Raw genomic sequence first — 72,089 nt, forward strand, 5'->3', positions numbered from 1 at the left:
TGTAAGCACACAGCAGGACTCACCACACATCTCTTGATTGGCATCAGAACGCACAGTGGTATATATGAACTTCTGTATCCCTGATGCCAGGCACAGAGAAGTAGCATAAGATAAACATTCAATGAAGATTTGTCAAAAATAAACAGTCACAATTTTATGTGGCCATAAAAAAGAATAAAATTGTGTCTTTTGCTGGTAAATGGATGGAGCAGGAGAGCATCATGCCAGACTGAGATGTTTTCTCTCATATGTGGAAGCTAGAGCAAAATAAAGGAAAAAAGGGGGTCCCCATGATAATAGAAGGGAGATCAGTGGAATAGAGGAAGAGGATTGAGGGAGAGATAGGAGGGAAGGGAAAATGGGAGAGTGGCGACTGCAGAACTAGATTAACAAAACTATGCTAGGTACACCTATGAATACACCATAGTGAACTCCACCTTCATGTGTACCTGTAAAGCACCAGTTACAAAAACAATACCTAATAAAAGAAAGACCAGCAGAGTAGAGGAAGAGAAATAGGGGAGGAAGGAGAAGAGGAGGGAGGGGAGAAGTACTGGGGACTGAAATGGAGCAAGTTTTCTTCCATAAATGTGTGATTATGTGAAAATGAACCACACTGTGGAAACACAATGCACTAACAAAAGTCATTTATAAAAGCTTTATACATTTTATTGGGATCAATGATATGTTGTCCACTTGATTGATTGAAACTTGAGAAACATATTTTTGGGGGTGGGGGGACATGTTACAATTAGGAGCATTCACTTCATTTAAAAGAAAATAAAATTCTCATATGACCTTGAAAATAAATAAATAAATACATGAACAAGGTCGAACTTCAAAATTAATCAGCCAGTATAAATCTATATGTATACCATTTCATCAAAATCCTGCAATGGAGTTAGTTTTAATTCTTTCGTAAGCTATAAAAATGAGGTCTAGAGAAACCATTCCTTCTCCAATATCAAACAGCTCATGGTTAACAGATAACTTCAGCTTAGAGTTCCTGGTCCACATCCACTGTCTTTCAAAAATCTTAGTCATGTTTGGCTTTCTCTTTGCCTTCCCTTAATTGCCTCCATTCTGATAAATTATACTGATACCCAGACAATAAGTTCACACGCTGGAATTAATAGGAGCTCAAAGAACACACCAGAAAAGTAATCCACCATAAAATTCTAAATTAATATACCAAAGCTGTAACTAAAAATATTACTTCCATCTGACAACGGCACCTATCCTCCCTGTTAGTGTGGATCTCTTTATACACTGCAGATTTCCCTTCAAAGAAAATGGAGAGCCTCTATTGAACTGCGCCAGAAAGAGTCACGGCGGCACTGAACATTCTACAAACATTCCTTTAAAAGTATGTATCATCGTGACGTTTTATTTAGATATATCTCTCAAGAAAGAAATTGCCTGTGTGCTGTCAGCTGGTGGAAAGTAACTGCATTTTCTCTCTGAAACCATTTGGGCTCCCAGAGGGGACAGAGAATTCCAATCCTGGCCATCCAACCGCCACCTGAGTGTTCAGCCTCCCTGCAGCAAAGTTCTTGGTTAAGCCAATGGATCATATTTTTTCAAGTCAGTTGATTCCCTTTCAAATGCTACTGCCTGTTTTTCTACAACTACATTTAAAGATGAGTCTTTGCAGGAGTAGCTATGCAAATTCTTACATTTTTTTTCTAGATTATTTTTCTGTCTTTTTTCACCTTTCTCTCTGTTTCTATTTTGTCAGGTATAGACTCTGAACAGGAAGTCTTAAAGTTAATAAATGAGAAATGCGCCTGTTGACTTAAAATGCAAGGATACTTTTCCTCAATGCAGCTGAATCTTTGAGTAATAACCCATGGATGGAAGAGAGCAGCTGAATATGGGTCACACCAATTTATCTTTCTCTGCTCTCTAAACGTAATCGACCAGGTCTAAAACCAGAAATCCATTCACATAGGACTCTGCAGAGGATAAGGCACTATTTTTATTAACACTTAACCAAAAGACTTAAAAGCTACCTGCCTTTTGAGCAACGACATTAAAGGTGGTCGTGAGGAGATCTGGAGAAGTGATCATAAAGACCTCGGCTTTGGACTCTGCAGATAACTGATGCACAAGAGCAAAAGGCAAAAGGAGAAGTGGTAAGAACTCCCCAGTTAATTTCCAGGCACAGAGAGGACAGTAAAGAGAGGAGAGGAACACAGGCTCTGTCCCACACACACCTGGGCCCATGGGTTTGTGCATTTATCCCTTCATTCTAAAGTGGTAGCATGACATTGTGGCTAGGAGCAGAGGCTGCAGCCAGACTAGAACTAAACCCCAGCCCCACACTAATAAGCCATGAAGCCTTTGGTATGGATTAGATGCGAGCTGTTCCCCCAAAGCTCATGTGTGAGACAGAGCAAGAAGGTTCCGAGGTGAAATGATTGGGTTCGTCCTGATAGGGACTGACTGGTGGTGACTGTAGGTGGGTAGGGTGTGATTGGAAGAGCTGGGTCCCTGGAGTGTGCCTCCGTGGTATATAATTCATTCTTAGTGAGCAGAGTTCTGTCTCTGATTCTTGGTGGCTTTGGCCTGACCTGCTGTCCTCTGCCACTTTATTCCACCATGATGTTCTCTCTCACCTCGAGCTCCAAGAAATGGAGTGGTCCCTCTGTGCACTGAGACCGTGAGCCCCGGAATAGACTTTTCCTCCTTTGATTGTTCTGGTCAGGTCTTTTGATCACAGTAATGGGAAAAAAGAAAAAAAAATACTGACAAGAGCAACTTTGGCAGGTTAGCAAGGGACTTGGTCTCTCTGATTTTTCTGATCTTTAAAATGGACATGACGGTGATACTACTTTCATAGAGTTGCCAGGAAGATTGACTGAGTTAACGTAGGCTCCCTGTGTCGGTGCGTCATGGGTACTACAGAAGTTTTGCTCTGGCTTCCCCCTGTGCACCTGCCATATTCCAACTCCCACATTAGGCACTGAGGATTGTCAAGAAAGAAAGAGAGAGAGAAAGAGAGAAAGGAAGGAAGGAAGGAAGGAAGGAAGGAAGGAAGGAAGGAAGGAAGGAAGGGAGGGAGAAAAAAATATAGGCACTGGTTTTATCCCTAATTTTATCAATCCCAATAAGTTCTGTGGTGGAATGGAGTGGGGAATTATGAGAGAAAAGCAGCAAGACTGTGGGGTGATCTGATTCATTGAGTGGCGAGGCACAGTGAATGGTGTCTGAGTGGCAGAGTTGGAGAGGTTGAGGAAGTGAGGTGCGTCTAGGAAGACAAGGGAAGACAGCCAGGGGGCCCTGAGGCCCCTGGCGAAGCCAGTTGGCCACTCCCGAGGAACCGAAAAGTCTCGTGTGCCAGAGGCCTCAAAGGTGGGGAAGCTGTGGGAGAGGGGCTGCAGGCACCGGGAGGGATCACGTCACCAGAGCCACAGAGGTGACATTACAGGCTTACAACAGGGGAAGCGGTTGGAGGATTTTATGCAGAAGAGGGATATGATCAGATTTGTGTTTAGAACAGACCTCATCTTTACATCAGGTTTAGGTTTGAGGAAAAATTGCATCCAAAGTGTAGAACATCCCCTTTATTTCTTCCCTCCCACCCTCAGACGCACAGTCTCCTCTTATTAACGTTTCATGATAGCGCAGTCCATTTTATACAATTGGTAATATCAATTAAGGTCCCTAGTTCACCTAAGGATTCATCTTCGGGTCACGTGATTGCACGGATTTTGACATAGAAAATGTTGTGCACCCACCATTATACTCTGTTGCACAGAATAATTTCACTGTTCTATAATTTTTAAAAAATTTTTTATAAAAGTACTAACTCTGGAAAGTGTGGCTGAGCAAGGGTGCTGATGAGAGGCCTGCTGAGTGCCTGTGGCCATGCTCTTGACATGGGAGGATGGTGATGATGTGGGCAAGGACAAAAGCATGGAATCAGAGGAATGGAGACAGGCAAGGTAGGTTTTAGAACTACTTGATGTGATGGAGCCTGTTCATCATGGTAGGCTACTGCTCTACAGCAGATCCTCACAAGCTCAGTAGTGAAACAGAAGTGGAAGTGTATTTTTCACTAGTATCAAGTCTGATATCCAGGGGTAAAATGGTTTTGAGTCAAGCTATTGTCCAGTGCTGCCACCTTGCAGCCCTGTCCTGGCCCCTTCCTGCTGCTCAGAGCCCTCTCTACTCACCTAGGACAAAGCAGGAGTGTGGAGGAGGCTGGGGAGAAGCACAGGTCTTCCACTCATATTCCCCTGGCCGGCTTTCAGCCTCATAATATGTAGTGGTCATCTCATAAATAATACACTTTATTTTTCTGTTAATAGAACTGTAGTTTCTTTTGTAAAATGAACTTTCCTCTGTTTAGCTCATGAATCTAGAAGCACATGCAGAAAGGGCAAGGAGCACACTCACATCTCCCAGTCACAGTCAGTGCAGAAGCAGTGATCATGGACCAAGTGTCAAATCCAGGAGACCCAGCAGGCAGTAGACTCTCCTTACAGCTGGACTTGAACCTGGGAGAGTACAAGAGCAAGCACAGTGCTTGTCTGAAAATAGTGGTAGCACTGAGAAAGCCAAGCTAAAGAAGGAGAGGAGCACTGGTCCCAGAGGTGGACACTGGACCAAGATAATACAGAAGGTGCACTTCTTGCTGAAATTTCTAACTGAAAATCCATCACTTCCCTTCAACTCCTCCATTGCTAGTGTCTGACAGAGCCCCAAGAAGTCTTCTAGATCCTAACCTTCTTTCTCCCTCTCTTCTCACCTGTGTGTGTGTATATTTGTGTGTGTGTGTGTTTATTCTTATAGCATTTGTTTCCATGCCTGTCTTGTGGAATTTGCCACTTTCTCTCAGGAATCATAATTACTTATGTATCTGTCTAATCTACTAGAATTTAATCCTCTTAAGGAAAATAACTCCTTTCTGATTTGTCTATAAATTCTCCAATTTTATTCTCGTTAGGTAACCAAGAAATAGGGTAGGAATAGAAGGTTGAATATATTTTTGTTCCCTAATTTCTGTGGCAGTGGAATCCCAATTTAAAATTTCTGAGCAGTTGTGGTTTTATTGAAAGTTCTTCAAATCTATATGCACACTGAGCATTGCATAATGAACCAAATCATTAATATATAAGTAGCATGTCTTGTACATAAAATGCAGTAAACATCTCTAAGCTGTGTTACTCTCTCGTGACTAACAAAATGTCATTTCATCCTAAATCTGTTAGTGAACCCAGGGAGGATATTTTTCAGTGTGTATTCTCTCAATGAGCGTGGTTATGGCTAAGAACATACCTTGCCTGACCCCTCGCAATAAAACCAGGCACCTTAGGAAGCACATCATGCCACCTGAGCCTCTTGGAGTATGCCATCTGGGGAAGTCTCCCATTGATGGCTATTCCCTCTAGCGACACTCTTGTAGAACTTTACATCACAGCACTGACAGGAAACAATATTTAAAGGCTCCCTGACATCAAAGGTCAGGATGCTTGCCGCTGGAAATGATGGGCAATGGGTAGTGGCTCTTAGAGGTCCCACCCAGTCACCTTGAGGACGGTGGGATGGGTCTCTTGGTAAAACTCAACTATGTTCGTGACACTGCATGTCATATACCAATGGCCCATTTCCCAGGGCATGAAATTGTATACAGCAGCTTAAACATCACATGCCTGTCCACACACCACCGTCTGGCCTCTGCGATCCCTTCAGCCCCAACATCACACACACAGATGCATGTATGCAAAACACCCTTACATGTATACACAGAGGTGCACAGGTGAGCACATATTTGCCACCTTATTTCTGCATCAGATCATCACAGTTTCCCTGCATACATCTGCATCCTTTTTTCCATCTGAGAAACCAATGCATAGAAAGTCCAATGTCCTCAAGGTCAACATTTGAAACCAGACAAATCTGAATCTAGAAGTAGCACTTCATTCATCACTGTATACTGATTGCTATTACAACTTGAATTTGAATCTTGTTAACTTCTGACTTTGTTCTGGCTGAAGAATAGGGCTGAATCAAATGACTTTCAAATTTGATTTTTTTTTCCACATTGTCCTTTAATGTAGACCTGTAAAAATGTGGCTTAAAAATTCTTGAACCTGCCCTTACTTCAGTCCAGGTGAGTATCCTTCAGAGGTCCTCCTCTGCCACCTTCACCACTTTGAGTGTTGGCTTCACGGTTTTCCTTTTTGCAACAGTCACCTTTAAAAAATGATTGGCTTACAGGATTTCAATCAAAATAGTATACAAAAGGGACTCTTACATATTTGGGTGAGAGAGGAGCCTGAAGTTCAATCTCCACACTACAAGGACTCCGGTTGCCCAGGGACGTTCTGTTAATATACCATGTCGCCCGAAGTTATAGTACCAGGAGGTGGTGGAAGCAATTACGTTATACAGTGTTAATCTTATGCAAGTAGCTGCTTGTCAGAATCTTGGAAAGGTAGGTTGATCAGGCTTTGGTTTTCTCTGATAAAAAGTCTTGGTTCTAATAAGACAAGAGGTGACATCTGTAAAATTCTAATTTTTTTTTTTATTTCTGCACTTTCTATATTATGCTCCATCCCTGGGAGAATTAGTAAACAAGTTTTTGTATGACAATGCTTCATTGACTTTGATATTCAACTTCATGTTTTAAATAATTTATTTTTAATTGAAAAATGAAATTGTTTGTATTTACAGGATATGTTGTAGCATTCTGATATTTGAATATATTGTAGAATAATTAAATCAGGCTCAATAACATGTTCATCATCTCAAATACTTCTCTTTATTTGTGTAGAACCTTTAAAATCTACTGTCATAGCAAATTTCAACCATAGTCACCGTGCTGTGCATAGAGCTCCAGTAGGTATTTCTCCTGTCTCACTGAAGCTTTGCACACTTGGAACCAACATTTCCCTATCACCCCCCCCAACTCCTGGTAACCATCACACTACCCTCCACTTCTGTGGTTTTGGCTTTTGGGGATTTCACATACAAGCGAGGTCTTGTGGCTCTTGCCCTCTTATTTTACTCAGCATAATGTCCCCCAACATATCCATTGGGGACAATGACATGATTTTTCATAATGGAGTAGGTACAAAACATGGCATAGTGTAGTCATAACTAGGAAGAATACAAAAGGAAGACTAGAGAGGTGGTGTGATTATGTTCCTATAAATAAGGAAATTAAGCAATGGGATATTTAAAAAATGGAGCTAGCAATATCATTTAGCTAGTTGATGACTTCCTCTCCCTTCTCTGATTCTAGTGAGGTGGTTTGTCCCTGAGTCATATTCAAGAAAGTTGACAGCATGCCATGACCAAGGGGTCCTTGCTTAGCGTTAAGGTTAAGATAACACTGTGGGCCGGCCTCAGTGGCACAAGCCTGTAATCACAGCTGCTCAGGAGGCTGAGGCAGGAGGATACTGAGCTCAAAGCCAGCCTCAGCAACAGTGAGGTGCTAAGCAACTCAGTGAGACCCTGTCTCTAAATAAAATACCAAATAGGGCTGGGGATGTGGCTTAGTGGTTGAGTGCCCCTGAGTTCAATCCCTGGTACCAACCCAAACCAAACCAAACAAAACAAAGCACTATTCAAGCACATTTTCTGGTTTCCAAATTGGATCTGACAGATATTAGTGTGGCCTTGGACAATGGCTTAACTTCTCTATTTATCATCTTTTCCTCTGGAAAATGTTGTTGAGAGTATTTATCTAGTAAGGTTGTTATGTCATCTAATGCACTGATTTAAAAAAAAAAGAACTGAGAATTGGACATGTTTAAAATGACAAGAGATAAATGTTGGAGAGGTTGTGGATAAAAAGGAACTACCATACAGTATAAGTAGGAATATAAATTAGTATGACCATTATGGAAAACAATATGATGTTCCTTAAAAAAAAAAATGTAGAACTACGATATGTCATACAATCCCACTATCCCATTCCTGGGCATATTTACAAAGAAAGTAAAATCATTATCTCAAAGAAATAACTGCACTCCCCTGTTCATTATAGCCTTCACAATAGCCCAGATATTGAAACAATCTAAGTGTTCTTCAATGGATAAGGAAATCATATCACACACAAACACACACATACAAAGTGGGAGTGTTTTTCAGCCTTTAAAAAGAAGTAAATTCTGTCATTTGACATGCATAGATGAACCTGGAGTATATTATTCTAAATAAAATAAGCCAGACACAAAAAGGACAAATACTCGTGATCTTCCATGTAGAATTTTAAAAGTCATAAAAATAGAGTAGAAAAGTGGTTACCAGAGGTGAAGGGATGGGTTTAATGGGGAGATATTGATCAAAGGGAACGGATTTGCAATTGCAAAATGAATACATTCTAGAGATCTAATGTACAGCATGGACTTGAACTTGTGATTCTCCTGCCTCAGCCTCCAGAGCCATTGGGATTACAGGCGTGCACCACTGCACCCAGCTATATAGCATGGTGACTATACTTAATAATAATCTATTACATACTTGAAATTTTCAGAGAGCAGATCTTAAATATTTTCATCACCAAAAAAGTAACCATGTGAAGCAATGGATATTCTAATTACCTTAACTTTGAAAATCATTTCAAATTGGATGTTCTAATTACCTTAACTGTGAAAATCATTTCAAATGCATACCTATATCAAAACATCACGAAGCTGAAGCAGGAGGATTTTAAATTCAAGGCTAGCCTATGTAACTTAGCAAGGCTCTGTCTCAAAATTAAAAAAAATAAAAAGGGTGGAAACCTTTTCCAGTGTTAGAGCTCCCTTGGTTCTAACAAAGGAAAAAAAGTCCTGTTGTTAATCTTGAATATTAGTAATTTTTATTTGCAAATTATTAAGGCATCAATATCATGCTTTCATTAAGAACTAGACTTGGCATAGATGAAGAGCTATATGCTTGTTAGTTTTAATCGTTGATATTCAGTTCACTTTACCTCCTTAGTGCCTCTAAAGAAGTAATATGGTCTGAAGTTAGAGATTGGGTAAAATCTACACATACCCAGTACATTATCTTCCTGTTTCTTGTGAAGCATTTGAACTGGCATTTCATTTCCTTCCTCTCTCTTTCTCTCCATTACTAATAACATGCTAACTTAAATATCCACCAAGCAAGAATCACAAAAACTGGATACTCCTCCCTCCCAGCTCTAAATCAGGGATTGTATACATGGAAGGAAATAAAGGGGTACAGTAGTCAGCAGATATAATTTTGATCCAGCCACTTTTCTGGTGACTTCTCACATCCTGGGTTGAGGAGCTGAAGCTTTTCTGCTCAAGGTGAACAGTTTTAAATAATAGGATTGCCTTATTTTGTTTTATCTTAAGCTTTATGCAAATTTTGTGTTCTCCTCCATAGCACTCCTCATTCCAGATATTCAAATAAAACTGGTGCTCCAGGATTTTTAACTGAGTCTATGAACTGAATCTTCTCTATCTTCCTAGAACAATGTTGGATAGAGAGGATATTCCTCTGCATACTAATACCCTAATTTGAAAAGCACAAACATGCCTCTTCTTGCTCTATATTATTTCCCTAGGAAACAGTACATTCCTATTCATCTTCTAACATCTTGATTCTAATAACCAACTCTATGTCAGTGACCGCCAAAGCTCTATTTTTGGCCTTGAGTTCCAGGTTTATATCTTTCTTGATTAATCCACATACTCACTGAGTATCTCAAATGTGGCCAAGCAAGCGTTCCACCCTCCCTGTTGACACCACAGCTTCACATCTGGACTTAGGAGCTCCGCCACCGTTCCTCCTCCTGTGTCTCTGCTCCCAGTGAACAACACAATATCTGTCCCATGGTGCAAGTGAGAAGCCTCAACTTTAATCCTGGAGGCCTCCCTCATTACCCATAATTAATCTGTCTCCATGTTCATTCAATTAAATTCCTGATTTTTCCTGGATCTGCCTACTTTTCTCCATCTTTCCTGCTACTCTCAAGTCTTTCAAAGGCCCTCGGGGTTTACCCTGGCTCTGTTCTAATTGGGTCTCCATGCTGCAAACCAGATTGCTATTTTAAAATGCAAATCCAGTTGAGTCACCTGAAGGCTTCAAACCCCAGGGTAGCTTTGATTGCTTTGGGGAAAATGTCAGGATTTATTGCCCAACTCTCTAAAATCCCCTGTAATCTGCTCCTTGTAACCCACCTCCAACTTCATTACCCATCAAGACCACCCCTCCCAACTCTGTTCCTGCCACATTGGCCTTCTTTGGTTTCCTGTACAGGAATGCCACCCTTTCTCCCAGCTCACAGCCTGTGCCTGAGCTGTCTCTTCTTCCTCAATTGTTCTCCAGGGTTGAGCCCTTCTCTAGGCTGAACATACCGTCTTTCATATCCAGCTCCAACCTCCCTGCCATACTCTTGTCAGGGGACCCTGTACGTTCCATCCTTGGCATTCACGGTTTGCATTTGAGCATTTAGGAAATCCTTTGATAGTGGTTTAGTTTTTGTAACTCCATACACTATAAACTCTTTACAGGAAACAATAGTGACAATTTTACTCACTGCTATATTCCCTTCTAACAGTATTCACATCAGAACAGATGTTCACTAAATATTTATTGAGTGAATGAATGGCTAAATGAACAATTCTGTGAGTGAGTAGGTGTTACTATTTCACATTTTATAGATGAGCAGAATGAAACTTGAACAGATGAAATGATTTGCCCAGGGATACATGTTCAGAATACAGTAGTCAGAATTTGAACTCAGATATAAGACTCTGTAACCATTCTCTCTTTGAATTTTAAGAAAATCAAGTTAATTTGCTAGAGAAAATAACCAAAAATAGATAATAATACTGTAAAACTCAAACAACTTAATAAGTTATTTCTCAAAAAATTAATTTATACTTATCCTGAGAAACTGACACACTAAAAATCATAATAAAAGACTGCAAAGAAAATTAAAGTCACTCTGATCCCATCACGCAGAGAAGACAGATACTATATTTATTCATTTCTCTGAAATACACTTCATCACATTTGATTATCTTTAAAACTTAAGACATATCTTAGAAAAACAGGATACCATAGTGTTTGCAAGTCTTAATTTAGCTGTTGGAATTTTAGTGGGGTTTACTTGGTCATAGTTTTCATTTAGTCAGTACTTCACTTGAATCTTGGGCATTGCTAGCACTACATCTTTTAATTTAAATTAATTTCTGTTTAGTCAGGATTTTTTTTTTAAGTTTTTAGTTTTCTTTTTTAAAGTGGGTGTTGGGGATCAAATCCAGAACCTTACCTATGATTTGCTTGTTTCTAGCACTAAGCCACACGCCACCTCCATTCACAGTTTGCTTTTGAGCATTCAGGAAATCCTTTGATAGTGGTTTAGTTTTTATAACTCCATACACTATAAACTCTTTACAGGAAACAATAGTGACAATTTTACTCACTTTTATATTCCCTTCTAACAGTATTCACATCAGAACAGATGTTCACTAAATATTTATTCGTTCCCTAAATATTTATTGAGTGAGTGAATGGCTAAATGAACAATTCTGTGAGTGAGTAGGTGTTACAGAATTGTGAGTATTTGTTCATTATACTTCAGCTTTATTGAGGTATAATGGACAAATAAGACATATCTATTAATTTTAATCCCCAATGAAAGGTTTTCAGAACAATTACACCTTGATTCAGCTCCAAAACAAAGTAAATGGCTGTGTTTAGGAAATAATGGTGGGAGGTATAATGTTAACTTTGAGTAAAACAAACATTCATGATTGGAGAAATTAACCTAAATTCTGTGCTTTCACCTAAGAAGGCAGTCAAGCGCTTTATGAGACCTAAGGAAAGGGCCTATTAAATAGTGGAAGTTCTAGTCCTCATGACTTCTGAATTAATGCCAAAGAATGACCTAGAATAAGTGAACAACTGAACACAAGAGAAATGATACCTCAGAAGAGGTGAAAGAACTTAAAGAGAGATGAGATGCTGGTCTGATCAGTTTACGTGATGCACAGGACTATTATTAAGACATCAAACATAGAAACTTCTTCATAGAAAGTCAAGCTATGCTATGAGTCTTGCTTTGCCAGAATCTTACATTCAGTGAAATATGTTAGCATTTGGAATTACATCCATGGACACATTCTCCACGGCAACATCTTCAGTCTGTGAGGATGACTTTCCTCTTAGAACTCCACTCTTCTGCAAGGCTAGACCTAGAAGCCATGTGCTGCCCCATAAAATGATTCCTAGATCCATGGGGGACCCTACAACAAGGTAAATGACTTGGTAAAGGGTTTCTGAGAACATTTCCTGTCTTTTGGAACCTAAGGGCACTAAAACAAAATTCTTTATAGCACTGCTGTTTTTGGATTTGGTTACCAAGCTATATCACAAATCAGTTCAAACCATAAACCTTACAAATAAAATTGTTAATGCAACTCAATTACATACAGTTTGGATTTAACTACCAACACTCTGAATGAAACTGGCTTCGAGTCTTACGGGGTTTTTTGTGATTGTTGATGCTTAACATTAGGTTACTTGCAAAACTCAGTACCCAGTCAACTGGCTAATTAGACCATCTCACGTCTCACTTTTACTTGCTTGATGAGAGTCAGAGTCAGGATTACACCAGCTTTCCTAGTGGCATCTCACGCCCCAGTCTCAGCACAGCCTAAGACATGTCTCAGGACATGCTGTGCATCTGGTCAGCTGTTGCTGTGCTTCTGTCCCAAGGGAAATAGGAGCTCCCCTTCTTCACCGTTGGTAAAAGCTGATCATTGTATCAGAAGTCTGCAAACTATGGCCAATAGACCAAGGGTAGCTTGCATTTTATGTAAATAAAGATTTTTTGGGATCATAGTGACACACATTGGTTTATGTGTATTATCTATGGAGTATTTTGAGCTGCAGAGGTAGGGCTTAGTGGTTGGGAGGACTGTATGCCCTGCAGTACCTTGCACACAGACCTTTACAAAAAAACAGTTTGCTAGCCCCTGAGCTAAGTATGGTCATTCATGCGACCAGTTTCATTCTTATTTATTTTATTTTATTTTTTCCTGAGCACCATACTTGGTAGTAGGCTGACTGTTGAATTATGTCACTGGAAAATAAATGTTTTGACTGACAACTAGTGTCCTCCTTAAACACAATGAACTTTAAATCAAAACCAAGTTTTCCCCTTTCGTTTTATTAGACACTTCTTAGGTGCCTTTGTCTTCTTACCATTTTCTATGCAAGATGCCAGATATCCCTCAAATCATTTCAAACTCGGCACTGCTTTATTAACAGAAATGAAATCTGCCTTCAAGTTTCTGGAGGCTTTGAATATCAACTAAGCTGCCAGATAAAGGAAAGAAAAAGGAGGAATGAGGGAGAGACAATTAGAATTACACAGCAAGCCAAACTGGAGTCTTGAAGGCCACTTCTGGATTAAAGGACACACAATTTAGGATCAGACGGTTTTAGGATTAAGTTCAACATTAAATCCCATTGGTCTTAGATTAGAAACCTTACTGGTGACTTCATAAAAATAAATCAGATTGAATTTAGTCACTAATAATAGCCTGACTTCAGAAAATTCACTAACAGTCTCTGAATTTCAATTTCCTTGCCTATACTATGGAGATAATAAAAATAGTTAACTGATAATATGTATGTATGTGTATGGCATTTATGTATTAGCTATAAGTACAGCTTAAATCTCAGTAACTACTTATAAGAAGTGAAGTAATTATATAGATATAATGTGTAAGTATCCCAAAATATCACATGCTATAAAAGGAATTGTATTTGTAAGTAACTTAAAAGTTAAGTAATTATACATATGATGTATATGTAATTGTATGTGACATTTTCACTGCAAATTTATTTATCTGGATGAGCTATCTGTTGGCAGCTCATAATAAGTGAGCTATACGTTACTTGTTGGATAAGTGAGTGAATAAATGAATGAATGAAAATTACAGTTTAGCATAAAAATAAATAGCTTGTTCCTTTTGATTCTAAACATTCTTTGGAGTCCCCAGGACTCTGGAGGTAGAGAATGACATAACCACATCTGATTTTAGATGCTGCCAGGTTAATCTTTAACTGTTGAAAAAGAATGTACACAGAGTGTTATTCCACCGAGGTCTATAAGCAGACACTTACTGGGTTCACCTGCAAGGATACTGTGACTGAAAATCCTGCCAAGAACAACTTAGAGGAAGGAAAGTTTATTTTGGCTCACGGCTTCAGAGGTTAAATCAATGGTCATCCAACTCCACTGCTCTGGGCCCAAGGGGAAGCAGAACATCATGGCGGAAGGGTCTGGCAGAGGAAGTGCTGTACTGTTCATGGTGGCCAGATAATGGACAGACAGAAAGAGAGCAAGCAAGGTGCCAGGGAAATGTAAACCCCAAAGTCACGCCCCAGTGACATGCTTCCTGCAGCCACATCACACCTGCCTACAGGTAGTCCATTAACTACCACTAGTTAGTCGACTCAAATCATTAATTCAATAAATAGATTAATCCACTGATGAGTCCAAAGATCTCATAATTCAATCATTTCACTGCTGAATAGTCCTGCATTAACACAGGAGCTTCTGCGGGATGTTTCATAACCAAACCTTAACAAACATTGACCTGGATTCCCTAGTCGCATCTTTAAAGGCTAGCCTTGATGATATGCTGTCTTTACCACTCTTTACAAGGAAAAATAGTTGTCAGATATATCTTCATGGTCCCACAACTCTGTAATAATCAACCAGTATTAGGAGTTCTGATTATATAGGTAGCCCAAGTCAATGGAAAATCATTGCCTTCTGCGTCAGAAAGACTCAGTTTTCAATCCCAGCACTTTAGTGCTCATAAACACTTGCTGTTGGGGCTACATAACCGATATTCTCTTTCTCTTCCTAATAGTAATCAAGCGTCTCAAAGGAAACCACCCCTGCTGTCAAGTTCAGTACAAATTAAATCTACCACTGACTGCAGGAATGAGCATTTGAAGACCTCAGTCTGTTAAGTGGGCCTAGAAGCAGTGACCTCCCAATAGCAATGAGCAAGTCCAAGGTTATTGTTCATTACCACTCTCCCTTAAAATGAACAGGGATGCCTGGAGAAATCACTGTTTACAGGATGTATGTTTTAGTGGGATATGGGACGAGGCAGGCAATAAAATACAAGGAAGGACCTGAACTGATTTGTGCCAGAAACTGTGGAAGGTCTGAGAATGATGGGGGGACATTGACAGGAAGCCACATTCAGTACAATCAGAGCATCAAGATAAACAATGACCATAACAGACTATGGCTCACTGAATAAAAACAGAAAACCATGCATATATAAATGAACAAATTAATAGAACAAATAAATAAATGAATGCCAACATGAATAAAATTTTAATGACCAATGGGATATTTACTTAGTGACAAACCACCTCACAAAATATTTATACATGAAGAATAGCACAGCTTTATAACAAGAAGCTTGGCAGACACCATGTTAATCCAATTATCAGAGTTAACTTCATCAGTAATGGGACTAATCAATACCATGTGGCTCCCGATAAGACACAGTGAGAAACATGCAGCATCATTTTGGTGATCTGCCTTCCAAAGATGAATAACCTGAAACTAATGATAAAGAAACATCTCATCAACAAAAATGAGGGGCATTGTACTAAGCCCTTGATGATATCGAAGACTGTAATGGTCAAAAATGTCAGGGTCATAAAGTCCAGAAGACCAAAAACCTGTTCCAGGTTGAAAGAAACCAAACAGATGTGATGACTAAATGCAACAGGAGATTCTGGACTGGTTCATTTTGGAATAAAGACATTGTCGGGACAGTTGGTGAAATTTCAATTCAAATAAAGAATTAGATGGCCCTAACACTGTTTTTGATGGTTGCATTTTGGGTTATAAAGAAGAATGTCCTAAGTTCACAAAATGTACATTAAATAATTCAAGGGTGATAGGGCATCAGTTTGGAAGCTCTCAAATAGTTTAAGAAAAACATCTTTGTTCTGCACTTGAATCTTGGCTGTAAGTTTGAGATAATTTCAAATTACAAAAACTGATAATCCACTTGTAGAACGTATCTGGTAAGATACATTGCAATGGGAAAGGACAGTTGTCCATCAGGGAAAAAATTCACTCTCCACCACATACCTTTCATGCTGTTCAGATTGCTATACTATAAATTTAAACTAATATGAATAGAAATGGTTATATATTTGGATGAAAATTAAAAAAATACATAAATCCTCATTATCAAACCATTGAAAATTAAATTTATGAAGAGCTTTAGCAAACCAGCATTTTGATCGTTTATTCTATTACCATGTATCATTTCCCCCCTTCTTCTGGTTTTACAACATGGTGATCCTGTAATCTGGATCCTTATAGTACTGTCGGATTTCAAAGTTTTTAAACCAGTGTTATTTTCCATGCTAATGGAAATTCTTTTAGACATTAAAAAATGAACAAATGAGGAATTCCTTCCCTCTCTGTACCTTTATTTTGATTGCCAGTACCATTGCTATATGACAGCATATATAATTATTTTATTTATTCAATCTTTCTGTGGCTCCCATACTGGAGTCTCAACTTCTCTGGTAAAAGTATAACACCGAGGACTTTGATTTTTTTCTGTGCTGAAACTTTGGAATCTAATGCTATGCCTGGCACACAATAACCACTCAATAAATATTTACATAATTATTACACAGTCCTCAACAACCTAAGGAAATCTGTATGACGGCCCCCATATACAGCATCATATATGAGCATCATATGCTTAGAAATGAGCATGTTGATTAAGGTCACCAAGGGGCATTTGGGAACCTGAGAGTTTAAACCCAGGCCTTCCTGGCTCTTGAGTCCCATGTCTACACCATCTCCTTCACCATGATGCCTGTATCAGTTGTGCCGGCAGTAATACAGCCCAGCCCTGTACCTCCTCCGTTGGCTCAGTTCTTCTCTGCCTCTCCTCTGGACTCCTGCAGTGAATGCTCAGCCTTCCTCTGGACTCCTGTGCACCCTGGAGATCAGGCTTCCAAAGAAAAGCCAGTGATGCCTCAATCCTGACCAGCCACTTTCTGGGGCCCCTTGTGGCCTAGAGCAGAATTACCCAGAGCTTGTAGAACATTTAGACCCTCCGAGGACAAAGTGGGAATTTCTGTTCCCAAAGCAAAGGGAGGGGAGATAAGCATTGCAACCTACGGGAAAATTGAAGAACGAGTGCTCAAATGGTGATCCACTTGATACACAGATTGCAAGACTAGGGACCAGCTATGTCCCCAGGGCTAAAGATGTAAATAACAAAGGGTGGGCATGTAGCACACTAATTCAATGACACATCAGTTGTTCAGTGTTTAACTTCCCAGACACTATGGTTTGAACATGTCCCCTCCCAAACCCAGGAGCTTGTAGAAGGGGGTGATTAGCCATGATGGCGCCTTCCTTGTGAAGGGCATTGGGTGCCAGGTAAAGGGACCTCACAGGAAGTTGGTTTTTCTTGTCCTTTCATCTTCTTCCATGGGCAGGTACAGCAAGAGAGCCCTCACGTTGCTGGAGGCTTGATCTTGAACTTCCCAGTCCCTGCAACTGTGAGACAGAAACTTCTGTTCTTTGTAAATCACCCAGCCTCAGGTGTCCATTAGAGCAGCGCAGAATTAACTAAGATGCCAGGAATATTCCATGAGAGAATAAATAAAAGAGTAGGGAAGAATAAAAAGGGAGGTTATATAAGGGAGGAAGAAAATTCTTTGGCTGTTTTTGGCCTTGAAGCCACTCAGAGATTGTATTCCAATCTTTTAAAAGGCAGAGGTTACTTTTTAAAGGTTTTTTTTCCCCCATTTTGAACTGTTATTAAGGAAATAAGAACTTCAGCACTGAAATCAAAGTAACCCACGAGGATGGCCCTCCAGGCCTCACACAGAAATGTCCATGTCCCACCGCATTTGTCACCTTCCTCATGATGCAGCCCTTTTGCTAAGAAGTTCACAAGTGGTTATTTAGTGAGATGTGGTGGAGGAGTCCTGCGCTAAATGTGGATGCTTTCTTCTTGTCCTGTTACGGTCGCCTGCCAATCATTCATCTCCTTGAGCCTTCACTAAAGAACTGCTATGTGCCAGGTTCTCTCCTGGGGCTTAGGTTTTCCGAGCTGTGGTCCCTGCCCTCCCAGAGCTCACGGTTTGAAGACGGACATGCCTTAATTAAATGTTGCCTGGACATGGTAGGACAGAGGAGGGAATGTTGGAAGGATACCTTGTGCTGAAATTGCTCTGGGGTGACTTTCCAGAGATCATGGAGCCAGGTTTTGAAAGTGGTTGAGAGCACAAGGAAGGCCTGTGGGTGCTTGAGGAGGTGGAGGGGAGCAAGGGTGAATTTGTGGAAAGGACTCTGGCATAGTGTTTCATAAAGAGCAAATATTGACTTCTCTTTGTTTTAGTTTCCATATTATCCAGTGAAAAGTAGGGAAATGGTGATCTCTAGCATTCCTTCTAGCAAAGACTTTAAAAACTGGAGCCAAAGCAGAGACTTGTGGAAAAAAAAAAAAAGATAGCAGTGAGCCCCCACCCTCCCTCCTCTGCCACCATTATCCATTCTCCAAAACCAGCTTGCCCTAGTCAGATCCCAGCCCTGCCAATACCCGATCATGGGCAAATTATCTGCAAGTGCTTCAAATATCTGTATTTGAAGGAAACTTATAGTTTGTAAATCATCCTATTGTAATGAAGATTATATAAGAAAATGTTTCCAAAGCTCACATTTGTGCCCCATTTGCAATAAGGCTGTGTAAGTGGATAGTGATGGTGATAGGGATGGAGAGGACATGATGATGCCAGTGGTCATGTTGTACACAGCTAGAATGGATTCTCCTTCTCCATGTGTTGCCTTCTGGAAACTACTTTTCTTTTCCATGCCACCCTGGGTCTTCTATGTATCCCTGTTTTATCTGGATTCAGATAATGCTGTATGAGAGGTGATATTGCACAGTGTGAGAAATAATAATTATAGTTAGAAGAATAATGGCTGTTTTGTGAAATCTAATTATGGCCTATAGACTCTAATTAGCATATCTCAAGTCAGCATTGTAGTGTGCTCTTATGAGAAGATTGACCCTTACAGGTTTGATAAACTGCATAAGGTTCACCCATGTTAGAAAGCACAGAGCTAATGCCAAAATCTCGAGGGACATGATTCTTGACTATCTTAACTTAATGGTTCTCATGTTACCCCCAGGGATAACTTTGACATAAAGAACCAATGCCAGAAGATTTAAGAGAAACTCCACAGTATTTTTTGATTTCTAGATCATGGCCAAATAAGATGGAAATTGCATGCAGGAGAGGCATGCTTGAAGCCGTGCATTTCTGACTATATCTGTTTCAATACATTCCTTGCAATGGGCATAAGGAAGTATATTTTAATATGCTCACTCACATATTTGACTCCCTTTGACCTCTCTCCCACGTTCACCATTTTGTGTGGGTGATTCACAGCAAAGAATGTTATACCAAAGTATCTCCTGGCATGCAAATGGATTATGAAAGACCCTGGGCATCCAGCCATGGGATATCAATGGACTGTGGAGCCAGAGTGCCCATCACTAGCTGAATTCCTTCAGACTGACTCACCAAGTGCTAAGTGCATAGGGGCCATCAGTAATCCATCCCCAAACAGCACGGTACATCCAGGGCTGGGGTAGCAGGTTCAGTAAGCTCTAGGAGGAGGTTGCCCGTTTTCTCAAGTCTCCCACTACTGTTAAATTAGTGCCTACTCGTCAGTTCCCAGAGGAAGAAAGGGGCAAGTGTGGTCCTGTAGATGGGTCAACTTCATACGTGGATTGAACCTGAAAATGAATTGCAGCTGAACTGAAGTCCCTCTGGCGGGGTACCCCTGAAACAGTGACAAGGTCCATTTTCCCAATGAGCAGAGCTTCGGTCGATGCATCTGGCCATCTACTTCGTATTGGAAGAGAAGTGACCCAAAGTTGGGAAATGTGTGGACACACGGGCATGCAAATGGAATGTTTCATGGGCACAGGTCTAGAAAGGGATAGACTGGGAGATCAGGTCCCAAGTGGCATGGAGAAGATGGCACCTATGACAGAAGTAGTCTGAGGCCCATCTTGCAGTTGCAGGCATGGTCTGTGAGAGCATTCCCCATGCAATGGCACTAAATCACCAGCTAGAAGGATTCAGCCAGCTGACATGAGCCAGCCTTTGCTGCTGATGGTAAAAGAACATGAGAGTCTTTTTATTCTCTAGATCCTGATAGGTAAGCAAGCTATTTCTCAAGTAAAACAAACCTCCTTATGGTACCCTGCATCTATATTCCATTTCACAATTTCCTAGACCCTGTTTATTTGCCAGACCACAGAAGAAAAGGTCTTTAAATTACAACCTTCTTATCTGGAACATACTGGCATCTTGTAAAAATCACAGGTAAGCTTTGAAGTCAATCAGGTCTATCCTTTGCCCCTTTATTTACAAACAGAATAGCCTTAAACATAATAACAGACCTCTCTGAAACTTAAATAGGAACCACCCACCTTCGGGGCTATTTACAACAACTGTATTAAATGATGTTTTTAAAAGGCTTCGTATAGTTCCTGCCATACAGCTAACCCCAGGTGAAGGTTGGATGCTGTCTTCTGTTGTCAGAACTCTCCAGTCAGATCTCTCTGACCCTTGTTATCCATCCAAAACTCTGCCTCTCACCCTCTATCAGATTTTCAGATGCTTTTTTGTTTGAGTCTGTTCAGGCTTCTATAACAAAGTATCCTACACTGGATAGCATATGGATACCAGAAATCTGTCTCTCCAGTTCTGGAGACCAGGAGTCCAAGAGAAAAGTGCTAGCAGGTTCAGTACCTTGTGAGGGCCTGGTACCCAGTTCATGCATAGAATCTTCTCCCTGTGTCCTCACCTGTCGATGGAGCAAGGCACCTCTCTGGGGTGTCCTCTGGAAGGGCGATAACTCCACTCATAGGGATTTTACTCTTCTGACCTAGTCACTTCTAAAGTCCTCATCTCCTGAAACCATCATCTTGGGGGTTAGGATTTCAACATATGAATTTCGAGGACCACATGTTTTCAGAACATAGCATTAAAATGACATTATACCCAGAATGCGACAAGACTTCATCTTTAAGCCACTTCCAACCCCCTGGCAATGACTGTCAGAGGGGCTGGATTGAGATACGTTCTAAGGAGGCATTCACCAGGCGACAGCCCCCACCCCTGATTTCCACCTCATTTTCCTCTACAACTCTCCAGAGCACTCTAGAGGTCCCGAGAGTAAAGGTAGTTTGAATTCTACTGGCCTAGAGCAATTGCTATAAGCCTGTGACCAGGGGAACTTACTTAATGAAAGGTCTGAAAGATATATATCATTTAACAAAGCAATTAAACCCATCATCCAAGGCCATGCCACCTGGGCCCTGTGGACCCCAGAGGTAAGCCTAATAGCACCACTATGATTATGCACCTGCAGTCAGCCCCCAGATGCAGGCTAATTAAGAAATGCTAATGCAGAAAAGACAACAGCTCAAGAGTAGAGAGAGAGGGAAGGATGACAGGTCATCATATCCTGGCCAACAAACTACACCTTTTGCAAATTAACAAAACCAGCAATAGCTTATTGTTAGAGCCATCTTCAGAGCATTGGTTTATTGGTTAACTTTTCCCATAAGGTGAGGAAACAAAAAAAGAAAAAAATTGAACTCTAGCTTTAACTGCACTGCTAACTTCTGATGTGCAATTAAAATGTTCTCTATGATAAGTAACACAATATAAAAGCTCCTGTGACTGGCTCTTCCAGGAGACCTAGGGCAAATCAAGTCACCTCTTTCTTTGGTTTTTATCTCAATGTAAATCTTAGTGGGAGGGTGAATTAAAGGCTTGAGAAGTAAGGGGAGTGTTCACTTCTGAAAGGTGATGCTACCACTACTACACTCTAATCCAGGAATGGTATTTAAGCAAATGTGGAAAGAAAGAGAAAAACCAAACAAAGCCAGTAAGCACCTGGAAAATGGAGCAGGTTTCCTATAAACCAAGAATCAACACAGGCAAGGAAATATCTATTACTTGGGCTCAGAACTATATTATCTATGAAGGGGATATAAAATCTAGAAAATAGAGTACTTGCTAAATTAATCGAGTATTTACTTTCAATGTTCATCAAGACCCTATGAGAGCTGGGCATGGTGAGGCACTGTGACGTGACGCATGTCTGTAATCCTGGCCACTCGGGAGGCTGAGGACGGAGGATTACTCGGGAGGCTGAGGACGGAGGATTAAAAGTTCAAGGCCAGCCTGAGCAATTTATGGAGACCCTGTCTCAAAAAATAAAAAGGGCTGGGGATGTAATTCAGAGGTAGAGAACTCCTGGGTCAATTCTTAATTGCAAAATAAAAGGCCTTTTGAGGTATCGAGCTTAGTTTTGAGGCAATTGACAGTTCACTAGAGTGCTTTGGCTGAGAGTGACAGACCCTCCTGCTCCGACCCCACCAGTGACAGAAGGCATTGTCTCCTGGAACTGAAAACACCATGATACAGCTGTCTCCAGCTATCCCACAAAGACCTAGTTCTGTCTGTTGTCATGGTCCCAGCTTCATCCTCTATCTATCCCACCTCACGTTCACACAGGATGTGTCAAAGGAAACAGGAGTCTCCTCCCAGGTGTGGACTCTCTGTTCTTCCTTTGAGCTGACGGGGCCAACTTGGATGAGATGGGAACGTTTAAATCAATAACTGCTGCTAAGGGGTGTCCCATGTTGGAATGATAAAGCCAGTAAGTTTCATTCCCACAGTGGGACTATTTTCTCCTGAATTACAAGGGTAAAGGATTCATACAAAAATGGAAGCAGGGTACTTATAGGAGGAGAAAAGGAAATGGAAGCCGGATACATCACCAATACCTCCCCTTCATTTGTTTAAAATCCAGTGGTTGGCAAGTAGCGAAGCCAGCTCTGGATCAGGTAAATATCTCACGAAACAAAAAAACTGATTTCTACAATTGAGGAAATCCATTTACCACACCACCAGTCAATTCTTTTCCCTCACAAACAATAATCAGTTTCTATCTCTACACCCCCAAAGATGCATGATAACCATTCTTACCCAATAACAACAACAAATTAAGTCTCTAAAGAAGAGCCCACTTCTCAGAACAATTGAAGTCCAGAAAGTCAGAGAATATCCAGCCCATATGAATGCCATGCTCATAGAAACCGTTTGCTTTGAATAAAAGTTAACTGAGTATAAATATATAATAACAATATCTGAACAATAATGAATATTGATGTGCCATTTAACCCAACTTATTATTATTGATAACCACTCATTGGAAAGCAACACTGATGTGTTTAAAAATTGCAAAAGGTATAGGAAGCAATTATAATTTTTTTAATGACTAGTCGTAAACAAAACACCTCAGCCTGATAAGCCCTCTCTAATTTCTTCTGGCTGCTACTGATAATAGTCTGTAAATAATGCTGCCTCAGTGTTTGGTGTCTCTAAAATATTTAACACTGAGACAAAGATGAGCTGGCCAGGGGCTGGCCTATTTTTCAGTTGAGATCTCCATCCCAAAATATTCACTCCTCATCTAGGATTATACCAGTGCCAAAGAGATGAATATCCTCTTTACAACAAAGAGGTTTTGTCCCCTGGGGGGAAAAAAAATGGAGAGGAGCAGTGCAGGACAGCAAGTGAGTCTAGAGGGTTAGTTCCAGTCTGCTCTGCAGAAGGAAACCAGCCAGGAAATTCAACCATTGGAACATCTCCCAGTCCCTGTCTCTGCTTGGGGTCATTACCTGCTGTTCCCAGCTGAGCCACTAAGCCCATTAGGATTCTCTCCATCTCGGGTAAACAAAATTCCTTCCTGCTTTCTTCCTCTGAGTAGATGCTGGATAAGGTTTTGGAGAAGGAAAGATTTTAATAGATAATAAAAACCTTTGAATTGAGTTGGAACGCCAAAAATGAGACACTCTGCAATAGGAAATGACCAGGTTTATGGTTGCCTTTATTATTTCTACATTTATTCCCCTTTCTTTTTTTATTCCTCCTGCTGTCGTTCTTGGCCAGTCTTCTGTCTTTCATTGGAAGTGTCATGGGCTCTTGCCCTTCCCATCACAAACTCAACAGGAAATTTACTCTGGTAGACATCCCCTTGTTCATTACTCCCCTGTCCATAAAACTTCACTGTGATCCTAGTTTCTGTGAAAGATATTCTCAACCAGGCAAAGGCAGATGTTTTCTGTAAAGGGTCCCATAGTAAATATCCTTGTGTCTGGGAGCTGGATGGTCTCCGCGGCAGCAGATCAGTCGGTAGCAGATGGATTACAACTGTCACCATCACAGATGATAAGCTTACAGAGGGGTTCACATATTCAAACAAAGTTCTATGTATGAATATTGAACTTTGAATTTCATATCATATTTATATTATTTTTCTTTTGATTTTTTTTCCAACTACTTAAAAATGTTATTACCCCTCTTAGATGATATGCCATCCTAACACAGGTGACAGGCTGAATTTGACCTATGGAGTAGTTTGAAGGCTTCCTTCAAATTAATGCACATTCATGACTCAGCCGTTTGACAGCATTAACTCTTATTATTCCCAAGGTACCATTGATATTCTACCACGCCTACTAAATTAAGCACCACCCCCCGTCTTCTATGAATGTGCCCTGTGCCCTACTCTCTGGCAAGAATCAGTCATTTCTTTATTATTATTATTATTAGTTGTTCAAAACATTACCTAGCTCTTGATATATCATATTTCATACATTTGATTCAAGTGGGTTATGAACTCCCATTTTTACCTCGTATACAGATTTCAGAATCTCATCAGTTACACATCCACGTTTTTACATACTGCCATACTAGTGTCTGTTGTATTCTGCTGCCTTTCCTACCCTCTACTATCCCCCTTCCCCTCCCCTCCCATCCCATCTTCTCTCTCTACCCCATTGTCATTTCTTTTATAAAACTTTTCCTAATAATTTTAGCTTAAAATAATGTCTTTGTTCTTTACAATAATCTTTGACTAGCTGTGCATTCATCAATTTGCATACAATATGCCCCGAAAATCTTAGACAATGAAATAGGTGCTGTTGGAGCTATTTTACAAATAAGAAATTGAGATTTAGCATGTTTACATACTCACTGTCACAGGAAATGGCCATACCAGGATATTTGTCTGCACATGGCCTTTTAAACTCCAAATGCCTCACACATGCTAGCGTTTCCTTGTACTTCTTTTATGATGCTGATTTCCTTTCTATCCGCTATTAGAGCTATTTGTGTGAATTTCTTCATCTCTTTTTCTGTGTCTGAGATTCTCAAAGGCACAGTCCTGTCTGATTCATATTTGTATCCCCAGAGGGATTTGCATAGAATAGGTGCTTAGCACATCTTCCTTGAGAGAATGAGCTCCATTCAGTATATACTTGTAGCGATGAACTTCTATTATTAACGTTTGGATTTGATTTCCTGTAATCATTACCCTTGATGAAAAAGAATGAACCTGCTCTTTTTTTTTTTTCTTTCCAGAAGCCAAACCTGAAAATAAACTGAAAATCAAAACTGATTCCATCAGAATGTGTGGGAAGATTTTGTTTGCGGTCAAGTAAAAACTGCACAGCTACAAATATGACATTCATCTGCCCGATTGTTTAGGATTTTAACAGTTATTTGGGGAGTTTAAAAAGAAGGCCCAGAATTACTGCTAATGAGTTCCATTCACATGTGTGCTCCAAGGCTGGCACGATGTCCATGGTCTGTACAGAGCCTCTGACATCAACAACAGGCTCTGTCAGTGACTGGGCACAGAACCTGCTCCCAGCCTGGCTTCTGACAGGGGCAGCCTCTATCTAGATGGCACACTTGGGCCATTTAGAATAGAACTTTTGTCTGGCTGTGGCATTTGGCAACAAAGACAGGCAGAGCAATCAGCAACTGCCATTCTTTTCATGATGAAACTCACCAAATCTAAAAAGGGACCAATTTCCTGGATCTCTGGGGTTGGTTTGACAAATCTCTTCCTCCTCTAGATGTGATGCCTGTTGCGTTATTAAGTAAAGCTCTTGGTGCATTGAGAAGCCTGGTACACTGGCCCAAGCTGAGCCGAGGACCACAGTTTGCTCCCTGTGCAGTCTCCCAAGCTCCCTATCTCGAGTCTGACCTCCATGTACACTGCTTCTACAACACAGAAAATAACTTTATAGGCTTTTGAGTAAGGAGACCGCGTCTGCATCGTCCCTAGCACAGAGTTTGGCACATAGTAGGTGCTCATCACCAAACTCCCTTCCTTCCTTCTTCTTTGCATCTTAAAATACTGCTTTGGGGAACAAGGACTGACACTAGTTCCTAAGTTAATTTATAACCACAGGGTTTCATTGCTTGGTTTTGTTTCACATTGGTTGGTTGCTCTCTCAGGAATGTGATTGGAATTTGACTTGTGCCCTATGTCATTGTGAAAGTCTACATTAAGTGAATAATGCTTCTTAAAGTTAAGACCCTGGGTTTGAAATTGATGTTTGGGGAGCAGAGAATAAGTTGTGCTACAGGTAAATGAAGAGTCTGTGACTTACCAACACAAGAAGCAGAAATGGAGGTTCAAAGGGAAGATGCAAAGGCTTGTGGTGATCCTGGGGCTCAGGAACCACAGGGTGGCTGCTGAAGGGCACCTGGTATCTTCAGCTACCCTGCCCTGGGACCAAGCGAATCTACTCCCTATGAGCCTCATCCATCCATCCATCCATCCATCCATCCATCCATCCATCCATCCATCCACTCTCTCTTCTTTTCCTTTTAGGACAAATTATCCCAACCTTAATGTTCCTCTTTTCCTTTCAACCTTTCTCCTCTACTCACAATCATGTTAATATTACCGTGCATAGATTTTTTTCTTACAAAACTATATGCATTTCCCTTAGATGATTTTTGAACCTCACCCCTTATTCTTAATTTTTTTCAATTATTTTAAGAACCTCTATCTCCACACCCCCAATATGTTAGTGTTTTGAACATCCAAGCAACCTAACTTCTTGAGTTTTCTGTGAGTAGGTCTCTCAAATAAGAGAAAACCTCTAAGACTCATAGCAAAATACGTACACTTTTTAAGTGCCCTTAACATCTGAGACCCATAAATTTATGCAGGAGTCCCCTTCAGAAATCTCATCCTCTGTATTTTTCTAAGTTTATTGTTCAAATAAATGAATTCAATTATTTACACAAATGAAACTGTATTTCTTCATCAGGATTTACCTGTTTTGGTATTATTTAGCTGCTACAATATTTTACCAGTTTTTCAATTAGCGGATTTGTCTTCACAGTTACAGTATTGTTTACATTATATTTGGGCAGGTTTACGGCCTAAATAAGATATTTAACTATTCCTATATAGGAAGAAGGTTTTAAATTTTACATGAATCACACACAATTATATATTTAGGATATAAGTTATTTGAATGGTAGTTGCTTCTTGGATGAACACTATAGTCAGCTTTTTGTATCCATGGGTTTTATATCAGTGGAGTCAACCAACAAATAATTAAAAATACTCAGGAAAAAATTGTGTCTGTGTCTGTCTTGAACAAGCACAAACTTTTTAATTTCCTAACTTATTTGCACATTATCTTAGTTGACTTTAGAAAATTCATAGCTTTCTTGGTACAGTTTGTCGTTTTTCTTATTTCTTAGGGAATATTTGTTGTCATATATACTCACGGCTGGGATTTTGGATTTCTTGGGGAGAGTGAAGGGCACACCTTTACTGACATTAGTTAACATGATTACTCATGATTAAGCAGTTGCCTTGTTAGATAAATGGCTTTCCATGTGGGATTTGGTGAGCCTGATAAGTTTTTCCCTATCATGTTCCCACAAACATTAGTCTCTGAGCAACTTTCATCAGGTTTGCAATTGATTATTGGTAAAGTAGTATACAAAAGAGCAATTTCACAAATTGTGCAGGCTGGATAATATCTCTGTGCAACAGTGGTCCACTTTACTTTTTGTATAAACCCCTTGCTTCTTATTTTTAAAGGTACATTTTTTTTTCTTTTTCTCTTCTCCCTCTCCTTTTCCCTAACCTAAGAGCAGAGAACCAGATTACCTTGAGTTATCTGTTTTCCACAGGAAAGAGATGTCACCAAAAGTACTAGGAAGTGACTATCTCTGAAATTAACAGTAAATTTCAACACACCACCCAGGCCGCACCTTAGACCCCCTGTCAGGACACACTAGGAAAGAGAGCAGAGAATAAGTTGTGCTACAGATAAATGAAAAGTCTGTGATTTACCAACACAAGAAGCAGAAATGGAGATGCAAAGGGAAGAGCCTCTTTCTAAGCTTCTATTTTCCCTGGTGAGCAGAACCACCGCCTCTGGTACTGGGGTGCCCTGTATTTCTCCTTTGCTAGCAAAGCAATAAGCTTCTTTATCCTTTTTTCTCAAAACCAAGTCCTCATTATTAAATTGGCATGAATGGGCATTAGAGACAAGGATGGAGCTTTCCGTAACATCAGCTCTCTGTTCTCTTACACACCTCGCAAAACGCCTTGGAGGAAAGGCTCTCTTGACGCAGTTCCACGGTGGCCTAGCAGTAGGGTTTGACTAACCTCTAGCAGGGTTCTGAGATAGAATCTGAGATAGGTTGTATTCTGAAGTGGAAGAGTCTTATCAATACATTTTTCCAGTGTGCTCCTGCGGGACAGAGGCCTAATAATCCATCTGATCAATTTGAATATCTTAGATCCACTGATTCACCAAGTTTGAAGGCAGGTCTAACACCCATTATACTAATTCATAAATCTGAATCCTTTTATTTTAACCTCCTCCTAATGCTTTGGTGAGTTTGGAGATCAGTATATCTCCTGAAACCATCACTGCAAAGCCATAAACACTTCTCTCCAGTAGCACCACTCACCTGGGGGCTTCTGACTGGCCTTTCAAAGGCTAACTTAGAATATGTGTTGTCGAGGAGGGTGCTTCAGGTATTCACTAACTGGGATGAAAATACGTGTACACACACTTACACATACACACAAACACAACACAACAATAAATTATAAGTAATTCAGCACACTTGAAAATTCAAGCATTAAGCTTCTATAGATTCTTGTCTTTTCACACAAGGGACCTTTAGCAGACACATGGCATATGAGAAACAGGAGGGGAGTGAATACAGAAAACTCAGGAAAGCCCTAAAACGCTAACACAGGACTGTTGTCGTTTTGTGTTAGGGAAATGCTGACAACATACTTAAGAGGAACTAAATTGCCGCAGTCTGGCTGCAGCAAAATAACCGGGGGGTGACGAGAAACTTGTATAGATTGATTCAGCAGGAGTAGGAGCCGTTTATTGTAGGACCGGAGGGGTATATATACATTCCACACAGCTTATCTTAATTAACATAAACTAGATACAGTAGTCAACCAATAAGGAATCTCCACACTTAATGGCTCGATGGCGTTACTTCACAAACCACTCCCTCTGTCAAAATGCCAGGCGCCATCTTGACTTGTTTACAGACTCTAACACTAAATAATTCTTAAAACTCAGTATTTCTGGACAGACATAAATGAAGGGAGGATTGGGGACCACAGCAAGGTAGGAAAAGAATACTTAATTGAAGGGATCTGAAATTAAGAAAGAAATGTGATTAAAAAGTCTATTTCCCTAACATGTGATATTCTTTTAAAAATGAGTGTTGTTTGTCACTGTAAAGGAATCACTATACATAACGAACAATATAGATTGACATATTTGCTTTTATTGTCCTAGTGAAATTTGTACTTCTAGCTTCTAACAGCTTAAGATTGGCTCACATAATTAATGTCATATGCCACAGGGGTGATTAGTGTCTATATTTAGGACTTCATTGACCCTAAATGTTATGTTTATGATAATGTGATTTATTTGAAATAAGGCCAACATGGTTTAATTTTACAATTTTTAAAAATGTAATAATTTGATTCATGAAATAATTAAGTCACTAAACAGAATTTAGCAATTAACATGCATTATAATACATTATCAATATTTAATCATTAGTAGTTATTTTTAAATCCAACCAATAAGGCATTAGGTGATTTTTTGGTTGGTGTTGTTAGCTGTTAGCTGTAGTCTGAGATCTGAATAGAAAGATCTGCTCCTTTGAAATCCGGTGGGCTGGGGGTGTAGCTCAGTGGCAGAGTGCTTGACTAGCATGCTTGAGGCACTGGGTTCAACCCCCAGTGACACAAAAATAAAAATAAATAAAATAAAACAAAATATGGTGCTAGTTACCTTTGATCTATTTATAAACTAGGCACTGGCAATGTTTCAAAAGATCAAAATACATTTAATTACCACCCAATTCTCAAATGCTTTCCACAATATCACTGCCAAGATTTGTCCAGCCGAAGCTGGAATCTCTTCAATCAAAGGGCTCTCACTGCACGCGGAAGCCTGGAATTCAGTCTTTCAGGAGTTCTGACCAGTACAGATCCCCATGTACTTTAGTTCAAGAACATGTACTGACGGTCCCACTTAGGGCAGGGTCATTGTCCTGGGAGTCATCATGAACAAGTTCTTTTATCTTCATGGGATGTGCATTAAGGATAAAGATCAGTGAGTAGTCTCGGTTGTTAGAGAGAAGGGGGGGGGAAATCTAACAAAACCCTCAAAGCAGGGAAGGGCAATAGGTAGCCTGTGGTGTCAACAAGGTCCTGGAGAAAGTGAGTTGGCAAGAGAGGGCAGCTCAGGCAGGGGACCTGTAAGTGCAAAGACACCAGGAGCAGATGTACCTGGAGAACTCAAGAACCTCCAGGACACTTGTGACCACAGCATCCTAAGGGAGGAGGGAACCCTAAGAACTGAGGCCAGAGAGGAAACAGGGCGGGACAGGGATGGGCAGGAGGAATGAGCACGAAAGATCAGTCTCCAAGAAAATGCCAAATGTGAGAAATGGAAATGGGGGGCCCAGCCAAAGAAGCCTTCAAAGGGTAGACCTCTGAGAAATGTCCTCGTGTGTCAGATTCTTTTCTTCCTCAGATCCAACAATCCACCTCCTCCGTTCTCTTGCTCTCCATGATCCCGGGTTGAATAACTAGTTAACAAAAGCATCTGAACATTTGGATAGTAATGGGCTACACCCAGAGCCTCTCACATACCTGGTCCATATATAGTTGAAACAGCTTCCTATACAGTTGGAGTTAATTGAGTATTTATAGCTGAAAATTCAGAGGCACAGAAAGAATTAACAACCTGTGTGTAGTCAGAAAACTAATGAAAAGAGGAGTTAGGATCTGACCGCAGGCAAGCCATCTGTCTGAAGAGCCTTTCCTCTAACCCCACTGTAGTGAAACCCGCTGAAATTGCTTCTTGATCCTCTTGACCATCTTCCCCACTAAACTCTAGTCTCCCTGGACCAACAGCTATGTCACTTTCATTACTACATCTGTCACACCGAGCAAAGTGCCTAGGAAATGGAAATTTGAGAAAGTTTTGTTTTTTGATCTTATAAAAATTTTTTTGTTTTTTGATCTTATGAAATTAATCTAGCTGAGGGCATTTTGATAGCATTTGCAGAAAGACTGGATTTCATATCAATTGATCAAGATGAGTGCACATGTGACACATGCACACAGATGTGATGGGATTATCCTCCATTTGCTATGAACACAACATGCCAGGTCACCACCGAGGGCTTTCGGGGACCTCAGAGAATGGAAACACAAGCTCAATTCTCTTAAGTAGGGAAGATGATTCATTTCAAACCAAGCCCCCCAACAAGTTGAATGTCTCCAGTTCACATGAATGACAGCTACAGATAGCCAGTTGGTGGAGCAGTAGTCATTTATTTTGTTTTTACAGGGTAGAAAAAAGGACTTTTGGTTGACTTTATGGCTCTACACCAAGCCAGAAGACAATGTTGCTGTGGGGAGCAGCTGTGCCCTCTCAGGGTTACTCCATGATGCACAGAACAGCGGTTCTCTGACAGTCCTAAGCCAGGGTGGCTCGGTTTCACAAAGCAGTAGTTTTCTGTAGGCGACTCCATTTTGAACTTCAGTGCTGCAATGGAATGATTGACACCTTATTTATGCAGCTAAACAACCATCATCTGTATGGCACAAACTGATGAATGAATTAATTGTGCCAATAAAAATGACCACCATGATGCTATCCAATTAATTAGAAGTACCTGGACTCATAGGTGTGATGAACTCATTGGAAAAACAAGATCCCTGAGGGGGAAGCACCAGACCGCTGGATGAAGCAATACCTCGACGGAGGCCTGTAAAAGGAGCAGCAGTGTCTGGACGTGGTGGCGCCCTGACACCATCACCTGCTCATGCACCACCAGTCTCACCCAGGAAGATCGTCACAGCAACAAACTTCTGCATCTTTGTCCTCAGGCTTCAGTGGAGCCTGGTTGTTGCCCCTGATGATGACCATGCACGACCCACTCAAGGCTGCTATTCCAAGCTGACACTCCAAGCTGACACTGTGAAACTGCCATCTGTCCAGATCTTGTCCTAGAATAGCTTCCTGTGCTTTGATAGCTCTGCACCTGAACAAGTTCTTCAGCTGGATGGTATCTTACCTGACCACCTACAATTTGCATGTGTCTGCTCTCTGCCTTGACTCTCAGGTCAGGTTCCTGAATGCCTGTGGCTGCCTTAACCCTTTCTTAGCCTTTCTGTAGTATCTATCTATCTATCTATCTATCTATCTATCTATCTATCTATCTATCTATCTATCGTCTATCTAAATTGTGTAAAGTGTGAAATGTGACTTGAGTGCTATAGAATATTAGAAATTAAGACTGGAATAAAAGAACTTGTGATTGACTAGCACATAACTACCAGATGACCCACAGTGTTCAGTGAATTTATTGTTATTCAATAACTTCTGACATCATCAAAGAAATATCTGTGTTTGATCTATGTTAATGTCATAGCTCACTAGTGATAGTTGTAATGGAGTAGTTTAGGCAGGTCTTGAACTCAAACAACCAAACCCAATCCTTGGCTCTTGTCCACCTTGAGTTTCCTGTTTTGTAAGACAAGATAAAACCTTCACCCTTCCTGCCTCTTGTGGTTACCAGGAGCTTTCAATGGAATGTTGTAAACAGCACTGATGTACCACACAAGCCTTCCTGGTGGGATGTAATCAGAACATAATTATACTTTGTTCTCCATGACCTCTAATTAGATGCATTTCTTGGGGGCTGGTTGTTCTTTCACTGAATGAAAACTTGATTGGCCCCGTGGCATTCCTGCCCACTTTATGCCAAAATTAATGTCAATTCAATCACTAAGAGTGCCTGGTCTATATAATGATCACAGCATCAAGCTTGATCCACAAATAAAACTTCTCTGCATCCCCACAGCTAGGGCCTTTGTAAGGAGGTACCCAAATCTACTTCCATGTTTTGATGAGCTGCTGGGAAGACCTACGGGATTCATCCTATGATGACACTCCTGATGATTTATTATGGTAAAAAGATACAAAACAAAATCAGCAAAGGGGACAGGGCATGAGACAGTCTCAGGAAAACAGACATGAATGTCTGTAGTCTGCTGCTAATGGAGCGAGCAGTATAAGCCCAGTTCCTCCATCTCTGAGTTGTGACCACACACGTGGAAGGTTGACAATGGAGCTGCTTGTCAGGAAGCTCAGCAGGAGCATCTTATTGACAGCCCATCACGCAGGCACACCCTGCTTTACGTATGCCGAAACTCCAGACTCCCAGGAGGAAAGCAGGAACTCAGCAAAAAGCACTCTCTACACAGTTTAGGTGCAGTAAGCTATCCTATCAGTGAGAGAGAGGGGAAATCTTCTGAAATCCACATTTCCAACGCCAGCCTAAAGACCAACCTTGTGCAGGACCCTTTCTAAGGAAAAGCAGTCAGCCCACTAGGTGACCTCTAAAGGCTAGTTGCCTTCAGTGCAAAAAACAAAAATGCACCCTCCTCTGTTTCTTCAGCATCTCCTTCCAGCCACCAAGTCACCTAGGGTACAGAGGCACTGGAGGAGAGGGGAGCGGGGAGGAGCGGGAAGATTCTTAACTTTGCTTGGATGCCTGGGTCTGGCAGGTGGTTCAAGGTTGGCCCCGTGTCTCACTGGCATTCCGGTGTGTTCTTCAGATTTGCCCCAGGTTTAGCAGGACTTTCTGCAATGTGGTGACACATTTTGGGCAGAGGTGGCTTCTGAGTCCCTGATTTTTCAGGAGACAACTACACATAGACTTTCATCTATGCCACCCTGCTCCTGAGTGTCCCTCCTGGGCAGGATTTAACAGCTGCAAACGATCTCTCAATTGTGCGCAGCCGGCATCTGGCTTATGGGGAACACTTGGCATTTGTGACCCAATAAACACTCTGGGAGTCCACGGCCCAGTGCAGTCACCTCTCCTTGACGGCAGCGGCCTGTGCGGCCAGCCAGCCTTCTTCTCCCTTTCGGGTCGCCAGCTGTTGCTACAGCTGCAGAGGCACAGCAGCAGGCTTTCTAGAGACCCCACTGACGCATTTCTTCTCACTTGAGGGGAAGAGTGGAGCGCACTCTTCCTTCACCATGGCGACTGGGGTGGGGGGTCAGGGAAGATGGAGGAGCTCACGGCCCTCAGCAGCTCTCTCCAGAAATTACTTCTATAAATACTCCAGGGTTTTCTGTCAAAACTCACTTTGATATCTAAAATCCTGGAGTCGATCCAAGTTTCAAGGTATCTGACGTTTATATAATTTGGGAGAAGCGCTTTCTTCGCACATCAAATATAAAATTATAATCTGAAACTGAGTACTAAGAGAAAAGTGATTTTGAGTGGGATCATAAGTCACAATGAAATAAAAAAAAAATTTAAAAGCTTGTTGTTTGGAATTTATTTTTATTATCAATGAGCTAGATCATTTTCTTTCAGCATCACAACATGCCATGTAAATATTTAGGATTAAAGTAAAAATGAGAACAGCCCATCAAGTTTCTTTCATATATAGTGTTAAGATTTGGAAGGATTCTCCAAAGACTGGCCTGAGGCTCCTTCAGCTTCAGCTTCTCTTTCCGCTCCACCCCACTTGTGGCCCTACTGACACCTGACGTCCTGGTTCTACATCTGTGAGTGGGCACTATGGAAACTCAGAGTATTGGTGGAATACATGACCATGCTGGAACTGTTAGCCAGAAAGTAAACTATGACCCACATGATCTTTAGCCACACGATCATATTCTAATGCAAACTAAATATATCCATAAATCAGCTTCCCATGAATTCAATGGTTATCAGTGGTCGGGGGTTTGAATTTGTCTCAACTGTGGGAAGGATGAGGAGTTGCTGCTGGCATCTATCTAGTAGGTGGAGGCCAGAGATACTGCTAAAGGTCCAACCCCTGCAGCAAAGGATTGTCTGACGTAAGATGTCAATAAGGCTGAGATGGAGAATGGTAACTGGATGCGGCCACCTGGGCCTCCAGAAAATGCCTCCAGTCCCTGTAGCCCCAGCTTCCAGGGTAGGAAGCATGAAGGGAGGAAACCTTGAGAGCAAAGAGACCATGATCCTAAAGCACTGTGACTACAGTACCTGCCTTTTGCAGATTCACAAAAACATACGATCATATAATCATGTTGGCAGGGTTCTCCCAGGTCATTGGAAAGGGGCTGCAATTGAGGAATCTTGAAGCCTCAGCTTCATCTGTTTGGAGGTAAATCCACTTCTATCTTGTCTTCCCACACCCAATTTTGCCATGTCTAAAGCAGAAACAGGCTACAAACTGACCACCGGCCGGCTGGGACCTACTGTACACATACGATTCATTGAAACTTACAAGACTTCAAATATTTTAAGGAATTGCCTGCTCTTCCACATTATGATCTATACTATAGAACCTCAGATTTCAGGCCTTCTCTGAAAAATCTAGTAGCACTGGGCTAGAATGGGCTCCCATTCTCACCTGGTAACAGGTCCATCTGCTTTGGGTGTATTTACTCTTTTTTTTTTTTTTCCGTTTTCTTAAGATCCCACTCAGTCAATGACCGATCCTTCCTGCCTGGCCCACTAGGTGTTTGAATCTGCAAGAATGCCCCATGTTATCGAGTGGCCACTTTGGATGAAAGGTGGTGAAAATATTCAGCAGAGTTTTTGATGTTTACACTAAAACTTTTCCTTCCAGCCTCTTCTGAATGCTGGACAAACACTCCCTTGTTTGTCATGGGTCACTTTGCTTTCCTTGGAGAGTCACAAGATATGCAGTTTTAATAGAAGCCACATAATCTCTGCAATTTGCTATGTGCCGGACCTCTTAGGAAAATGCAAGTCATGGAGTGAAAAACAAAACGTCTTCTCAATGTCAAGCTTTGATTCACTATGATCAAAATGCCTGACAAGAACAACTCAGAGGGGGGTAAGTTTATTTGGGGTCATAGTTTGAGAAGTCCTAGTTTGGGGTTGCCAGACTCCATTGCTCTGGGCGACAGGCGAGGCAGAACTTCATGACATAAAGGTATGTTAGAAGAAAGCTGGACAGCTCAAGGCAGTCAAAGAGAGAGGTTGAAGGGAGGGACACAATATAATTCCCAAAGGCACACCTCCAGTGACCTTCCTCCTCTAAGTCACACCCCACCTGCCTACAGTTACCACCCAGTAATCCATTCACATCATTAATCCATTAAGTGGATTAATCCACCAGGGAAGTCACAGCTCTCATAATCTAAACACTTCACCTCTGAATATCCTTGCATTAATTTGAGAGTTTTTCAGGGGACACCTCATATCCAAACCATAGCATAAACCAAAAATGGCATACCTTGGAGAAATGACCAGCAGTCAATTGCTTTAGGAAAGCCATATTTTGAAGAGGCCAAATAATTTCAAAGCCCAAAAGGTCAATTAGACATGGGGAAAATAATGAGCAGAATGAAAGACAAGAAAGAGCAAGGACAACACAAGAATCTCAAGTGTCTAAAATTAAAATTTGGATTTATTTCTCATCTGGTACAGGAAGACGTTCTGCATTGACATTTAGCATAAAGTGTGAATGAACTCCTTTTGAAGACAAGTCTTCAGGTCCCACCCACAAACAATAGGGGTTCAGGGACAAGCATAAGGTGTATGTTAGATGTCAGGCATCAGAAGAGGTAGAAGTATTTTAACATCCTTTACAGAATCCTGAAACTTGATCTATGAGTTTTGTTCCTAAACAGATAATATTTTAGTTGGAAGGTACCAAATCCACCATTCTTATTTTTCATTGAAGGAATTTAAAACTATTTGATTCTGACTGTGTGATGTTTACTATTATATGTCAACTTGGCTGGGCCTTTGTGCTCTGGTCAAATAGTATTCTGGATGTGTCTGAGAGTATGTTTTTGGATGAGATTAACATTCAAATCCATTTATTCAAATATTTTGAATAAACCAGATTGCTCTCCATAATGTAGCTAGGTAGGCCTTATCCAAAATAAGTTAAAAGCCAAAATAGAATGAAGGGCAGACCTCCCTTGAAGAGTTCTGCAGCAGATGGCCTTTGAACTTGAACTACAGCCTTTGACCTCGTCTGTCCTAACCTACAAATGTTTGACTTTCCAGCCTCTGTAATCACATAAGTCAATTCCTTAGGTTATACATCTATCTATCTATCTATCTATCTATCTATCTATCTATCTATCTATACACACACACACACACACACACACACATATTCTATTGGTTCTATTCCTCTGGAGAGCTCTGACACTGCTCTAGGAAAAGACTTTATAATAGAAATCATGTCCTCAGCCTTTTCATCCAGTGTTCTTTCAACATCTAATTGTTAGGGAAGAGACAGCTGTGAATGGTGGGAACACAAGGTTAAGAGAATCATTCTATAAAATGGGCCCACTCTGCTGACCCCCACATGCAGTCCTGCCTGGCCTAAGTGGCCAGGATATGTCTTATTCCTCAGCAAACCTTCTGTAATCTGCAGGAGAAATGCATACCCAAGATTATGTAGATGGGAGGAACCCAGGGAACTTTTGTGACCAGATCCTGAAACTCAGAGAGATAAGAATGATTCCTCCTGACAATAAAATCTGTGAGAGTGTATGATTAAGAGTCCAATTAGAACTGCTCAGCCTGGGCCAAGGAGACGTGGAATCGTCATGGCAGTGGGGACTTGAAAGTCTGCTATTATCTTGCTGTCAGTCAAGAGTCAAGAGGTAGATCTGGGTGGGATTCTCTGGAAACGTCTCTAGGATCCCCAGTAAAATTCGAGTGCAGAAGAGGCACATTGTTCCTCTCCTCTCTGAGAGGACCCACTCTCTTTCTTGAGCGTGACCCTTTCCCTTTTCCTATTCCTTCAGTAAAATCATTCTGGTTACTCTGAACAACATGCCTGAAATCTTTCTGATTTTATCACAGGAATCAGGGTTTGAAAGGGGGGTCTTTGCACTCCCTCCGTTTCTCAGAATGCCCCAGCTCTATAAGATAATGGCTGTACCTCAGAGGCCATTGAAGAACGTAGGCAAGTGGCTCCTCTTTGCAGGGAGGTATCACCTGGGTGTACAGTGCATCTCCGTCACCACAACTATTCTGCAAACCCCTCACTTTGAGGCAAAAACAATGGTCCAGATTTGACCAAGAGACAAAAGCCAGAGGCAGATGTGGGTTCTAGAAAACTCTAGAGCTGGGGCAGGAAGTGTTTTCCCAAGAAGATGGAAGATGTCAAGGCCATGCCAACAGGCAGAGTAAGAGCTGGCGGGTGCCAAGGTACACACTGACTACAAAAAGGAACACAATGACGCTCCCCTGTGAGTGCAAGGCCAATAAGCACAGCCACAGGAGAGATGAAAGAGTCATGAAATGTTTACTTCTTGCAGCCAAGTGAGGAGATGATTCTTAAATCAGGGGCTGCCTGAACAAAGAAAGCAAGCGGCTTTTATTGGAGAAACTAATCCAGAGATCATCACATGTGAGGGGGGAACATTCCTGAGCATGTTCAGTTCAAGGTCATAATCTCACATGTTTGTTTTTTTTTTTTTTAAATAAAAAAATAAAGTCCAGTAGAAATGCCCCCAGGTGGAGAATTTAATACTACAGTGAGCAAAGTTTACTTTAGGGCACCTAAAAAAATCGAGTCAAAGTGACTCAGCAATTTTGGTTGTTTCCCTGTCAGTTTCCTGGAGGCCCTGATTTGAGACAAACTTGGAATAATCCTTAACAGTCCTCTAAAGGGTCAGCAGCTCTCTCCAGCCCCAGGACGCATAGGTGATTTGCCTGGCAGCTAACAAAGGAAAGAAGCGAAGATGAGAGAGAAATTCTAGGGAGACAGGATTAGCTGTTAGAGAGTCAGGAATTCAGACTAGACCCATAAAAGCAGGAACAAAACCAGAGAGTTGAAAGGAGCGTCCGTGATTCACTGGGCAAATGTAGGGCATCGGCCCTAGTGACAGGCCGTGGGCTAAGTACTGAGGATGACACAGTGAGCCAAGGGCACATGACGTGATCCCTGTCATGACGGGCACCTGCATTTAAAAATGACTTGGGATGGTGATTCTCAGCTGAGGAGCAGAGGGCAATTCTTGCCATGAGCTAGTTTGTTCATCTCCAGGGAAAAAGGGAGGAGGTGTGTAGTTTTTAAAAAGCAAATTCCAAATGAGCCTACTCATTTGTACTGGAAAACAATTTTTTAAATCGATTGTTTTCATAACATAAACTACCACGAATAAATCTTGGCAAGTACTTCTTGCAGATAGGGCCGTTTGAGAAATCTTTGCCAAGAATCTTAGTGAACATTTGCAGCTTGCTTTTCTAAACTGGCCAGGCTGGTGTAAGGAAGATTGTTAGCTTGTTTTAAACCACCAGAGTGGAGCAGATAGGAGTATATTCACAAGTATGCACCATTTACGCATCTGCCAACTCCCATGTTTCTCCTCCCACTCCACGGTCATACATACTCATGGAAAAGCTTCTCTCTCTGCCTTCAGAAGGGTGTGCTGACCACGAGTAGCACCCTGTGCTGGGCAGGGAGCTCTGCCTCCATGCTACTCTCCACAGCTTCACTAACAATTGCACCTTCCAAACTGGGTTCGCCACTAGAAGATCAAAACATGGAATATGACAAGAACCCAGCTAAAGGGCTGTAACCTGGCCCACGTTGTCAGGAGGAAGTTGGAATCAAGAGATTTGACATCTTTAGACATGAGACATGGTTCTCCTTTTCAGAGTGGCAGAAACATCTTAAGATTTCCATCCCATTTTTTATCTCCATCTGAGACAGGAAGGTAGCAAGAAGAGGGTGGAGACCATTAAATTCAGTGTCGGAGTGATTGATGGAGGTGCCAGAATCCTTCTGAAAATGTTACTTGAAGATCATTCACACCATATGTGAGACTCTTCCACAGTTCTTTAAGATTTTCATAAATCCTGAGACGGGGTGCTGCTGACATTCACGACATAGCAGTGTTTTGAGCCTTTTGATTTTCATCAGGTCATACACAATCATTACTGATTCCCTCAAATAGCTCATCTTCAGTAAGTCTTTGGCCCCAGCAGTTTGTGTTCATGGTAAGGGGTGGCAAAAAACACCACATACATTCTAGGTCATGTTAATGACCTTCAGGCCAAGTTCTTAGTGTTTAGGAATACTTCTTTATGAGAGTTAGTAAAGGAACCAATATATGTGCTCTTTTATTTTTTATTTTTTGGTACTGGGGATTGAACTCAGGGGCATTCGACCACTGAGCCACATCCCCAGCCCTGTTTTGTATTTTATTTAGAGACTGAGTTGCTTAGCTCCTTGCCGAGGCTGGCTTTGAACTCACAATCCTCCTGCCTCAGCCTCCTGAGCCACTGGGATTATAGGCCTGAGACACCATGTGGGCTATTTGTTCATTTTTAACCTGGTCCTCTTCAGATAAAGAAGACAATTGAGTTTGTTCCCATAGCTCAGAGACACTTATTTACCTCTGCAGATGTAATCAGTTAGCATTGTTGACTCTCCACTAGGACAGGGCTCTGCAGTGGCTGGCAAATGAGGCGGAAGACAGATGCAAATGACAAATGCAGACAACCAGGGAAGAGTGAGCTGGAGGCAGAGACTGACTGCCTGAGAGGCCTGGATGGCTTGGCAGGGGCGGTGCTCCCTGAGCTGCTGGGAAGGTGACTGGGAATTGGCCAGCCGGTGGGAAGAGGAGAGGGGGAAGGCGGATGAGGCTTTCAAGCAGAAGACGGAGCATTGTCAAGGCAGTCAGGGGAGGTCCTGCCTGGGCAGGTCTGAGTGGTAGGGAGCAGCAGCGACTGAGCTTGGAAGCCGTCCCTGCCATGTGAATGACTTTGGGCTTTTTCTAGAGGTGAAAGCCATCTCTGAAGAATTTCAGCAGAAATGATATTACTATGGGATTTCTACTAGAGAAGCATCGCCCTGGTAACCGAGGGATAAACTGGAATGAAGACAGGCAAGACAGGGACATGCGTGAGGAGGACACAGCAACTGGGGTTTGGGCCCAGAGAAGCTGTTTCATCTGCCTTTGTTACTCCCAGGGCCTTTTTTCCTCCACATCCGTCTCTTCTCCAGGAATCAGCTTTTAGCCAGAAATTTTTGTGTTTATTCGTATTTATTTTTAACTTCTCTCCTGGGATCTAGCTCTAGGTATACCAAAATGGGCCAAAGTCAGGAGGTTTGAAAGGCTTTAAAGAGCCCATGTTCCAGATCCCTCTCTGGGCCTTCCTCAGCTCTGGAGACTGTCATGCTCATCCCTGATAATCCCAGCGTTAGGTTCAGACCTTTGTTAGCCCTTAATTGCTCTCTTATATGACATCATGAAAACCTATACTCAGCAGTCATAGATGACACCTAATCCATACACCTCATTTTGCAGAGAAAATAGAATCAGTGACAGATAAGTGAAGTGACCTGGCCCAGGTTATCACAGGTAGTTAATGGCGGGGTCAAAACCATTATTGACCTGGCATGATGGCGTATCAGGGTTGTTGAAAAGCCATATGTCAGCAGGTGAATGGATTAATACCACCACTCAATGTGGTCCACTGAGACAGTAGAATATTATTCAGCCACAAAAAAAAAAAATAAATAAATCATCACGCCTTGGAAAGACATGGAAGAAACTTAAATATATATATTACACGAAAGAGGCCAATCTAAGGCTGAATGCTATATGATTCTGACCATATGACATTCTGGGAAAGACAGAACCACAGAGACAGTTAACAAGTCAGTGGCTGTCAGGGGTTGGTAGGGGAGAGGTGGAGCACAGAGAATGTTTAGGGCAACAAAACTCCTCTGTATGATAGCACACGGGGGAAAACCTGTCACTGTACTCTCTTCTAAACCTTAGGCTGTATAATGCTAAGGGAGAAGTCTACAGTGAACCCTGGACCCTGAGCAATAACAATACATCAATGAAGGGTCCTCATTGCAGCAAATGGATACTCTGGTGGGACATGTGGGTAGTGGGCATGGGGGAGGTTCTTCATGGGTAGGGGAAAGAGTTATATGGGAAATCTCTCTACCTTCTTCTCAATTTTATTATACACCTAAACATCCTCTAAGAAATAGCCTGTTTCTTAAAAAGCTGAATGTCACTAGTATTGGTGGTTATCATGTGTTCTGAAATGTTTTCTTAGGTTGCTTAGAAATGGGTGGAGAGGTTGATAAAAGAGATTCACTGTGGCCAGTTCTCTGTCCTGGCTATGGAAAGTAATGTAGCTAAAGTCCTTGCTATGAGAGAACTTGGTGGCTCTTGGGCACAAACCCAACTTCAGTTGAGTTTAGCTTAAACACAGAGGAAAAATATTCCAATCTTATTTAAATGCACAAATCAGGTAATCTCAGAAATAATAGGAAGATCTCCAACCCGGCAGGATACCTCCATTACACATTTTTACTTCTGTCTTCCAGAGTAGAAGGATCTTCAATCTCTCAAATTCTCTTCATCCTTTTGGCAAAGGTTAAAAAAAAACAAAAAACAGGTGAAATGTGATGGCTAGAGACTCAGACCACACCTCTTATAACTTTGCCCCCAAATAGAGATTGTGCCCATCCTCCACCTATGGAAAGGCAAAATATAACCAGAAAAATTATGATTAGCCTGACTTACACTGAGCTTCCCACCCCGACCCCCATCAACCTGACAAGGTTCTGCCACTAGAGGCCACCAATACAGCCACATAGCTATAACTGGAGAGGGGATGTTTTCTCAAAGGAGGAAAAGGGGAGACCCCAATAAAATCAACTAAGTAGTGGATGCCTTCATAACAACTGGTTTTGCTGATGTAGTGGAGTACAAATAATCATAGAACTCTATTCTCCTGCAAAATTTTCAATAGATTTCATTATTGTGAGGATGAAATATGGCCTTTGTACTCTTCTTTACTGTGTATATTGATTTCTGTTTAATGTATACAAAGACTGTTCCCCAACTGAAATGTCAAGTTTAGATAAAGTGCAATTTGAGAAATATTTTTCTATTTCCTCCCAGGACCTAGCCTTCAGTTCATGTGACAAGTTCTTGAGCTACACTCATCCCAGCACCAGACATGCTTATATTTAAGTGGACAAGAAGAGCTTGCTAAGGAGCAGAGAGGCCACATTAACTACAGGTGACATCTGACCTTGGGGACCAATTCATGGTCATCCATCAGCTTTGCTATCTGAAGAATATGCAAGAAAGAGGGAAGAACTATTTTCCAGTTAGTGTGGAACATGAGGAACAGTGAAGGGGCCTGGGGCTGAGTGTACAGAAAACTGAGACGCAGGGTGACCTGTATGTAGTAGAATAAAAGGGGGCATCGATGGGCCTCTGGGGATACTGAGGAAAGCTTCGTAGCACTGACCTGTGAACAGATCCTCACGAGTGAATACAGGCTTTCCAGGTAACAATGGAAGAAAGGCAAAAATGTCAAAGAGCTGCCAGATGCAAAGAAATGGCACGCGGAAGTGCGTGACACGTATACTTGAAATACTATTGTGATTGTAAGGGAAATAGACTTACAGGACCTAACCAAAGAGGAAGGGGAGGAAGAAAAAAAGAAAGAAAAGGAATTTGAAAGTACAGAGCACGACTCCTGGGAATCCCCAAGAAGAGCTGATGCACAGCTGGGGCGCCGAGGGGTCAGGGAGCAAGAGCATTGTGGCCACTGCCTTCGCCTGACATGAGCAAGCAAAAGCTCTCGCCTCCCTTGTCTTCTGTCAGGTTTCTGCCTTTCTTTTCCACCAGTGTCTCCTCCTGGTTTTGCTCAGGGGTTTCCACTCACCCATCAGCCTGCACGGGGCATCAAATGACCACTCCCTCTTAGTCTCAGGCCCCTTACTTGGTCTTCAACCTTTCTTTAGAGTCACACGGCTCTCTGAAAAACCTCTGCATTCCTCTGAAAATTAAAAAAAAAAAAAAAGAAAAAAAGCAAAGAAAAGAAGAAAATAAAAATCTCGGTGTTTGATGGTCACTCTGTGGTTTGTTTTCCTGTTGGAGATGCATCCTCTGAGTGTTTACTGGTGCTCCTGAGAAAGGCCTGCCTGGGGGTCTTTTAAGGCCAAGGACTAGACATCTGGCAGATGAGTTGAAGACCTCGTGCTTGGAAAATGGTGTGAAGCATGGGGTTGCTGGAGCACAGAGCACAGCTTCAGCTGTCTGTTGGGGAACATTAGGAGAATGAAAACCACAATCAAATTGCCTCCATAAGAGAGTGATGGGAACAATTTCTGATATGAGGAGCAGAATGATCATGGACGGTTGTGGACCACATGTGATAATAAAAAGAGATGCCAGGAGCCATTCAGCGGTGACGCCCAAGTTGGAGTGACAAATAGCACCGAATCAGCCAGGTTAGCAATGACAATATGACCACAGGGTCACGTTAGTCCTACAAGATGTCTTTCTCATCCTGGTTCTCATTGAATGGACCAGTGGCATCAAAGTCAGTTACGGCTCACCATGTTTTCCAGATTACAGGTGAAAATTCTTTACCATAGCCTACGTGCCACCTTTGCAACACTTTCTGATGATCTTCCAAATAACATGGCCGTATTCAACTCTGATCTCATGACATGAAGTATTTCCTCCTTATTCATGTTGTATGAGCTGATGTTTATGGTGAAATGGTCAAGAAAGTAAATTTTCTTTTAAAATTTGTGGAGAAACAGAAACATAAATTTATTTAAGGAAAATAAAGAGTTCTTCAGAATATGGTCTCATAGGAACCAGCAAAGCCCCAGGAAGAAGCTCATTGGAAGCTCTCTGCCCCATGTTTCCTGTCCTTATTCAAAGCTGCCAGAGAGAGGGAGAAAGTCATAAATAAGCATCCTTAGCACTGAAGTCTATGAAATGTTCCTTTCACCTTTGCTAGGAGTTGGGTTTAAGTAAAGGCTTTTCTGTGATTTTTATTTGTTTGTTAATTTGGAGGCCAAGAGTTTGTTTTTTAAGGCAGAAGTTAGAGGAGAGGTGGGAAAGAGGTGAATAGATCTGTCTTCATCTTTACCCCCCAGTTATTCCATGTCAGTGGGTTAATCTTTTGATTAGGTCACAACTCATAGTCTAATCACTTGACCCCTGAACATTCTTGCATTGTCCCACACATGAGTTAGGGGGGACACCTCATATTTAGACCATAACACCAGCTCATAAATAGTGCATTAGATGGAGAGACCCAAGGTCTGTTGCAGACCAGCCCATGAGTAATCTTTTGGTCTTGGCAAGGTTGCTTGCCACCTGGACCTTAGTTTCCCCATCTGTACTGCCAACAGTTTGGGGAAATTGACCTCAGAGTTCTCTTCCAATTCTGTCATGCTGTGACATAGTAATTTTAGTTACTACCAATTCATCCTGGATTTCCTCAAAACAAAAGAGCAAATGGTCTCAGTTTGCTTATCTGTAAGTATTCCTGTTGGCATCCAAGCACTCTATTAAGAGAGGTCAGAAGCCATACAATTACTTTTGCAAAGTCAAGTTCATGTTCAATTCTTGTGTTTAATCTTCTCCCACATCTAGCAAGAATGGCTCCTCCCACGTCCCTCAACCAGGAGCAGATGCACTCAACCCCCTGAGGCTGTGCAGACTCCCAAAGCCTTAAAGCCTGAAAAGGATAAGCAATGCTTACTTTTATAATCACAATCTTTGCCTCATGAAAAGATCGACTAAGTGAACCCTTTAAATAGCAATCTTTTTTAGCACATTTAAAAGTAATTCAATTTACTTCTTTAGAAACACATTTACCATACCAAGGAAGACCTACCTTTATCTCCAACGAGAGCTTTGAATATTTATCAGTCTAATAGAAGCAGGGACAGTCTATTCTTAAAAGCGAAAAGATATCGATTCACTGATTTAGTGCATGCTCACTGCTGGCCTATTTATTGAGCAGTGACCTCTGGGATAGGTACTGGTAAACGCATGTCAATGAGATTGATTGTGGCAACATTCTGTACAGCATTTTCAAGTCCCTTATATGTAATTTAAGATGTAATAACTTAAAATAGCATGCGTGCCATGCTAGGAGATGTGTGGGTTTTATAAATCTTCCAGTGTTAGCATGTCATGGGAGACTTCCTGGAGGAAGTAACATTTCACTACAACCTATTATAAAGAGATAGGGGAGGAAAGGTGGAAGGGTAAAAGGAAGGGATTGTTCCAGGTAAAGCAAAAAGTAAGTACAAAGACCCAAAGGGGGATAAAAAAGAGAGTGTGAAGTACTTAAGTATCTCATAGAAATATAAGAATATTTTTAATAAACAAAGTTTTCCAGGTAGATGGAGAGGGCCCATAACCTTTTCAGAGACTGTAGTGTCCTAAATTCAGGCAGGTCACTCCACTTCTCTGATGCATAAGTTCCTTATCTGAAACATAAGTGGTTTCAAATAACATATAAAGTCCTCTCCAGTTATGAAACTCACTGGCATCACTAAAGGCAGAGTATAAAACCAAGAAAATAACTGCCAATTCTTCAGTGGAGGAGTAAAGAGATCAGGCTGGAGGTGCATTCATTTATTCAATCAACATTTCTTTAACACTGTGTTTCAGTTACAAAATTAGACAGAGATGGTCATTGAAAATAATTATAAAAATAATATATACATATCATTTAAGTCATCATATAGTAAAAAAATTACAAGATCAAGTCTTATGAAATGACATGAAGGAAAATGAAACTTTGTTGAAGAATACTTATCATATTTACCGTAAATCTACAGAAAGAACCACACTGCCTTATAAAATGTTAGGAACACATTGGGAATAAAAGAAAGCTGATTCTATCATTTCTAATCCATGGTGTACAGGAGATCCAGACCGCGCAATAAAAGAAGAAAAATTAAAGCCACAAAGGCCAGAAAGCAACACACAAAATGGCTTCTTTTAATAAACAATAAAATGATCAAAGTAGAAAGTTTTAGAATATTTCAAACCATTGAAATTTATTTTTAAAAAGTGCATCAAAGTTGAAGGAAAAGGTGGATGAAGAAATAACCATACTATACAACTATACAATTGTTATATCACTAACTTAAAAGTTTAACATGTATTTAAAATACTATTTCTAGCTGGCATGGTGGCACATGCCTGTAATTCCAGTGACTCAGAAGACAAAGGCAGGTGGGTTACAAGTTTGAAGTCAGTCTCAGCCACTTAGTAAAACCATGTCTCAAAAAAGAAAAAGGTCTGGGGATGTAGCTCAGTGGTGGAGCACCTCTGATATTAATCCCCAGTACCAAATAAACAAACAAACAAACAAATAAATAAACACATTTAGCAAGATATGCGAGGTTTTAAGAAAAAATGGCAAAACTTTTGAAGCATACTTAAAAAAAACTTAATCAGATTGATGATCCCCATATTAAAAACAGAGGAATCCAGTATTATAGCCAGGGCAATTCTCCTCAAATTGATCTGCAGATTCCAATCAAAATCACAAAGAGCTATTCACAAAATGTGGCAAGCTATATTTGACACTTATAAAATGAAAGTGTCAAGATATACAAGACGAATACGCCTCATAAGATATAAAGTTTATGGTAAATCTATAAAATTGGAACAATGTAGCAGTTGCTTATTACCAGACCAATAGAACAAAGCAGAGATTACAGAGCAGATATGTGACCATTTGATGCTTGACTAATTAGTGGGAAAGTGTAGACTACATAGAGCTGAAACAATTATTTATCTGTTTTAAAAATTGAAATTAAATCTTTGCATAACACTTTATTCCAAATGATTCACATGAATTAGAAATTTAAACATGAAGAACTAAAATTTATGTATACAACATTATATAACAACTTTTTCATAGCAAAGAATACATAAACAGCCAAAACTGTAAAAAATTTTATATTGACTAAAATTAAATTCTAAATTTCTACTTTGAAAGACACCATATTTTTTTAAAAAAAGTTTTTGGACAACTTAAATATTTATTCCCAAAAAAATTAGTTTACAGAATACATAAGTAATTCTTATCAATCAATCTGAAGAGGTAAAAAGCCAAAAAGAAAAATGGAAAAAAAATCATGTAACTAAACAAGTCACAGAGATGGAAATATAAATAGTAAAGAGGCACAAAACTATGCTCAACTTCCCTGTAAATGATAAAACACAACTGCATCTGATACTCATTCAAAGGAAAGAAGAAAGGAAACAGAGAATGAGAAAAGAAAAAAGAAAAAGAAAGTCTGTTCATACAAAATGTTGGTGAAGGTATAAAGAAATGTTATTTGCCACACAATCAGAGGAAAGCACAAATTGGTGCAACCATCGTAGAGACTATATTGATAATACTTAGAAAGGTAATGATCAACATATATGGAGACGAACTCTTATATATGGAATTAAGGATTCATCTGCAAGAATGGCAATGCAGTAATGTTAGTAAGAGTAAAGAGCCAGAAACATCTAAACGTCCCTACAAGAGAGGGGACAAATAAGTCCTGGCATAGTCACAGAAAATACTGGACAATAAAATGCTCTAGTACTACATGTGTCAGCAAAGATAGCTCTTTTTTCCATATTTTTATTGGTGCATTATTATTCACATGTTTACTATATATTAGATAAAATAATGAATGTATATAATAAATAGGATTTAAAAATTATAAAAACATGTATGGAGATGATAAACATAAAATTTTAAAAAGATACCTCTGGAGAGGTAAGAGGAAGAATGTCATTGATAAAACACTGAATTTTATTTTATTTTTTGAAAACTAAATTTTTTACAAGAGGTTTTTTTAAATACTAATTTTTAGAGAAGAAGGAAGATAGTTCCAAGTTTTGTGTTGAGTGCAGCTCAGAGTCCTGGAAAGGATGCACAGGACTCCTGAACATGCATGGCATTGATAGTCTACTATTTCTGTATAACAAATTACCCCCAAATTTGGAAGCTTTCAGCAACAAAGTATTATCTTAGCAGTTTCTGAGGATTAAGAATCCAGAAGTGACATAGCTGAGTAGCTTTGGTTTAGGATCTTTTATGGGTTTGCAGTCAAGATGTTGGCTCGGATTCCAGGCATCTAAAGGCATGAGTTGGGCTGGGAAATTGCTTTCCAACATGGCTCACTCACAGGACTGGCAAGCTGGTTCTTAGGTTTGGCAGAAGGCCTCAGTTTCTCAGCATGTGGGTCTCTTGGGTGCCCTTGTGACATAGCAGCTGCTTCTTCTCCAAGAGAGTGGATTCAAAAAAGAACAGCAATAAGCCACAGTACCTTTTATGACCTAATCTCTGGTATCACGTGATTTCACTTCTCCTTTAAGTTATTCAATAGGAGCAAGTTACAAAGTACAGACTACACTCAAGGGGAGACTAATTAGGTTTTGCCTTTTAAAGGGAGAAGTGTCAAAAAATCTCTGAATACAACAGTTTCCCCTTATCACTGAAGGCCTGATACTATGGAAGGCATCAAACTCCATGTATACTATGTTTTTCACCATACATGCTTACTTACGATAAAGTTTAATTTATTACTTAGATACAATAAGCGGCTAACAATCATAATAAAACAGAATAATTGAAACAATATATTTTAATAAGTTAGGTGACTATAGTCTGTGTGTCTCTCTCACAATATATCATTGCCCTTTTACCTTTTCACCTAAAAGAAGCACTATAGTTTCTCTTTGGCATATCCAAATTCTGACTGTAAAAACTTCTATTTAACATTTTTAAAAATTAGCTTCTCAAACTCACTTTACCTCCACATGCTTTCTATTCTAATAACAATGATAATAATAATGTAGCAGACTATTCTTTTACACGTGGCACTGTGCTAGAAACATATTCATTGCCCTTCTCAAGAACCTTAGATGTGGTACTCTGATATTTCCATGTGTAGATGAGAAAATCAATGCACAGAGAGGTTCAATAACTGACCCCAGGACAAAGAGCTAGGAAATAGACATGTCAGAGTTTGAACCTAGGTCTCCTTGGTTTAAATCCAGGCCTGTGGTTTAGCATCAAGTGAGCCCACCTGTCCCCAGGGACATTTTAAGGAAAACATTTCTCTAACCTCTTCCAGTGTTGCCCCTTCTACACCTCTTAATCTTAAGGTCATCCTCTAGTTTTCTTACAGTAGACTCGGGTCAAACATTCTATGAGCAGAAGCATCCCTACCAATCCTGACTATGCAGTTGACAACTGTACCATGAGGAAAATCATTAAAAGGCATTCATGTATTTCTTGCGAATTCAGTACTTGAAGAGAGGCTGCTATAAGTAAAAATAGTTTACATGTAATATGGTATTAATTTATTAAAATATATGCATAATAAAATGTATTCATTATAAAATATTTAATATAACGTATTTTAAACAATATTTTATATTTTTCTCATAATTTTTAAAAAAGTTTCCCAATTGCCTCTGTTATCTTCATCATCGATGCTCTGCATTTTAGAAGGTCCCCCATAAAAACTACTCAGCTGATGAATGCCCACTTTTGCTGCCATTAAAACAACACACAGCCCCTCCTGGAGCAGCTCTTGGTGGGTAAGAATTCTCCCCTGTTCGATGCTGCTGAACCGAGAATGGTGGCAAAGGGATCTCTACAAAGGACTAACCCAAACGGCCCAGGGACGAGACCTGTGGGATTAAAGAAAGGTCAGCCAAGGCATTTACTAGGGGAACTTACACTCAGAGGGGGTCTGCATGGTGTCCTCACCCAAGGCAGTGAGAGAGAGATGTTCTGGCCTGTGGTGTGTTGCATCTGGGTCTTAAGATCTGGAGTCTATAAGGGCATAAGAGACTTGACTCAGGGCAGAGCTAGTTTCTTTCAGTGTTTTCAACAACAACCTAATAACTTTGTCAGAGCCTGAAAATATTCAAGGCCTCATGGGGAAAACACATCTAGCCAGGTCACAGAACAGTCAAAGAACTCTGCTTATTGGTCAGGACAAATAAAAGAGTGGGAAAAACTGGAGGGCCCCAGCAGACACGCATGTCTATCTGATTACTGATGACTATCGCACCATATTAGAGGGACCACAGAAAAATCTCAGCACTCCTCTTTTTCAGTTCCCAAAAAGGCAGCTAACATCAAATGAATCTTGCTTGATGCGCAGCTCTGAAATGGCAAGTGCTAACGAGCTTGCTAATTATCTTCTAGGCATCCCTGGCTAGTCACCTCATCTGGCTACCTGGAGATCATCTGCCTTCTCTCCTTGGGAATCCCTTGTGTCTCTCTGCAGAAAAAAAGACTGTCAAACTGGTAACCTGAAAAATCTCTCCAAATGACCCGCAGGTGTCTAGGCTAATAAAGAAATTCCATGTGAAATATTAATGTCCCTCATTGAATGTGAACTTTTGACTGTGTCAAGGCCCTCACCAGCCTTCTCCACATGGACCCTGGTTTCTCTATTTTATTGTTATTGTTATTGACATTATTCAACCAGATCTTGGACTGCCCTCTAAGAGCCCTGCTGCTTCCACCCAGAAAGTCATTTGTGTGTATCTTATGGCCTTGAAGATGATTAAAGGATGATTTCTATTCCCCTCTCATCATTTGTCATTTTTGCCTTGGATCATAAAAGTCTACGGTGAGTTTCCAGGGAGATTTAATCAAGTGATTGGAGTGGAATTTTACAAGACATCTCTCCAGAACTGAAGGAGTAGAAAAGGATGAGGCTGAGAGTTAGACAGACCCGAGTTTCCTCTATTTTCTGAGTTTGAGAACCTGTCAGGCTCCTTCATCTCCCTGAGCCTCAGCCACATTATCCGTGGAATGTTCTGACTCACCAGCTGATACTCACAAGCACCTCGGGTGCAGGTGTGGCTGCACATGGCTGCTCTCTACGTGGCTCTCCCTCACACACACTTTTAAAGAGTGTTCTGAGTGTTGTAGGACTGGTTGCTCCCCACGTAGGAAAGTCTAGTACCTTCAGAGACACAGCTGAGATATTTCTGGAAGGTCCTGGGGAGACCTCAAGTATTGATGGCAGCAGAGCTGTCCAACATTTCCTTGAGGATTAGGGCTGCTGTGCCCTGCAGGAATATTAATTAATTAACTTTCTGGAGGACAGTTTACGTTCAGATGGGTTCAACAACCTCTTCTAACTCTGGAAACCATCCCCTACCTGAGTTCTGCACACCCTGGGAGCCCTGGCAACATAAGAATGGCCAGCCCAGGGCAGCTTTATTCTGAGAAGCAGCTCTGCACCGTGAGCTGGAGAGGTCAGGTGTAGATTCTTGATACTGTGTGAGAGGGGAAGTCCTTCTACCAGGAATGCAGAGTAGGAAGTACATTAAAAAAAAAAAAAAAAAAAAAAACTTGTGATTTGCAAATGGTTACCTCCAAAGGGCTCTTAAGCAAAGAATGGCATAATGAATGACCTCTGTCTATCCCAAAGACCCACTTTCCTCATAGCTGAAAATTCAATAACAAGCTTATTCTCTGATGAAAACTTCCATGAAACATTTTATTGTTCTTCAGTCTTTATAAAGTATTTTCACATTTATTGCATTTATTATTAAATAAGTAATAATGTAACACATCTGATAAAATGAGGTATCAGTCCATGCCTTTGATTAGAAACAAAACTGTTCTGCTGAGAATGGAACAGAGAACCAAAGGGTCAATGACTAAAAGGGCAGGGAATGAACAGCCCCAGGCTTGAAGGTAGCATGAATGCTCCGTCTCCAGAGGACGCTACCATGGCAATGAGTCAGACCCACCCATATTCTCTTTGTGCCTTTTTCTACATCTTAAAGTATTTTAAACATAAACACAAACATAGAAAATAATACAAACAACTATGTTCTTGCCACCTATCATTACCAAACCCTTACCTGTCCTATTTATTTTAATAAAATGTTAAAAATACAATTACAGTTGCTATCTACTCTTTGATATCTCCTTCTTTTATATCTCTCCCTCTTGAAGGTCATGGTTCTCTGTCCTTGAAATGCATGTGTTAATCATTTTATTATATATTTGAATATTTACAGACCACATTGTAATATTGTATGTCATGTCTTGCTCAACATTTTGACTCTGAGTTTTAGCCATTTTGATTCACTCAGGTCTATTTCACTTATTTTCACTGAAGTGTATTAGTCCATTTATCTAAATATACAACCTTTCTTTCCTTCTGTTTGCTCCTCCCCCTCCCTTTCTATATCACACTTTTAATTCGTGTTTCCTTCGCTGAATTCCTCGGCTGCAGTAGCCTTGGGCTATCCTGTAGGGAGTTCTGGAATGGGATGGCCATCAGAGGTGCCTGGCTGGAGCAGGTGGCCAGGTCTTAGCATCACCAGAATAGCCAGTCATTCTCTATTGCTCCGGTGGTGGCTGAGGGAAGGCAATGACCTTGAGCAAATCAGCTCTCAAGGTGCAAGGACAATCCCCAGTGAGGTACATAGACAGGAGCCTTCCACCTGGAAATGCAGCCCTGGGGAACAGGGGTGCCAGCCCTGAGAGGGTCTGGAGAGGGTTCTGGCATCCATCTTAGACTGATAATGGTCATCTGACACTCAGCATTTATTCTACCCTTCTAGTGTGACTTGGACAACTGGAGAGTCCTGAAAGCTCAAAACTAAATTTCATGAGCCACCCTCCTCCCCGCTTAGAAGTAGTGCTGTGGATGTGACTTAGGTTGGGCCAATCAGAGGCACTTGCTTGCGATGTGGCAGAAGGAGTGCGGGGATGCTGTGTTTCTGCCTTTTCTGCCTTTTCTGCATCTCTACTTGCAAAGGCTTGGTGGAGAAGGGTGGCTTTTCTGCATCAGTGACAGCAGTGTCTTGTGTCTGGGAAGAAGCTCCGTGTGTGTTGAGAAGCAGCTAATGGGGCACCCATTCTGTTGGGCAGCTGGCCGCAGGATGCATGGCCTTCTGGGCTGTAGCTATGGCCGAATGGCTCGGGACTCAGGAGCTTGATTATCTTAGAAGAGGCAACAATTCTTTTGTGGACCTTATTCTGGGATATAACTCTAAAAACCATGTCTGAGATCGCTAATGATTTTCTAAGCCACTGAGTATCCTTCAATGTTTCCCATCCTGCTTGACTCACTCATGGTAAATTAAGAATCCTGAGCCCAGACCTTTACAAACCTAGACCTGATACAAAATTATGTAACTTACTTATAAATTTATTTACTAATTGGTATTGGATGTTTATATTTCTTTAAAAAAACTATATTGTTACATGTATGGCTACAACAAATATCTCTATACATGTTTCTTTTACAATACATACACAAGTTTTTTGGGGGAATAAATGTATGTCTTTAACATTACTGATAGCAACAAAGAGTTATTTTGTTACTTTATGCTCCCTCTAGTGAATCATGAGACTTCGATTTCTCTACATCATCAACACCACTTAGAATTAGGGTACAATTTTATTTTTGCTGGTCAGTATGAAATGATATCTTTATTATTTTATTTCTCTTAATCATTTGTGATATTGGACATTATCTTGATAAATTTACTCATCATTCAACTGAGCTCCCTGTGAACATCCTTTGCAACTATCTTACTTGGTTGATTTTCCTTCCCTTATTGATTTGCAAAATTATTTATGTAATGTGGACTATAATCCTGTGTTGGTTATGTGTCTTATAAATGTAGTCTCCCATCTGTGGCTTGTCTTTTAACATTTTATGATGTCTTTCAATTATGCAGAAGTTTTAAATTTTTTAAGGAGTTCAGGGCTATTATCTCATGGTGATATTGAACAAATCTCAGAAAGAGTTGTGGGGTCAACTGCAAATTCCCAGCCACTAATGCCCATGGTTTCAGCCACGCATTCCAAGGAATAAACATCTTTGTGACTCAAGTAGAGTAAGTACAATTATCTTTTTTCTTAATATTTAATCTAATCTGACATTTGTTTATACCAAGAGAATACATGAAAATGTATAGGAGCTGTTTTTAGTCTTTGAGTCACTCTATTCAAGATTCAAATTGGAGTGGGAGAAAAGCACAGATAATCACATTAGTTCAATTTGAATCACATGTTGATTCTTGGCCAGGAGGTGGTGGGTCATTTTGTTTGACAGTTCTACCAACTATGTCAGTAAAAAAGTAGCAGATCCTGTCTATGACTCTTGCATGCTTTTCCAACTTTAGAGCTTGTTAATACGCAAATGAAAACCTGCCAATTTAATCCAAGATCAGAAGAGGAGCTATCCCTCATGTCCACCCTGCTAATGTCTTTCTCTGAAAGCAGCAATGTCAGAGTATGAATATCTTAGCTGTAATAATAGAATTTTATTTTACTAAACAATAAAAAAGAACAAAAAAAACCCCACTATGATCAATTCTTTATAACATATTTTAATAGTACAATGTTCCCATTGTACTATTAAATGTCTGAGAAATTAGAGGATTCAGAGCAAGTAATGTTTCAGCCAAAGGGAAGGGGAGATACTCTAAGCAGAGGAAGCAGAAGATACAAAGAAAGGAAGAAAGGGACATATAATAAGCAATTCATGAACAGAGATCTTAAAGCACTTTAGTGTGGCAGGAATTTGAGCCACAGGAAGGCTGATTATAAGTAAATCCAGATGGGAATAATGTGTCTTCAGAGTAATAAAAGAGTGTGGGAAGGCATTTTTTAATGATGGAAGCCAAAATAAGAATATTGAAATTTAGGTGTTAAAAATATGTCAAGCTTCATGGAGACCGGCATACTATCTCATAGCCGTTTCAAGATGCCGTTGACAGATAAAAACACAGCCAGGGTGAACGTGAGGGGTAGTTCTCTTGTGTTTTGGGATTAAATGGACAGATTTCCATCCACAGTGATCTATTAACAAGCTCTACAGTTTGAACAGCACATGACACTCACAGGCAGGGAGAATGCAGAATCACAAATGAGAAACTGAGATTTCCTCTAAGATCAGCTCCTCTGGGCTGTTCCCATCCAAATACTCCAAACCAGGTGTTTTGAAGAGTTTTAAAATGATAGGTGTTTCTGCCCCTGATCTCTGGTTTACTAAACAGGGAATTTATTCTTGAACTCTGGCTTTTCACTGAGCCACACAAGTCAAGGGCCCATACAAGAGGGTTTTCATTTGTTTTATGCCTAGACGTTTCTTAGTATCATCTTTATTTCAATATCCTGCTCTTGTCTGAAACACGTGTTGACTTTTGGGTCAGAACACAGGAACACCTTAGATTCAGGTGTGCCTGTGGCAAAGGAAAACGGGTAGTGGCATCAGCATCATCCAAATGCTTCCACATGCCAACTTTGCAGGGACTCCTCCAAACTTGGATTTTCATAAATGTGAAGTGGTGATTAAAACAACCCCAGACCCACCTGCACCTGAAGCAGATAAACAGCCCAAACTAAGTTCTGCACACCGTGGTACAGCAGCTATTTATGAGAACGGATCTTTTAAAAACTACACTCTGCAGAAGCAGAGTTGATCCATTAAGTTGCACAGTGCTGTTCAATCTGTAGGTGAACAATCAGTTGAAGTGATTTTGACCAGCATTTAAAAAGTAAAAGAATACAAACAGAATAAAGCATAGTGAAATAGATTTGAATAGAAAATGTTAAAGTAATACCACAGCAAGCAATGCTGCAGTTTCAGAAAAAGGTATTTTGTGTGTCTTGGAGTGTGTGTGTGTGTGTGTGTGTGTAGTATATATATCAGGTCATCAGATTCAAAATATTGGATTAAATTAAAAATAAGTAATTTTAAATGAAATGACCCAGGATTTAAAGTAGAACTTGGGGCTCCAAGTCTAGGTCTCTTGCTGACCACAGATGTTTGTCCAGTTTCATAGAGGGTTAGGTGTGAGTCCTTAGCGAATATTAACTGCTAGTCATAGGATGAAAGATGGAATTATCCAGTTGATAGACAGAGGCATTCCTAGGAATTTGTGTCCTGTGGGAGGAACTGACATCCTAATGAATGACTGAGCACCAGCTCAGCTGCACCTCACCTCCGAGGAATGCTGAAATCCGAGGTCACCACTGAGCTCACAAGAACAGCAAATGGAGAATCATAGGCCCATCAATTTCCTCTTCCATGGTTCCTGGACTTGTGTAGCTCAGCTAAAAGGCAGGGTTCAAAAATCAATGTCCTGTTTAGCAAACCCAGACGTTAGAGGCAGAAATACCCATTATTTTCTAATTTTCTTAGAACCATCTAGTTTAGAGTTCAACAAATAGAAACTTCTCGGAGGAAATTGTCTTTGAAGGAACCTCAGTTTGTTCATTTGGAATTGACTGTACGATCTGTAAATTTTCCTTCAATTTAACATTCTACAAGCTGAGGCAACAATTCCACTAACAGAGTCATTAGTGAATGGGAACACAGTCGCCTTGGAGTGAACTAATTCATTAATTCATTCAATTATACCTTAAACAGAAGCGTACTGTGATCCCACTGTGATTTTGGCAACAGCTCCACTGCGAAATTGGAACTGAATGGGATAGACTTGGTGAGTATGGAAGCACTGAGTTTATAAAAGACGAAATCCAGGATGCTTAGGAGTCCATGTAGCATGTGTGTCTCCAGGCTCAAAGGAAACTCTTTAGAGGATGTAACATGTAAATTAAGATCTCCTGATGTTACTATTAGGGACTAGTTTAGTAAAATCTCAGACTTGGGTTTGGAAGTGTTCCAGGTACAAGAGTAACATATTTGAAGGAGAGAGAGAAAGAGGGAGAGAGGGAGAGAGGGAGAGAGAAAGAGAGAGAGAAATATTGAGATTACAGGAGCAATAAAAATGAGAGGGGTTGCAGGAAGAGGTTGAGATGGAGAAGAAACCAGAAGGCAAGCAAGGCCTTAGTGTTGTATTAGTAAACACAGAATTTATCTAAGGGCAGTGAAGAGCTACACAGAAGAACAGAAGCCGTGTTCTGACAGAGCTAGTATCTAACAGGCGGGTTCACTGCAACTGACAGTCTCAGAGGTCTGTGTTGAGTCTATGATGAATAAACAGCAAGAGAGATTTAGGAGTTTCTCACTGATGTTACAGAAGACATCTGTCCCCACAAAAGGAGAATTGGCTGGCTATGGGCACATTTATGACATCCGTATTACTGGCATTTCAAAAAGCACCCTCTTAGACTTTCTTTCCCCCCATCTTAACTTTGGCACCACAAGACTGCTGGGTAACAGCTCCCCCTATCATCAGGGTCTTCCACCATAATCATTAATATCATTCAGTCAATCATGTGCTCCTAAACGTTGGCTGATTTTAGCAGGGTTTATCCCAGCGGTTCTGACTTAAGCTGTGGTTGCAGATTGTGACTTTTTCCTGAGGTTTGGACTGAAGCTTGGTCTGTGTGTGCTTGTTTATTCTGAAGCTCAGTCTGAATGGGCATCAGCTCTGCTGGGGATGCCCTTGCCATAGCAAGGGCAGAGACTCAAGAGAGCATGGGGAGGCCCATGAGGCCCCCAAAGACTAGGCTCCACCTTGGCCTGCTATCACACCTACTCCTTAGAAGTGTGGCTGGTCATACACCCCAAGATCTTAGTGTCATCCATGCGGGAGCAGGTGTCAGAATTCTCTTTTTAAGGCTAATATTCTATTTCATGTATAGACCATATTTTGTCTGTCCATTAATAAACCCTTGAGTTGCTTTCACGTTTTGGCAATCACAGATCATACTGCTATGAAAACAGTTGTGTTAGTCAGCTTTGTGTTGTTGTGACCAAATTATGTGATAAGAACAACTTACTTTAGATCATGGTGGCAGAGTTTCAGAGTCAGATGGCTCCGTCACTCCTGAGCCTGATGGGAGGTGGAGCATCATGGGCAAAGGTTGCAGTGGAAGGAAGCTACTGAGTTCATGGTGACCTGGAAGCAGAGAGAGAGAGGGGTGGGGCTGCAGGGAAGATGCACCTTTCCAGTGCAATCCCCTGCCCCCCAGTGATCTGCTGCAGCCATACCCCACCTGCCTACAGTTATCACCCCACCTGGTCAGTCCATTCAAACTGGGATGGATGGATGAAGATACAGCTTTCGTGATCTAATCATTTCACCTCTGAATATTTCAGCACTAACACAGGAGCTTTGGCGGGAGGGGACACTTCATATTCAAACTGTAACAATAGTGTAAATGTGACTGAGTCCCTGCTTTAATTTCTTTGTGCTAAATAGAAGAGAACTCCCTGGATCATATGGTAATTCTGTTTAAATTTTGAAGACTCTCCATATCATTTTCCAGAGTAGCTATATATATATACCATTTTACATTCTTACACATCACAAAGCTTCCAATTACTTCATATCCATGCCACAACTTTTTATCTACTAGTTTTAGGATAAAAGTCCCACTAATGATTATAACGTGGTATCTTATTGTGGATTTGGTTTGCATTTCCCTAATGATTGATGATTTTGAGCATTTTGCATATGCTTCCTGAGTATTTGAATACCTTCTTTAGAGAAATGACTGTTCAAGTCTTTCACCATTTTTTTTTAAATTGGAACAGTGGATTTTCTTGTTTCTAAGTTGGAATTCTTTATATATTCTGGATATTAATTCTTTATCGGTTCTCAATATGGGTTCTATTATGGTTCTCAAATATTTCCTCCCACTCCATGAGTTGCCTGTTTCCTCTGTTAGTAGTGTGCTTTCATCTCTAAAATTTTCTATCTTGATGAAATCTGACTTATCTATTTTGTTTTTCTTTTGTTGCCTTTGCTTTGGCATCCTATCTCAGGCATCATGGCCAGATCCGTGTCATGAAGCTTTCCCCCTGATTCCATCTCTAGGAAAGCAGGGGAAGAATGACTGTTGTGAGGCAAATGATAAGGAAACAATGGACAGCGATTGGTGATAAAAATCAATCTCCTACACCTCCTTCCCTCCAGCAAACTCACCATGCTAATATCCTCTTCTCGCTCTGCCTCATTCTTGGCTCTTAGGAAGGAACTCATCCAACTCTGAGGTGAGTGTGACTTAACTTGCCTTGAAGAATGACAGTCCCAAGGACACAGGCATGTCAGCTACCGGAACAAAATTTTAAACCGAGGGAAAGGAGACATGCATCTGACGTTTTGCTCATCTTTAAGAATTTGATAGACACTGCCTCACACCCTGCAGCCACAAATCAGAAAACTGGCTGCAGCTCCATCCCTCAGCTGCCAGCACTGTGCTATTGCAGCCTTAAGCATCAAGCTGCTTTGTTACTAGCAGCTACCAGGAGTCTACTACAAATAAGCTGTGGTGGAGGAGTTACCCTTTAGCCACGCAGACCCCATTCATGAAATAAAATTCTTAGAGCACAACCCCATAACGTGGATCTCCTCTTCAAGGAAATCTCGGCACTGAAATCATAGAGAGCTGCTTTTCCTTCTCTCCCAGCTGCTTTCAAGTCATATTTATACTGTATAATTTGTCACATAAAACAGAAAAAGATATTTTCTCAGCATCTTCTCCAAATTTTGACAAGTTGTTTTTTTATATTGTATGATTTATGTAAAACAAAGGGTTTCTCTCCTGTCTTCTAAATGAAAATTCATAATGCTGAATAAGCTCTTTCAAGCTATAACCCTGTACCAGAGATTCTGATTTTAGTTCCCCACTACCATCCCGTGGTATCTGCACATAAAAACATATGCATGTGTGTGTGCATGCATGTGTGCACACGCAAACACACCCATATAATCAGAAATCAGAGGGACAGGAAGGGCTATTGTTTCTCTCTCTCTCTCTCTCTCTCTCTCTCTCTCTATATATATATATATATATATATATATAGATAGATAGATAGATAGATAGATAGATGATAGATAGATATAGATTATAGAGAATGAAAACACCAATAGAAATGAAGGCTTGTGTGTATTAGAGAGAAAGAGCCATAAACCAAGTTGGTTGCCTGAGGGCACCGCTCCAGGGATTTGGAAAGAAAGGAGGTGGTTGGTTAGAGCAAGTTTATTAAGAAAAAAAAATGAGTGGAAAGGTCACAGCTGGGAAAAAAAGGTTTCATCCTCCACTCAGTTATCCCTTGGGTGAGCTCTGGTTAAGTCCACCTATTAATGTCCACTGTGGTCTCACAGTTGTGAACTAAAAAGCTGATTGGTACTTCCTGTAGCCTTTCCACTGAAAATCCCAGAGGGGTTTAGGGATGATGTAGAGATGAAAAAATCATGTTTGAGCAAGGTTAAAGGAAAAGCTTTCTATGCCTAATTTGATGCTGAAATTATTTAACAATAAGCCAACTGTGAAAATTTAGCCACTGAGACAACTGCCAAGGTCAGTGTGAATCATTCGGATCTGCTAAGCAAATGCTGGCTACATAATCAAAACCTGCTTGGCTGGAGCTTCAACATTAGTAGCAATTTTTCTCATCCCCAGTTTTAATAAGGGAATGGTGTAGGGAGCAGGCTGAGGCGGCCACTTTGCAGGTGATTATGTTGAGCAGGATGAAGTGGCTCCTGGTCTCTGCTTCAGAGACACATTTCTGCTTTCTTCTGTATCCTCTCTCTCCTTTCTCCCTCAATATCTGGCTATTCACTTCAGATTCCACACAGAAAAAGACAGTAAGGTACTGGTGTTGCTGGGGTTTTACCAGAGACCTAGGAACTGTTCCAATTTCATTTAAATTGGCCAATTCATGGCTACACGCAGGGGCATAAATAAGAGCCAAACAAAGCCTGAAAAGCAGAATAAAAGGGCTGGTGAGAGTGAACGGCTCATCATTTCACATAGGCCATAAATTAATTAGTGCCTGCAGACGAAAAGCCCATTTGATGTTCCAATGACTATTTTACCAACGGTAGATTTCACATTATCCCCCAATTTTTAATTTTGCTCACCACCATCCAGTAGAAATCTCCTCAGATTTTACTCTCTAATGGCCATATAATAAAATGTAATATATATTCTTGCACTGAGCAATAAATAGGGAAAACTCGGCAGCACTGTCTTCCTGAGGAAATCTCAGGTCTTCTGGGATGCATATTCATTCACACAATAAGGAGACACAAATCAACATGGTGGCCGGGCCAGTGCAGCGTGAATGATGGCCTTGGCTTCTAATGAAACCAAACCATGAAAGACATTAGGAAGATTGATTGGAGTTAAGTTAGCTACCAGTGTTAGCCGGGGCACCCCAGGCTGTAATGAAACTGCCAGGGGTTATTTATGGAGACAGAGGGTTTGAGGTGTAAGTTATGTCCGGCAGGCTACTCTTACAAACAGACAGACACACACTTGAACCTCCACAGTGAAGGGAGCAGTGGACACCTGGTCCCATTGGACCCCCTCTTCCACGGGCTGGGATGACATGCTTTCCCAAACAATGGCACCAGGGCAAACAGAGGTATGCCTTCAACTGGAGGGAGAATAGGTCACAGGTAATGTATTATTTGAAAATATTGACTTCGGATAGGACAAAAGAAGGATTCAAAAATCAATGATAAATAATGGCTTTCAAAATAAAGCAAACATGTGTACAAAAACAGTGTCTTTATCTAAGTCAAAATACAGGATATTTGCTTATTTTCAATATATGTTAATTTGGGCGGGGGCCTGTGGCTTCTTTCATGAGAAGAAAATCAATATTAATTGCATGCCCTAGCAACAACCTTGGGAAGGAGGCATCAGAATGCCCCGGGATGGATGCAAAAATTAGTAACTTTTCTTAAAAAAAAAAAAATGCTGCTAAAAAATGGTGTGACATTAATCCACACGTGGAAGGAAATAAATGGCACTCTCAAAAAATGTTAAGTAAAAAAAATTCATGGACAACTTATGTATCAAAGATGGACAGTTAAGGGATCACAAAACACCCAAGGAAGAGCAACCAGGCAAATATTGACCAACTTATGCCTGAAAGTCCATTGAGTGAACCCAATCAGAGGCCTGAAGGCAAAGGATTTGAGATCATGCCGTTCACAGACTCAGTCTCCCAGGGTAATGAGGAGGATGGAGAAGGATGGAAGGTGTGTTTGAATAAGAAAAGAAAAGAACCAGCACATTGTTGCCAAATTCTTCAAACTAGCTCCGTTTGCCATGTATTTGGGGGTTTGAAGGTGAATATGGGGGGAAAATGGAAGTAAGCTGAAAAAGAGGACATTTCCAGAGCAACTGGGAATGTGATTATAGGAACTATAGCACAGTCAAGAGGTTGGAAATGTCAGCCAATCAGAAACTCTCTTTAGTTTCCTTACTGGTTCAAACAGAAGGAAAATGGCGCATCGGTCTTGTGATCCAGTGGAACTCCTCAGACATGCCTCTCATTCTGTTGAATTCAATTCTGTAAAAGTTATCAAAATGATATGAAGGGACCTGAGTGTCTGAGGGGACAGACTACCAGGCACAACAACAATAGTTGGGGCCACAGTAGCTCATATCTATGGAGAGGATAGCTGCCCATATCTATCCACTGGAGACAGTGGAAGGCAGACGAGGTAGAGCTCCTGCTCTGTGGTCTTATCAGGTCTTCATCAACACAGATGCTAAAACAGAGACGCATGGCATGAGATTTGTGTGGGAGATGAAAATAGGAAATATAAGTGAAGAAATGGATAAAATAATAGAGGGAATAAAGAAAATCCAAGATACTCAAAAACTCTAAAGAATACATTTCAGCATTAATCCACTAGGGGAAAAAGAGGTTGGAGTCCCGACCTGCCAACTCTCATTCTCTATGAGGTGACAGTTGCTCCCACAGGGCGTTTCTGGGTTGTAGCTACGTGTGCTGGAACAAGTTTTGAAATGACAGAGAAGCCGGCAGAGAAGATGAGAACAGGAGGCTCACCAGAACTGCAGGTGATTTTCGGTAGCCTCAAGTCATCCTGGCTGGGTCACCTGAGGACACTACATTTGTTTATTGGGACAGGATTGGCCTTCAAGATGTAAAGCTCAGAATGAGACTAATGAAAACCAGCACCAGCCACACAGGTTCAGGATTAAAGATCAAGAATCTTTACTAATATCACTTGACTTTCACACTAACTCTTGCCAGGATGATTTGGGTTTTTTTCCCCAAGAATGTGGTAGGCTAGGAAATGGCTTCTTCTATTTCCTAGGCTGCTGGGACTACTACAGGCTGAATAGCTGGAGAAAACTGAAATCTATTCTCTCACAGTTCTGCAGTCCAGGAGTCAAAAATTAAGGTATTGGCAGGGCCATGATCTCTCGCATGGCTCTAGGGGAATTCCCTTCTTTCTCTCTTTCTAGTCTCTAGAGTTCCCAACAATTCTTGGTGTCCCTTTACCTGTAATACCTCACTTCAATCTCCGCCTCCATCATTGCTGGATGTTTTTTTTTTTTCTGTGTGATTCTGTGTCTCTGTTTTCTTTTCTTATATTTTATTATGTTATTTTCTCTTCTTATATTACATGATATTGGGTTGTGGCCCTCCCTAATCCAGTGTGACCTCATCTTAACTAATCATGTCTGCAAAAACCCTATTTCTAACTAAGGTCAAATCCTGAGATGTCAATTTGGGGGAGGTACACGATTTAACCCAATTCACTTCCTAAAAGACATCTATATGATATCTCTGGGAACTGTAAATGCTACCTTATACCGACATTCCCTTACAGGCAAACGATGTAATTACATTTAAGGTTTTGAGAAGAAGAACTCATCTTGGGTTCTCAGTGTAGACCTCATTAAAATCACAAGAACCCTTAAAAGAGAAAGAGAGATTGGAGTTTGGGTAAGACACATACACCAAGAAGAAGGCAATGTGGTAATGAGGTTGAAGAAGATGAAATAATAGAGGGAATAAAGAAAATCCACAGCCACGGGAGCTGGAAAAGGTAAGGGGTAGATTCTCTTACAGATTCTCTTATGCCTGAAAGTCCATTGAGTGAACCCAATCAGAGGCCTGAAGGCAAAGGATTTGAGATCATGCAGTTCACAGACTCAGTCTCCCAGGGTAATGAGGAGGATGGAGAAGACATGTGTCCTCAGGTGACCCAGCCAGGATGACTTGAGGCATAATGAGCATGGTACTCAGCTACCCCAAATCACCTGCAGTTCTGGTGAGCCTCCTGTTCTCATCTTCTAGAAGACACATAGCCCTGCCAACTTAGATTTCTGTTTTCCATTACTGTGAAAAAAATAAATTAATGTTGGTTTAAGCTACCCAGTTTGCATTATTTTATGGAAACAATCTCAATAAACCAACATTTAAGAAATTTTCTGAAAATCCTTTAGTTTGACACTAGAGCCCTGAACTTCTTCTAATTAAAGGTCTCCTCTTAGTACTACAATAAGAATCAAATGCCTAATCCTTCTAAATTTATTTTGAAATTTCCATCTAACTCTGGCCATCAACTCTGAACTTTATGTGCTTACATGCCCTCACCCCCCAAAAACTCCTGCATCAAAAGACCTGCATTTAACCTGATCCCAGAATCCCTATCAACATCCTATTTTGACCCCTCTTTAATAAATCTACTCACATCCTGTTGAAATCATGATCCTGCATACCAGTTTTTTGGGGGAAACTGCTTCCAACACTCTTGACTCTGGTGTGGTCCTTCCATATTTACCATTTTAAATAGAAAATAGGATTTAACAAAAGATTGAAAGAAAATTTCAGAGATTTCCCAGAGGCTCTAACGCACTCCACCTCCCCCAACATACGTATCCTCTCCCACTATCAATATCTCTTTTCCACTTTTTTATCCTTCCTCCCCTCCCCCCATTTTCCAGCATCCACTGATCTTTTTACTGTCTCCAGTTTCTCCCTTTTTCAGAATGTCATGTAGAGGAATCATGTAGTATGTGACCTTTTCAGATTGACTTCTTTCACTTAGCAACATGCATTTTAATTTTCTCCTTGTCTTTTCATGACTTGATAGCTCCTTTCCTACCAGAACTGAATAATATTCTGGATGCAACAGAGTTTATCTATTTGCCTATTGAAGGACACCTGTTGCTTCTAAGTCTGAGCAATCCAGAATAAAACTTTTGCAAACATGTGTATACAGGTCTGTTTTGGTCATTTTTTTTTCACTTCTGTGACAAAAGCAGAGAAATAACAGTTTTAAGAAGGAAAAGTAGGACTCATGGTTTCAGAGGTTTCAGTCCATAGGTAGCCAGCTCTATTCCTCAGGACTGGAGGTGAGGCAGAACATCATGACAGAAGAATGTGGCGGAGGGAAGCTGCACACATGATTATCAGGAAGCAGAGGAAGACTCCAATCACCAAATACAAACTATATACCCCAAAAGCATGCCCCCAATGCCTGGTCTCCTCCAGCCTCATCCTACCTGCCTTCAGTTATTCAGTTACCACTGAGTTAATTCCATCAGGGGGCTAATTCACTGTTGGCTCAAGGTTATCATAACCCATTAATTTCTCCTCTAAACCTTCTTGCATTGTGTCATACTGAGCATTGCATTGTGAGGGAGATACCTCGAATCCAAACTATAACAAGTTTTTGGGTGGATGTTTTCAGATATTTGGATGAGTACTAAGGGGTGCAGTTTGCTGGATCACATGGTAACAATATGTTTAGTTTGTAAGAAACCATGCTCTGACTCTACCATTTCGTATTTCCACCAGCAATGGCCAGGAGTTCCTGTTGCTCCACGTCCTCACCAGCATTTGGTGCTGTCAGTGTTCTGAGCTTGTCATTTAAATTTGCATTTCCCTGTTGACATATGATTTAGAGCATCTTTTTGTATGCTTTTTTGACACCTGTATGTCTTCTTTGGCAAAGTGTCTGTTATGGTCTATGGCTTAATTATTAATTGAGCTGTTCATTTTGTTTCGGTTGAGCTTTAACAGTTCTTTGTATATTTTGAAGAGCAGTCCTTTATCAGACACACGTTTTGCAAATATTTTCTCTCCCCACTTGTAGTTTGCTTTTTCATTATCTTGCCAATGTCTTTTGCAAGACAGAAGTTTTTAATTTTAATAAAGTCCAGTTTACCAATTCTCTCTTGATGAATCATGCCTGTCCTGTCATATCTGAAAGGTCATCATTAAACTCAAGGTCATACAGATTTTCTTCTACGTTATCTTCTAGGAGTTTTATTGTTTTTCATTTTACATGTAGGTCTGTGATCCAATATGAATCGTGAAGGTTTAAATCTGCCATGAGATTCATTTTGTTTTTTGTACATATTAACCAACTTAGAATAAAAGCCCATCCAGCAGCATGGAATGTAGGCTCAGTGGTTGACAAAGGCGAAGCAAAGATTTGGGGCTCTTGCCAAAACAATAAGACTCTGTACCAGAATCTACAATTAGGAACTTTGATCTTTATCTGCCTGAGCAGTGGGATCTCCAGTGTTATCACAGTACATCTGCACTGGTAAATGATTTTCTTAAAATGAAAATGTCTAAGATAAATATGTCTAGGAATATATGTATACTAAATACATATGCTTTTTGTATATTTATAAGTTATACTGTTTCATTTATATCATAAATCATAGACAAAAATATAAATGGAAATGTTTGACAGAAATAAAATAAAACGCTTTAGAATATAGTTTAATAGTTTTAAATTTATTTATTAGGATCGCCCAAATCTTTTGTAATATCACTGAAAATGCTATTACTAATATTTTTGTGAAAGTACACAATTGGGAAAACTATGGAGACTTTGAAATGTTCAAAAAAGATTACTGGGTATCCTTTCAGGGGAGTGCTGAGGGTAGTCTAGCACACCCTTCAGGGCTATCTGGTTCTGAAGAGCTCCATGTTTTTCATTGTCTTTAACAAGGCTATTTTACAACTCAGTAAACTGTAAGGAACTGATGATAATGCAAATTATTTTTGTCCATAGAAATGCAAATAAATATTCTCCAATAGAGATATAATGATTTCTGTTGTGTAGGAAAACATAGTTTGTTGCCTTATAGAATATTAACGAACCAGTTTTGCAAATTCATTTTAACCCTGGCTGTAAATATGTCTACTTTTTTTTTCTCCTTTGAATTAGATTAATCATCTTACAGGGTTTCTCATTAATTAATAACCTAGGCTTAATGATACATGTTTACTTTATATATGTGTGTGTATAGCCATGATTTTATCTTCTTGGAAATTAAATGTTAACAAATAAAAACAAATATGTATGTTTTTAAAAATCTTGGTTTAGTTTTTATGGCACTTTTTTAGTGTCTTGTTTTCAAATAAGCTGTCTTGGGTTTAAGATAAACTGACTTTGATATTTGGTTTTAACACTTCATAGGGATAAATCAATCCAAATATAAAATTCTGATAGTCATTTTTCAATCCCAACACAAATAATATAAAATGTCTTTGATTTAAAAATAGTCTTCTCAATAAATAAATCTAAAAAAAAATAAATAGTCTTCTCTCCTAAAAAAATAAATAAATAAAAATAAAAACTGTCTTTTCTGATATTAATCAGTTATTATTGGATGTATTGGGGTTTGTGTATAATTTTCTGTGTATGTTTGTGTATATGTATATATGTATATATATATATATATATATATATATATATATGCCCTTCTTTCAGTACCTAAGATAGACACACACACACACACACACACACACACACACACATATAATCAAATAAATTCATATACCACTGATACTTTATTTAAAAGATTTTAAAGTAAGTTTAAAATTCTGTTTCCCAGTTTTATAAATACAGATGTGAGAGTTACCATAGTACTCACACTTAACTCACTATTGGAGGGAAAAAAATCATAATACTGCAGATGGGAATGATGGGAGTGTGAAAGGTAGAGGGGTTAGAAGACTGGAGGTGGAGTTTCCCAGCATATTTGAAGGCCAAATCTCTCACTGTCATTGATGGTGGGTACCTTTGAAATGCTTAAATTAGGGAGGGACCATTTAAAGTGAGGGATACACAGAACAGGGCTGGCTCTGTGGAACATGGATTAGGAGGAGAAAAAAGAAAGGGAAGAAGCCATGTAAGAGAAACGAAATGATGTGTAATCAGGCAAGCTAGGGGCTGACCTTCAAAGGAATAAAGAGAAAGTTTGTGTCAGAAGAAGAGAGAGGGGAGCTAATGCAGTCTTCCAAGAGAAATGATGGGAGTGTGGAAGGCAGAGTGGTTAGAAGGCTGAAGGTGGAGATTCCCAGCATATTTGAAGGCCAAGTTGATTGGCATCGGAAAAGGCCTGCAAATAGTTTTTCTCCACCTGTCTTTGCTTTAAAGATTGTAGAACCCTATATACCAAAGAGGTTCTTGGTTTACAGAACTATAAATGGTGAATGCAGATCTGGGTTTGTGATGATGAAATATGAGGGTCAGCTGCTCTCTGCCATTCACAGCGTTTTCATCTTACTCCATGTGACCCCTCCCAGACAGGAAGGGAGACAGGGATGTTCCCTCCACTGGGCACACAAACAGCTGGACTACCAACTATGGCTACAACTGGGCCAACACAGGGAGCTTTTTCTCTAGAATATACTGCTCTCTCCCTGAAATACTGTGTTATTTGGCAATGCTTTGTCTGAATAGCCCTTTAAATTTACAGAGCATGGTTACACACTTCACTCGAAGTTTCTCTGCCTCTTCAACATATCAGCCCTTAGTTACCCAACAAACATCTCACTTAGGTCACTTGAAAGCTCTCTTAACTCCTAGTTACCCTGCAAATTTCAGCCCTTTGTCAGTTTGCCCAATCCTCACTAAGTCTCTTATGCCATAAACAAAAACCTTAGACTATTTTGGATGCCCACAGTTCATTTGAAAAAAAACAAGAATAATGCTGTTTCCTATCACATAGAAACATTGAAATGACTTAGAAGGCAGCCTGTAGAAGTTCTTCAATGATGACAACTAATTAATAAGCACTGTCCTTTAAGAGTTCCTTCACTCCTGTGTCCAGTGGACAGACGGGAAGGAAAGGCATTGCTAGGACTTCAGCTTTTCCCTCAGGGATACTCTGGCTGCCTCACATGCCCTTCTCCTAGCAGCTAAATGGCAAACCTTTCCCTACACAAGATCATCAGGAAGACACAGCACTTGGGCTCAGCTGGTGCAACACAAAAACAGCAAAGTTCAGGTGTCTCCGAAGCCAAAGCCATTCCAAATGTTTCTCTCCCTTACTTAATTGCAGTGATAAATACCATGTAAAGAGCTGAGGCTGAATGCCCAATGCATAACCCAGCTGGGTAGCAGCAAAAACATGAGCCATTGGGCCCCTTCCTCTGTTGCCCAGGGGAGCTTACCTGGTCCTCTTTTGCACCAGGCACCACAGTCAGAGGACTCTTTGATATATTTCATAAGTCGGCATAGCAACAGCAAGGATATATATATTTGAAGTGTCCTTCATCTAAGCGTCTCTCTGAGTGCTTTTAAATACCAGCTTGTACTATACAGATCAGCAGGAGTTGGTATTTAATAACACAGCTAGTAAGAAGTACAGCGTCCCAGAAAATTGCACCTGTTTCCAATGCTGACCAGGTACAAGGTACTATGCTAGGCATTTTCATGAATATCCACCCATAACCTCCAGAGCATTCATGAGAAGGTGGTAGCAGATTCATGGGAAACTGGGACCCTAGGGACACTGGGAAGCTAAAACTAAAAAGTTGTGGAGCTGACAATGACAATGTGACTGGTTAGAAGCAAGGCAGAGCCTCAACCTGGTACTTTTCAGTCCCACATTCCATGACCTTGGTGCCTCAGTAGGGCTGCTTTGGCCTTCTATAGCCTCCTAGAGACAGTAGGAGAGCAGGCCAAGGTTCACTGGGAACTCAGCCATCCACCAGTGTAGGGATTTTTATTTTGTTTTTTTCAAGATCATTATCCGAAAATTAAATTTCAACAGGAAGGCTATTTTATAAAATAATGTCAAATAGAAATAATTTTTTCAGTTATAAATTTTGGTGAGAGTTGAGTCTGGCCTCTCTGACAGCGAAGGGTCCTCCTCATTCAAGGTCCTGAAGTAGAACTTGCTTGAAACTCAGTTTGATTCAGACCAAGCCCTACATTTTATCATTGAGAAAGGTGAATCTCAGAGAGAGAAAGGATGCTCCGAAAGACAACTTTATAAAGTTCTCAGAGCAAGTCTTACCTTGGTTCTCTCATGAAATCTTATTTTCCATGTGTTGTTATATCACCACATTATGAAGAAATAGTCTGGGTTTTTCCCAGCTGCACCTGGAAAGAAGAATAAGAGCCAGGAGCCCTCCCCAGGTCTTCTGACCCCAGACTCTGCCCACTCCCACTATTCCATGACTGTGTCTCTGCCGCAGTCTGGCTGCAGCAAAATAACCGGGGAGTGATGAGCAACTTGTGTACATTGATGCAGCAGGAGTGGGAGCCGTTTATTGTAGGGCAGGAGGGGTATATATACATTCCACACAGCTTATCTTAATTAACATAAACTAGATACAGCAGTCAACCAATAAGGAATCTCCACACTTAATGGCTCGCTGACGTTACTTCACAAACCACTCCCTCTGGCAAAATGCCAGGCGCCTTCCAGACTTATTTACAGACCCTAACATGTCTCAGCTCCTCATGGGTAAGAAAAAGTTGTGCCTCATTAAAAGAAAAGCTCACGTAGCTCCAGAACTCTTCTTCATGCTTTGAACGGCCCTGAGTCATCAGTTCTCGGTGTTCTTAAGTAGGTATCACAGCATTGGCTCATATCTGGATCACATTCTCAGAGTTCAAACTCAGCACCACCACAAACCTTCCTGTGTCTGCCCCCCCTTCTACCCCACCAGGGTGAAATAATTATTTTTCACATGGTTCATTTGTTTCTGCTGCTCAGCAAGTGGATCCTTCCATGCAGTCCAGGGCAATGGTGTCAGGGGACAGAGAAGGGCGATGTGAGTA

At 40.6% G+C, this 72,089-nt stretch overlaps 1 long non-coding RNA gene across 1 annotated transcript; it reads left to right on the plus strand.

Annotated features, from left to right (window-relative positions):
- The first annotated feature begins 1,736 nt into the window (after positions 1–1,736).
- Positions 1,737–34,767, plus strand: LOC144365409 (uncharacterized). The gene is made up of 3 exons (XR_013423811.1): positions 1,737–2,135; positions 28,105–28,332; positions 31,824–34,767. It is a non-coding gene; the product is annotated as an uncharacterized LOC144365409 (long non-coding RNA).
- Positions 34,768–72,089: the final 37,322 nt, after the last annotated feature.

The sequence above is a fragment of the Ictidomys tridecemlineatus genome, chromosome 7 (assembly GCF_052094955.1).
Source record: "Ictidomys tridecemlineatus isolate mIctTri1 chromosome 7, mIctTri1.hap1, whole genome shotgun sequence".
Lineage (NCBI taxonomy): Eukaryota > Metazoa > Chordata > Mammalia > Rodentia > Sciuridae > Ictidomys > Ictidomys tridecemlineatus.